The following is a 72,089-nucleotide window of genomic DNA, read 5'->3' as shown; positions in this document are numbered from 1 at the left end:
CAACTAGATATCCAATTTAAATCAAAACATCAATTGTATCCGTAAATAAATCACAAGGGATATCCAATTGTTTTATAAATAAAAACCAAGCAATCAATTATGTGAAATTATCTCAAATCATCAAATGTATCCTTGAATCACAAAAGATATCGAAAAATCATTCCACACATTGAAAAGAAGTAAAACATTGGAAAAATTAAACTAAATAAAATCGGATAATAAAGACTTACATGAAAGTGATGTTCTTCTTCATTGATGAGGCTTCATCCTCAACCTTAGTTGAGGAATCAGCTACACATGATAAAAAATAAATAAATAAATAAAATAACTAACCTAAAGAAAAACTAAACTAAAAAGAGAAAATATTGCTGGTCTCTAGCTTCTCCTCCTCTTTTTCTTGAGGCTTAGCAGTCTATTTATAGAGAGCAAACAAACCTTAGAAGCCCTAGAGATCCCATAAAAATTGTACTTCAATCTCCTAGTCAAATTAGGAAGCAATCCCAGTACAAATCAGAATATATAGGATTTGTCCAGATTTGCTTTCTTATATTGCGGGACACTTTTGACATATCAGACATCCGAAATAGCAAAATCTTATTTTACAATGATTTGTATTAATTAGAGTTAGCTTTTCAACACTACTGGTTTTACCTTAATCCGATACTTGAGCAGAAAATTATGGCCAAAATACTATGATATGTGCAGAATCTGAAATTTAATCCAATCCGATTTTGACTCCAATTAGAGAAATTTCGATTTAATCATTTTATTGATTTGGTTAAACATAACTACATTATTTAGGTCTTCTCAAAGTGTGCTTTCTTCCAAGCTTTACATTTTTCACCTTAAAGCTGTATTTTTCCTTTAGCAGCCTACAAGACATTAAAAACACAAATCTAATACAAAATATTATATTAAGATACAGCTAAAGAATTAACTAACGTAAATTTAGGAGTTTAAATATGCAGTATTTTTCTTTTCTTCTTCCACGCCCAATCTCTTCCCCCTCTCTCTTTTCTTCCCATTTTCTCTCTCTCGGCTCCACTGCTCTAGCCGACCCTCTCATTTCTCCCTCTCTTTCCCTCTTCCCGCACAACAACCCGTGAGCCCACGAGCAACCGAACGTGAACTGGGTTCGGTGGGTCTACCCATTTTCTCCGGTGGTTTTCTGCAGAAATTCGTCGGTAAGATTTCTTCTTCCTTCTTCTTGATTTCACTTCCATTCCTTTGATTTTTCTGTGGAACCGGATGGGTTCCCTTTGGGTTGGATTTAGGCCGAAATTCTAGGGCTTTTGTTTTGATTTTTGGGGTTTTGACCGGACGATGTCTTCTCCTTAAATGGGTTTTGGTCTGTGGTTTCAATCTATGATTATTGCTTTGTAATGAGTTGATTTTGAGTAGGAATCATGGTTGATAAATGAGATTAGTGATGGTTCTTTGTAGAGGCCGAATGATGTGTGCCTCTAGGGATTTTGATTCGTGAGGGATATTTATGCTTTGATGGTTTTAAAACAGATTTTGAATTTGTATTTTAGGATCATGGTTGATAGGTTTCTTAGAGTTTGATCTTGTTTATGTTTTTGGGGTTAAATTCGAAAATGCGTATGGATTGTATGGGTGTTCTTTATTAATTGTGTTGTGCCATTTCAAGATGATGTTTTGTGGATTGCTTTCTAGTTGTGATTGAGTTGGTTTTCGGTGGCTATAAGTTAATGGATGTTATGATGGTTTGGTAGTGATTGGACCAATTGGTTGAATATGGATTTTGATGTGAATGTTGTTGGAGTTATGGATTCCAAATTGTGGGCTTTATCGGAGGGGGGTGATTTTGGGAGATTATTGGTTTGAGGATATTATTGTTAATTATTGGTTTGAGAAAAGTTTTAAGTTGGATGAGGATGTTTGAATGTGATAAGTGTGTTTTGAGGCTCTAATTTGGTAAAAGACCTATTTATAGGTTCGTGTTGACTTATAAATATGACTACGAAGTTTAAAGTGTTAGTATGATCATTTGGTAATGCCCACGCGATGTGATTTATTGGAAAGGGTAATTTCGAATTGGAAGATTTAGTGTTAATGCTTGGACGGAGAGAAATGGTGGATTCATGATGAAATGAGGTTTGGTTAATCTCTTCGATATGGCTATTGGTGTGAAAGGAAGGTGCGAGATTGTTGAATGGAGGTTAGGTATTGGTGGGTTGAGAAGAGTTGGAAGTTATTGTGCTTAGACTCTTGGTGTTGACGGTAAATACGATCTAGAAATGGTTAATTGATGATTATGTTAGCCAATGATTAATGCTTTATCATAAGTTGATGTTTTATTGGAAATGAATTTTGAGGGATGTTCTTAGTAGAACCCAAACTTGGTGTAGATTTCTTATCTAGGTAATGTTGAGAGTTAGGCTTTTGGATGTAATTAACATTAGGTGTTGATTTCCTTTAGGATATAAATTGTTGATTGGCTTTAATGGTTATATGGCATAGGGTGAGCTTGTAGTGGATTTTGAGTGCATAGGTGATGGTTGGATATTGGGTCAATTGATGATGATGAATTAGTACATTGAACAAGGATAAGGTCCTATAATCTAAATTACCTAGATGAGCTATAGCTAATAAGAGTAAAGTGTTGCATAAATTAGTAATTGTGTTTAATGGATAAGAACGAAATTTGTCATAAACTTAAAGCCTGAGATTAATATCATAGTAGATAGCGATTATAATGTAGATCACTTAAATAACCCTAAGAGATAGGTGTAAGTTAGTAAGTGATAGGAATACTTGAATAAGCATCCTATACATATATGTAGGTATATGTGTATAGACCAAATACACCAAACTTGCTTAAATGATAAACTGACTATAAGACTTAATTGTTCATAATGATAATTAAGTAACTAAGTAACTAATCTGCCTATTCATGTACATGAGTTCAATATATAATGTGAACTTAGTAAATAAAAATAACAAGCCAATAATGGATTAATAATAATAATGTGTTGTAATAATAATAAAGAGGAAAATAAAATAGTAAATGTGTCTTAAAGATAATAAGCGATATAATGTTAACCTATAACCAATATTAATCTAATAATAATTTAATGTACCTAGTTAGCCTTAGAAGCGAGTAATACAACGTGTGAGCACGCGGGTAGTTTTAGGGTCATAGAATGAGTCCTATAGCATAGTCTAATGTGATAAGTGTTTGCAGGATAGTGTCCGGATTGGAGTCTTCAATGGGTTCTTCAATGTAGAGTTGGAGTCGTAAGTCCAATGCAGCCAAGTGATATTTTACTCACTGAAAAACTATTATTTTTATTTATATTAGAATCGCAAGATATATATGTTTCATAAATTCGAACCAACTGTATGTTGAATATATCTGTTTTGGTTGATTTGAGTAGTTTCAACTATATTCAAATAATATCAATGATATTATGAAATGATGTATGGATGAAATGTGTAGAATTATTTTTAAAGTATTTGAATGTGAGCTACAGTTGAGATTTAAATTATGCAAAGTAAAATGATAAAATTACATGTTAATTGGTTTATTGTATTTGAAGAAAGCATGATTTGTAAAGAATAGAAGAATAGAGTTTGAATTGTAAAGCATAAAGCATGAGCATAAAAGAAATGAAAGGACAAAGTACAAAGAATGAAAGGAATGAAAGGACAAAGCACAAGAAATGAAAGGATTGACATAAGGAATGGAAGGACAATCATGAGCATGCATGTCATCGTTAAATTGTATAATGTTTTCATGATATAGAATATTGTAGTTTTTATGCTAGATGTATTAGTATGCCTAAGAGTTTTAATGGCAAAAGAGCTTATGTATACTGTTATCGTCTAGTTGCATAATTTTAGAACATTGAGCTTGGACGAACAAGAATATTGTCATGGTTTGGTATGAGTAATACAGCGTCCTAGGAGTAAGTAGATGAATTGTCGTGGCACGTCAGTAAGAAGTGCTTGGATACCCGAGTTTTACTCTAGTAACCGCATGGCAACTACGTGCTAGACATGAATTTGTAATGCCCTAGGATTCCGTGTTAACCATGTTCGAAAAATGATAGTAAGCTTGTACTAATGAGCGAGATGGCATGTTTTAAGCTTAGTGTGCTTGGTTTTGATGCTATTGGTTGCGATATCGGTGTGGCTTGGGAGTAGGTAGATGGATTGTCGTGGCACATCAGTAAGAAGTGCTTGGATATCAGAGTCTTACTCTAATAACCGCATGGACAACTATGTGCTTTGACATGAAGTTGTAATGCCCTGAGGCACAGTGTTATCACAGTTAATAATGTTAGGCCTATGTGCATTTGAGCTACCAACATAAAATTATTATTGTAGCTGGGTTTATACGTGGTTGCTTCCAGGCCAATGGAACTTCTACGTATGGGTCCAACTACATAGTATGTTTTAAATGTTTTCTGATAGTCGGTGTTTGCTATATCAGCTATGGGGGTTTTCAAACAAAATTTTATAAATTGGTAGCTGTTATAGTGTTCGCGAGACTAAAAAGAAAAGTTGGTTCATTTGGAAAACTCAGTTAGTTTAATATCACTGAGGTCTCAGTATTATGTACTGAGGCGGTGAACTCATCATTTCACCTATATGGATGTGGCAAACCCCCACAACCGTATAGATGATGTTCCTCTGGCTGCAGGTACTCCGGTCGTAGTGATGATGTTGCACGTAGGATATTATAACCGAAGCTCGCAGCGACGGTCGTAATTGCAGGACCATGGGTGTCTTCAGTTTTATAGGTTTTGTTATGGCTTGTGACGCTTGTGTCACCTAATCTATGTCAAGCCATTTCTGTTATGTATTTGTTATATTGAGGAAAGACTTAAACAGATAGATGTTAAATGACTCTTGTTGTAATTAATTGGTGATAGATGTTTGAGATATGATTTCCGCTATTAGATTTATGTTTTCCGCTGCATAGTTAGATAGATGTCATACTCTGATTTACCAGGTACATATTATGGGATATGCATCACATGTTGGCTTTGCGACAAATCGTCGTGCCACTGTGAAGATCCATTTGTATTTTAAGAGATTAAAGTTTATGAAATGTTTTGTATAAAAAAAAAAAAAAAAAAAAAAAAAAAAAAAAAAAAAAGGGTCGTCACAATACCCATAAACATTTTAAAGCAACTATGTAGTTGACAAACAAGAACTTCAACACAAACACATGATTCATATATCATGATGAGCAAGTTTAACAAGGTGAACATCCACTCATATCATCAAGACATCAAAAATCATTCAACTCATAGCTAGATAATTGAGACAACATATGGTCAAATAAGTGCAAAGTGAGATTAACATAGACTCATGAGGTTTCAATTTTTCTCAAAGCTTGTGTACTTCAAAATTTATAGGAATTTTATTAGATGAAACAACTAAGGTTTAAATCAAAATGTGCATTTTTTTATTTTTTATTTTTATTTTTTTTTTGTGTGCAATGTCTAACTCACTTAAGTTTTCTAATTGACCTATGTAATGAGTGTTGGGCCAGTGACTCCCAAACCAGATAGTTTTAGGGCACTAGATGTAGAAACATCCATAAGGGCTTAATTACTCAAGTCAAAAATGCTACGAAACCAAACTAGCCATACAATAAGCCAAATTGAATTTATCATCTTTTTACATGAACGCTTAATGCTTAATGAGACAAGAGGCTCAGTTACTTAATGAAAACCCAAACTGACAATTTTATTATTTATTTATTTATATTTTTTTGCTTTTTTAAAAAAAAATTAAGCCAAGGTTTTATCAACAAATCATCCTACAAATCTCAAGACAGATTCCTCAATTCAAATCTCATACCTCACAGAACCAATGCTAATATACTTGTGATAATCAATTCAAACAAGTAATGTCTCTCAAATCCAGCAAACGAGTCAAAAAATTCAGATTTTTAATGACATGCAGTGTTCAATATGTTAAACAAACCAATGACATGTAAACCACATTTGCAATGTAATCATGCTCAATCAACAACATTAAACAAGTTTTTTTTTTTTTTTTTTGAAAATTTTTTTTAGAACAAAAAGACAAATTAATAAACAAACAAACAAACAGACAGAGTGTTTTTCCATACCCCCAAACTTGAATTTCACATTGCCCTCAATGTGTAGTATAAAAATATACTACCAGAAGTACATAAACATCAAGGTGTGAAAAAGGGTAGGGCGTCCCCTAAACTTAAACACCAAAACACCTATCGACAAAACTAACAACAATATTTTCTCATAGAAACAAACATCAAAAGGTTAATAGCTGTCGGAAACAAAAATAAAATGAAAAAGGAAAAAGAACTCAGAAATTAAATGCAGAAAATAAAAAAGAAAAATTACCATACTTTCCCTGATCATTTGGATGTCCAAACAATCCCTTCCACCCTTTCTTCTTTAATCTTTTGTAGCACTCTGGAAAGATGTTTTGCCATCTGAGGAGGCCAACTTGCTTGCTTCAAAAAAATTTCTTGGGACGATGATTCCTAGATTTGCGTGCTTGCATGCATAAATCCTTGAGAATTTTGGCATAAGATGACTCTTTGAGACATTGAAGAACTGAAGCTTTGGGTTCATGATGTGTCTCAAGAGGGACAATGATAAAGGAATGAGCTTCGGTACTCACTTCCTTGTCATTGGACAAACTTGTATCTGCTAGGGGCTCAACTGGCTCTGTGTTCTCAACTTGCCCTTCTTTTTCTTCCTCCTCATTATCATCCACAATTTCCTCACTCTCAAGTATGGTGGTGGCAGGGACATGTTCATGACAAGTATTGTTGGATTCATCATCATCAATCATGTAGTGCCCTCTAGCCATCAGCTAACTTTGAAACTCTTCTTCCTCTATTCTGTTGAATTCAACAACTAGATAATCGATTTGTCCTTCCATCTTGGCAAAAGCTTAATGTGTGAACTATGTAAGCTCTTGTATATTCTGGCTATTGCTCATAGTGGCGGTCTTTACCTCTTGTATATTCTGGCTAAGCTCTTGTATAGTTTGGCTGCTTTCTTGTATGAAAGCTTTGAGTGTGTCTTCCAATGATAATTCTTGTGCCAGATAATTGTAGAATGAATGATGTGAAGATTGGTGATCGAACTGCGGATATTGAGGATGGTGCAGTTCATGGTATTGGGGAGCATAATTTTCCGTGGCTTGAGCTTGTCAAGAGAAATCAGAATGGTTGCTCCAATTCGAGTTGTAAAAATTGGAATTTGAATCAAACCCCAAGTTGGAGAAATTTGTGCTGATTTGTTCACAAGATCAATTGGAAAATTGTCTAAATGCTAGGCAATCACTGACATGATGATAATGATTGAAACAATATGAACATGGTTTATGTGGGTAGAAATTGTGAGGATAATTGGTTGGAGCGGGTGTCCTACCACTAAGTGAAGCATGTTGTGTAGAAAAATTGCTATTATTATCAAAAAAAAATCCATGCTTCACTCTCACTCTTTAACATGCAAATATCCCACATAAAACATCAATCATTTTTTTTTTAAAAAAAAAAATGAAGAAGAAGAAGAACAAAAACAATTTGCAAATAAAAAATAAAAATAAAAATCCTAATTATAACTAGTAGAAAGATAAAATCAATTTAGAAATAAATTTTTTCCAAAAATCAAACAATTCATCGGCAACGGCGCCAAAAACTTATTGTGAATTTTAATTGTATTCGCAAGTGCACGAATCGTTTGCAGTTAATGGATTGCAAGTGTGAGGTTGATCCTACAGGGAATTGTGCTTTTGAAAACAAAATTTATGTCTAAACTAATTAAATCTTAACCTAGTTCCGAAAAAAGGTTTGATTTTGGTGAATAAAATAAAATAAAACAAAACAAAAGAAAATGTATTAAAGTTTTAGAATCCACACCCATCGAATCATAACAACATACTCCATGTTCATCAATATTAATCGGAAGTTCTCACAATTAAAATCTTGGGTATATTTTACTATGCTTCAAATATTTAATCAAAATCATTCCATGTATCTAGGGGTGTGCAGATTAACCGATTACCGCCTACCGAACCGCGACCAAACCGAAATTGACCGCCTACTGACTTAACCGACAAAATTCGGTTCGGTAGTCGGAATAGAATTTTTTTACCGAAACTGGTCGGTTCGGTAGGCGGTCGGTTAAGCGGTTAACCGACTTTCCGAACCGGCCCGAACCGATTTTTGACCGTTTTTGACCGACCGGTTAACCGGTCGGTTAACCGACCGCCTAATCAGAAACGACGTCGTTTTAATGATAAAAAACGATGTCGTACTTGTTTCAATTCATTTTTTTAAAAAAAATATATTCAAAACGGCGTCGTTTTGGGCTTACTATATAATCATCGCATTCTTTCTTCATCAGACGGTCAGACCTCTTCACTCTTCAGTTTCGCGAACGGTGAACCACAGCCACTGAACCTTGAGCGTTGAGGCCTTAACAGCTTGACCTAAGTCACCTAACCTAGTAACCTTCACGGTGTCGACGCCTGAGTCCTGACGAGTGACGGCTTTCAGCCTTTCGGGCTTTGCCGCTTTGGCTTGAGTCTTGAGTCTTGACCTATCCCGATTCGCCATTTCGCCGGATTCGGCAATTCCTAGTCCTGGTCCAGTGGTCCTCCTGGATCCCCTCTCCACTCTCCAGTCAGTCCAGTGTCTCCAGTGAATGAGATTGAGAATTCAGTGATTCAGGCATTTGGTCATTTGGAATCTTGGATCTGGGATTTTCTTTGCTGCCGCCTTTTGAGTGCCGGCTGCTGCGGGCCTGCGGTGCCTCCCCGAGTCCCCACGACCCCACCTGGCCACCTATGAGTCGGTGACCTGCCCTGCTGCCCAATTCCGAGTCGCCGACTGCTCAGTGCAGCAGACAGCAGTGCTCAGTGCCGTCGTGCTGAGTCTGCTGACTGCCCTCTTCGGCTCTTCTCCCCAGCGGGCCCAGCTCTCTCTCCGGTAGCTCTCTCTCTCTTCTCTTAATCTTAATGTTTTTTGATGTATCATAATCATACTATCATTTTAATATGAATCATTTTTAATTTTTTTTTTGAAACACTGAAACAGCCAGTCGGCCATTGCAGAGCAACTGAGCAAGTTAGGAACTGATTCAACTGAAGTACTGAAGTCTGAACATTGAACAAGAATAATTTTTTAGGTATATTATTTCTTAAAACTTTTAGGATCTATGTCCATCGTCCAACTCGTTTTAGGCTTTTAGCAAATTAAAATTCACAATCAATGATTCAATGTATGAATCAATGAATGTAAACTCAAAAATATTCTAACCCTGCGATATATCAAAATGTATGAATGTACTACACTTTTTATTTTAACAGTATCTGTATGTTCTATTTAGTTCAAAACTAATGAATTTTGTTTATTTTGTTATTAACTGGGTTGTTTATTTTCAATTTTTGGAACCTTTTAGTTTATATTAAATTTGACAAAAAACATTAAAACAAAAAATAAAACCAAAAGGCATCAACTGCATCACTATGAAGTATGAACACCGGACACCAATTAGGCAATTATCTAAGAAATGACATTTATTTTAGCTATAAATAGTTCCTTGTATTAATCACATTTTCAAATTCAACTATCTTCACAGTTCACATAGATAGCCTCTAAGAAATTTTAGATGTGATCCTTTCAATAAAAAATTGTATACATATGTAATTTGTTGATGTGATCCTTTGATTCCTTTCAATAAGAAATTTTGATAAGCCTCTAAGTTCTCTTAACAATATTTGGAATGTTTTTGAGATTTCATGGTAGTATGAAAAGTTTGATCATTATTATTATTATTATTATTTTATAATTTAGATGGTCAGATGGATACACCCACACCTACACCTATGGTTATTGGTACCTCTACACCTGCACCTACACCTGCATCATCAGTAGCTGCATCTTGTTATCTGTCTCCTCCTATTGATAGTTCAATAGGTATTGAAGAAAGCATTGATGTTGACAGTGATTCTGAAGAGTTAGAGGCAGATACACAAGGGATTAGATGTGCTGGTCGTGGTGGACGACCACCACTCCCTAAGAACAAAAGAAAATGAAATGTTAGGAAAACATCCATAGCGTGGCAACATTTTACTAAGGATCCAGAAAGTCCTGCAGATAAACCTGTGGCGCGTTGTAATTATTGTGGGGCTGAGTATAAATGTCACGGAAAGAGCAATGGAACCTCTAACATGTTGTACCATATCAAAGCATGCCAACAGTACAAAGCATTATTAGCTAATCAAGATGTATCTCAATCGAAGTTCACTTTTGAGTCTGTGCCAAGTGAGGGTGATGGTGATACTAGTAGTTGTAAGAACCTAATGATTGCGAAGTACTCTGAAAAAATCATTAGGGAGGCGCTTTGTGAGATGATTATTGTGGATGAAATGCCTTTTTCAACTGTGGATAAGATGGGGTTTAAGAAACTGTTCAAGGTTCTAGAGCCACGATTTAAGCTTCCTTCTCGCTATACATTGATGAGGGATTGTATCAAGTTGTATATGCGGACTAAGGAAACAATGAGGACCAAGTTTTTGAAAACTAGTCAAAGGGTTTGTTTAACCACTGACACATGGACTTCGATTCAAAATATGAATTACATGTGCATCACTGGACATTTCGTTGATCCTAGTTGGAAATATCAAAAAAGAATATTGGCATTTCGCCAAGTGTCGAATCACAAGGGGTTAACGATTGCAAAAGAATTGGAGCAATGTTTGGAGGAATGGGGGATTTCAGGGTTATTGACAATATCACTTGACAATGCAAGTGCAAATGATACTGCGATTGATTGTTTTAAAAAGCGAACTATGGCCAATAATAGAGTTATTTGTCGCCATGAGTTTATTCATGTAAGGTGTTGTGCACATATTATCAATTTAATTGTGCATGAAGGATTGAAAGATGTAGATGATTCAATCGTAAAGATCTGAAATATGGTGAAATATGTAAAGGGATCCCCTCAAAGATTGGCCATCTTCAAGTCTTGTGCGGAAAGGAAGACAGTTGGGTATCATGCTTCATTGGTTCTTGATGTTCCAACTCGATGGAACTCCACTTATATGATGTTGGATGTGGCAGAAAAGTATGAAAGTGCATTTGAACTAATGTTAGATGAAGATGTTAGTTTTGGGAACTACTTGTGTGAGGATGGTGGAGGGAGAAGGGGGTTGGGGGTTCCGATTGATGAAGATTGGAAAAATGTTAGGAACTTTGCTAAATTTTTGCAAGTGTTTTATGAGGTGACAATTGAGATATCGGGTTCCTCATACTCAACTTCTAACAATTATTTCAATGTACTCCAAAATGTTTATAATGCTTTGATTGAGTATTGTGAAAGTGATGATGATTTGTTGAGTTCTATGGCGATCAGGATGAAAATAAAATACAAGTATTGGGGAGACTTTGAGAAAATTAACCCTTTGTTGTTTGTTGCTGCTGTGCTTGATCCGCGTTACAAGATAATTATTTTAGAATTTTGGTTCAGAAGTAATGTAGGTGAAGAAAAAACAGAGAGGATTATCACCAAATTGAAGAATACATTGGAGCAGTTGTATAATCACTATGCTAAGAATGTAACGAACGTTGGAGGAAGTGGAGACAAGTCAAATGAAGAGCAGAGTTGCGGAAATTCAGCTTCAGTGGGTGGCATGGGTGCGGGTGCTTCTACTACTTCTAGAAGTAAAAAAAATGCTTTAACAGACTTCCATTCATTTCGGCATCCAAAAATTTGGCATTGTGTCGGACAGAGATAGAAAGATATTTTGCGGAAGATGTTGAGCCACCAAGTAAAAGTTTTGATGCTTTGACGTGGTGGAAGATAAATTCATCAAAGTTTCCGGTTCTAGCTGATGTTGCACGAGATGTCTTGGCAATTCCGATCACCACTGTTGCTTCCGAGTCCGCATTTAGCACTGGGGGTCGTGTCATAGATCCTTTTCGGAGTTCTTTAGCTCCGAAAACAGTGGAGGCTCTTATATGTACTCAGAGTTGGTTGAGATCTTCTTATGTCAGTGAGAATGATGAAGATAGCTATAAGCTTGACTCAGGTAATATTTGTGAATCATATTTGTTCATTGTTCCAATTATTCGATTGAATTGATTTTTATTAATTCTTTTAAAATTTTCTTGTGGTAGAAATTATGTCTGACTCCATTACATTTGACAATGAGGCTTGAAGGATGTACTTTGTCACGTTGAAAGTAAGTGGTATGTTTTTTCATCTTATTATTTTCTTCAATTTCTTGACATTTACTTGTTTGTGATCTAATGGTCTTTTACTCTTTTTTATTGATCACTATATAGTCTATATTTATAACTTATGTTTTTTGATTTGTTTGATTATTGAAGGATCAACTGATCAAGGAAGCAAATTGAAAGTCATCAGACTATAGAAGTTTTTGTTGAAGACTTAGAACTGTAATTTTTAGCTTGTTACTATTAAATTATGGTTTTGTAACTTTTGTTTGAAATTCTGGAGCATTTGGAACTGGTAATGTTTGGAATTCTGGAGTGGTTGCCTGTTGGTGGAAACTTGATAAGTGATAAGTTTATACTTATTATTGTGAGTTGGTATTGAGATAGAGATAGAGATAGAACTATAGAAGTCAGAAGATATTCTTTTTGTTTGATGTGTGCTATGATGAATCCTGAATTTGATATTCTGATAATCTGATGATTCTGATTTACCAGAATATGCAAAGGAATTCTGAGCAAATGAATGCAAACTGTCTTTCATCAGTTTCAATGTTTCATACTTTCATGCATTTTTAATTTTATTTTCTTGCATTTTTTAGGATGATACAGATAGTTTTTTGGTCTTATTTTTTCACTTTTGGTCTTATTTTTTGTGCCCAGGAGACAGCTTCACTCGTATGGCTGACTAATAACTATATCCCATTCACTCTTCAAGTCTCTGTTTTTTAAATTTCTCTCCGAAACTCTTTATCTCCCTAAATCCAGTTGTTGATTTGGTTCGTGAATTGTCAATTTATAATTGTTTTGTCAAATCTTGCTTGTGTTTAGGATTTTTTTTCAACTATTAGGTTTTATTCTACTGTTAGTCTGTTATAAGCCTGACTTGATGGAGCCTACGTCACCATGTTCTGTACACGAATAATATATGTTAACTTACTCATATTTCTGTTTGATTTTTCAGCTGTCAAAGCCTGTCATTAGAATTTTTTTGACTTGGCTATTGTTTGTTTCAAGACCATTTTTGATTTTGCTGTGTGAAAATAGGACCACTGGACCACATATCAGAATAGAAATATATATTAATTATATATATATAATTAATATATATACCAAGTACATGTAGACATGTAGTCATCATGCCCCCATGATATCATTACATTTTCCAGTCCACAACCTTGTGAGTATATTCCATTTTTGGTGTTGTAAGCAGGATTATTGAATTTATTGTAATCTGGGTTTTCCTTGAAGTACTGCAAGAGCAAAAGGAATTTAATTATCTCAAATGATTGAATAAAATAACTAGTAATCTATAGCACAACTGCACAAGTTAAGTCTTAGAGAAAAAATACCTTGTGGTGAATGATTGATTTGTCAAAGTTAAGCACATCCAAGAGGGAATGTATCCCCTGCATGCAATGAAAAAAAATAAATATAAAAATAGCCCTTTTTGATACCCATTGAGGAAGCCCTCCGAATTGAGGAAGGAGAAGCACTTTTCCAAGGTCTGACCGTCTGAATTCTGAAACAAAGCAAGATAATTTATTCAATCACTTCTATATGTTAATTTTATCCCAAAAAATTGAAGTTGCAAAAAAAGAAGAAGAGTGAATTCAAACATTTAGCATTTATTCTCACACATGGGCTTAAACTTATCCCTAATATTTAATAAGAAGACTTAAAATATGATTGAATTCAGAATCAATTTGGAAACAAATCAAGCTTCAAGCATAATTGCATAAAGATTAAAGGCTTTAAAATTATTTTGATTTTTTTTTAGTCTTTTTGAATTTTGGCCCATTAAAAAAATGAGACCCAAAAAAAAAAATGAGGCCCAAAATAAAAAATGAGGCCCAAAACCGATTAACCGACCGCCCTAACCGCCTAAACCGCCTTAACCGAAAATTTCGGAAATTTTTCTTGTCGGTTAAATGTCGGGTAATTAACCGACTTAACCGACTTGGTCGGTTAACCGAACCGACTTGACCGATTAACCGACTTCCGAACCGCTGCACAGCCCTACATGTATCCATTCTTTACACAAATTACAAAAGAAATCCAATTTAAATCAAATCATCAAATGTATCCATAAATCACAACTAGATATTCAATTTAAATCAAAACATCAATTGTATCCATAGAATAAACCACTAGGGATATCCAATTTTTTTATAAATAAAAACCAAGCAATCAATTATGTGAAATTATCTCAAATCATCAAATGTATCCTTGAATCATAAAAGATATCCAAAAATCATTCCACACATTGAAAAGAAGTAAAACATTGGAAAAATTAAACCAAATAAAATTGGATAATAAAGACTTACATGGAAGTGTTGTTGTTCTTCATTGATGAGGCTTCATCCTCAACCTTAGTTGATGAATTATCTACACATGATAAAAATAAATAAAAATAAAAAAATAAAAAAATAAAACCTAACCTAAAGAAAAACTAAACTAAAAAGAGAAAATATTTCTGATCTTTAGCTTCTCCTCATCTTTTTCTTAAGGCTTAGCAGTGTATTTATAGAGCAGACAAACCCTAGAAGCCCTAGATCCCATAAAAACTGTACTTCAATCTCCTAGTCAAATTAGGAAGCAATCCTAGTACAAATCGGAATATATAGGATTTGTTCAAATTTGTGTTCTTATATTGCAGGATAATTTTTACATAGCACACGTCCGAAATAGAAAAATCCAATTTCTCAATGATTTATAGTAGTTTGAGTTAGCATTCCAACGCCACTAGTTTCACCTTAATCCGATACTTGAACGAAAAGTTATGACTAAAATACTATGATATGTGCAGAATCTAAAATTTAATCCAATCTGATTATGACTCCAATTATAGAAATTCTGGTTTAATCATTTTATTGATTTGATTAAACATAACCACATTATCTAGGTCTTCTCAAAGTGTTCTTTCTTCCAAACTTTGCATTTTTTACCTTAAAGCTGCCGTTTTCCTTTAGCAACCTATAAAACACTAAAAACACAAATCTAATACAAAACATTAAATTAAGACACAGCTAAAGAATTAACTAATGTAAATTAAGGGGATTAAATATGCAATATTTTGCACTATCAACTGCTTTACCTCACAAGAAGCTCCAGCAATAAAGATGGAACTCTTGGAAGGATTAGCTCTCAGTCCCGACAAAGATTCAAACTCAGCAAGAGCACTAAGAATTGCTGAAACAGAATTGCAAGTGGCTGCAGAGAAGACAAGCAGATCATCAGCAAAACACAAATGATTCAACCTCACAACCTTGCATTTATGATGAAAATTGAACAGAGGTGAAGTTGCAGCCTCTTCAAGCAAAAGAGACAACCCCTCCACAGCCAACACAAAGAGATATGGGGATATAGGATCTCCTTGACGAAGCCCCTTCATCCCTGAAAAATGTCCCACCAAAGTACCATTTAACGCAATGGTAAAACTAGGAGGAATTGTGCAAGCCCGGATCCAATCAATGTAAATTGCAGATGCTCCAAAACAGTGTAGGCAGTGTAGAATATATTCTCAATCCAAGGAATCATAAGCTTTCATCAAGTCTATCTTCAGAGTACGCCGAGGAAACCCTTTGTCCTTATGATAATCACAAACCACCTCTTGAGCTAAGAGTATATTTTCAGCAATTCATCTCTTAGGGATAAAAGCCCCCTGATTAGAGCTTATCACTTCTTCAAGCCCTTGTATCATTCTATTAGCCAGAATTTTGGTAATACACTTGTAAACCAAGTTGCATCACGAAATAGGCCGATAATCCCCCATGGATGTAGCATTTTTCTTCTTAAGGATCAATGTAAGGATGGTGGAATTCACCTCTCTAAGGAGCTGATGTAACGACCCACCCCCAATGACGCAATATTGTCCACTTTTGACTCCCCCGAACCAGACTTCCCAGAAGGTCACCTATCTAGATACTACTCTTGCAGAAGCATGCTTAACTGCGAAGTTTTGATAGGTTCATATCACGGCTTTAAAACGCGTTGTGTCAAGAATGATGCATTTATACATATAAGCACATCCCCATTTCTAGGTGATGTGGGACATCACAATCACCCCCTCTTGGGACCCAGCGTCCCCGCTGGCGATCCTTATGGGATCACCCCATTTTTCTTGGCATCCCAACGAGTGCCCACTGGCGACCCTCTTGGGCTTGTGCACGCTCCACCCATCTAAGGCTGGGCAATGGCTCTGATACCATTTGTAACGATCCATCCCCAATGACGTAATATTGTCCGCTTTTCGCTCACCTGAACCAGACTTCCTAGGAGGTCACCCATCCCGGTACTACTATCACAAAAGCACGCTTAACTGCGGAGTTCTAATAGGTTCATGACCATCACAGCTTTAAAACGCGTTGTGTCAAAAATGGTGCATTTATACATATAAGCACATCCCCATTCCCAAGTGATGTGGGATGTCACAGCTGACCAGAGGAGAAGAATTCCAAAACTACCTCACATAAGTGCTCCCCCCTATCACAGGCTAAGCTTTTTGGAAGAAACCAGTAGAGAAGCCATCAGGACCCAGGGCTTTACTAGGATTCAAAGCAAAAACAACCTGTTTTATCTCTTGTCTAATGACTGGAGCACTCATTCCAGCAACCGTAACCACAGAAAATTTCTTTTTGAACAGATTAGACACCCTTGCAGCTTTCTCAGAATTAAACTCATGACTAGAATGTCCAAGCAACTGTTTATAAAAGTTGACTGCCATATTGCTAATCTTCTACATGTCATATATGATGTTTCCCTCATTATCCATTAACACTTTGATAAGGTTTGAAGAATTTCTCACCTTAACCAAGTTATGGAAAAAAGAATTGTTCCCATCCCCAAGGTTGAGCCACTGAATCCTGGATTTCTGTTTAAGAAGCTTCTCCTCTGCTGTCAGAAGAGACATCGACAAGTGCAAACACTCTTTTTCCTTCCTTCGACAGTCAGTATTACCTCGGTAAGAGACAAATTGGACTTGAGCCATGGCAAGATCCTGCCTTTCCTTTAACACCTTCTGACCCAGTCCTCCATACACTTCCTTATTCTTCTTCTTCAACACATCCTTCAATGCTTTAAGTTTTGCATAAAAACAAAACATCGAGTACCCTTCAGCATCAATTCTCCAAGCATCTCTGATCCAATCCAAAAAATCTTTGTGAGTAGTCCAGAAGTTAAAGAACTTGAAAGGCTTAGGCCCATAACTAACAAAGCTAGCAACACTTATAAGGGCTGGGGAATGATCAGAAATCCCTCTCTCTAAGAATTCAACAGAAGTGCTACCAAAAGAATGCAGCCAAGCCCCATTGGATAAAACTCTGTCCAGTTTCTTTGAAACAAAAGCTTCACCAACCTGATTATTAGTCCAGGTATGAAAGTAGCCTGAGAAACTTAGATCATCAATCTCCAGCTATTAAATGCACTCCACAAACTCCCTTTCATAGCAAGAAAATCCTTCCTTACCCCACTTCTCTTGAGGATATCGGATAACATTGAAATCCCCAATTATAAGCCAAGGGATATTATCCACTGTCTCTCTAATCAGCCTCAATTCCTGCAGCAACTTCCTTCTATCAGTCCCAAAATTTAATCCATAAACACCAGACAACATCCAGGAAACACCAAAATCCTTAGATATAAATTTGTAAGTAATAATTTACCCATGTATATCATAAAGCTCCAAAACAAATCCTCCAGGATCCTAACAAATCTAAATCTTCCCCAAATAATGCTTAGAATAGTTATTAACAACTTCCCAACCAGGCAACATACTAGCCACAATTCGAGGGAAATTTTCAATCTTCACAAGAGTCTCAACAAGGCATACAATGGACAAATTAAGCCTTCTAACCTCCTTTTGTTTTAGGGGCATGTTAAGACCCCTAACATTCCAAGAGAGGATCTTCATATCACACACGGAGGAGAAATGCGCCTATCAACAGGGCTTGCATTCAGCTTCCCCTTCCCCTTATCTCGAAAAGAAACAGCCTTCTCAAAAACCTCAAGAAAAGTGGTAGGTGTTCTCATCCTAACCTCTTTATCTTCTTCCATTTCCATCTCCAAATTGCCTATAACATCAAAGGAATTCAAAAGCCGAATCCTATCCATCTTACTATTAGGCTTTGAACCACCATCTAGTTTACTGATGATCCTATCCAAAGGTGTTTTCTTAATCACAGGACTAGTTTTCTTCGCTTGTCCATTTCTAGGACCCTCAGGCAAGCACACCTTTTTTTTTCTTTTTTGGCACATGCAAAAGCAGCATGTCCAAAGTTACCACAAGTAGAGCACTTAGGAGGTAGCCATGGATATTCAACACCCACAATAACATGTTCACCATTGCTGCTACATAAGGTTAGCTCTTTAGGACAATCCGAATGCACATCAGTCTCAATTAAGACTTGGGCAAAGACAAGCCTTTGTTGTTCCTCTGTGACCTTATCCGCAAATAAGGGCTTCCCAATGCCACTCGCAACATAATCCAAGCAAGTAAGAGTCCAAAACTCCATGGGAAGATGACAGAATTTAACCCAAACAGGAACAGAGGTAAGATTGAGTTTAAGGATTTGCATACCTAGTTGCCATTTCCTCAGAATTAGAGGCTTGTTAGAAACATGCCATACCCGAGAGTCCAAGATGTCATCACAAGAAGCCTCATCCTGCAGCTGAAATATAAACATTCCATTCTCCAAGGAAAACACTTCAACATCACCATACTGTCTCCACATAGAAATTACTGCATTTTCCACCAAAAAAATATGGCAACGACTTGTCCATGAATTGACCAACCAGACATGTCCTCCATTTGGCAATACCTTCTGCAATAGCTTCATCTGGAGGAGTAATAAAAACCTTACCCCTAATCTTTTTCGGCTTAAAGTATTGCAAATTACCCATGGATCTCGTTGTCTTAAACAGGGCACTCCATTCCTTAGAACCATTCCCAGCATCATGCTTAATATCAACAGAGCGAATCCAATTATCACCAAAGCTAGGGAGATATCTTTCCAGAATCAGGTCTCCAGAACTCGAATCACCCTTTTCAAGAACAGGATCCCCAAGTCTGGGAAATTCATCATCAGAATTTACACTTTGATAATCTTCTTCAATTAGTCGATGCTACCTAAGTTCCTCATCATCTTGCATCGATTCACTATCCTCCAAAAGAATATATTCTGCAACATTCTCTTTGCTTTTGTTGACTTTTCTAGTTTTCTCTTTTGGTATCTTTCCTCTCCTTCGTATAAATGTTTTTCTTATTCCTTATGTTAAATTTGTTTACCTTGCAATATTAAATTTTTACATATATTAATGGTTTTTTAGTGCACGAAAAGAGGTGCGTTTGGGATTGCGATTTCGTAGACAATAAGTGCGATTTTAAACCAAATCGCAGAACATAAATCGTTTGGAAATTGCGTTTTTAAAAATTGCGATTTGAAAACGCAAAAAATCTGCTTTTTCAAATCGCAGAGAAGATGGTGCTTTTTTGAAAACGTAAAATTTTAAAGGTAAATTCGCGATTTTAAAGACTAAACTGCGATTTTGCCAAACGCTTAACTGTGTTTTTAAAAATCACTTTTTTCAAATCGCACATTTTAAAATCGTTATTTTAAATCGCACTTTTTGAAATCGCATACCCAAACGGACCCGTAGTCAATAGAAAAACAAAGCAAGGTGAAAGTCTTGGTGTGTATATATAAATAGAAGCGTTATTCTATTCAATTTAAAATGGAGGATTGAAAGCTAAAGGCTAAAGAGTTCTATAATTTTTATATTGTTGATTGAACGGCGTACGTACGTAATTTATTTTGTGTTTTGACTGTAATTGTTTCCTGTAACGTTTAATGTTACAATATATATGTAAGAGCATTAATTCTTAATCGCCTCATCAAATTTCACGAGCCAAAATAGTGAAAAACCAATTTTTTTTATTTTAACCATTCACTTTTTTAAATCACTCACAACTATCATTATTCTATTTAAATAATTTTTTTCAAAATGGAGGTTGTGTATCATGCATGAGAGAGAAAAAAAAATAAAATTAAAAAATTAAAAGAAAAAATAAAAATAAAAATAGAGGAGGGGAGAAGAAAGAGAAAATTTTAATAGTTTTTTATATATTTGGTAAGTGAACAGTACTCACTATTGTTAGTAAGTAGTGTTCAATACTTATTTTTTTTCACCAAATTGGCTGACCAAAATAACCAGAAAATTATTTTGATGAGGCTATTAGAAATGCTTTTAAGCACCATATCAGGAAAACACAACTCAAATCCTTATTGCTTTGCTTTGTGTAGTTGTGGGTATCATAACTACATGGACACGTGCAACATGACTGGTTCTCCAATGTGTCTTGATCCAAACAATTGTTGTTGCTACCCAGTTGAAATTGGTAAGTTAAACCCCAATTGAGTATCAAAGTCTATCGAAGTTTTGCTCTTACTGAAGAAATAAGTTCGAAAAATATTTGTTCTATCTTTTTTATTTTCATATAAAAAAATGTGCAAATTTACCATTGAATTTATGGGACCACACACAAGTTCTATGTAGAGATGGCTAGAGAGTGTTATAGCGAATAAATAAAAATGAATAAAGCAATGCTTTGGTCGTATCTGCAACTTTTGTTTTTTATAATGTTTGATGGAAAATAAATTCAAGATTTTTATACAAATAAATGTAAATTATTTGCAATATCTAACAACACTAGAGAAACATTCCAAGCTAGCCACCAAGCTATTAAAAGGTTACAGCCAGTACGAATCAGATAGAGTCACAATAAAATTAAAGAGATTAATCATTGTCTGAAAGCATCTCAAATTCCCAATACAACTCCATAAAATAATAACGAGATCTTCCTAACAAGATCATAAATAATGCAACAATCATATGGCTGGAAATACCTTCTTTACATGCAAGTCCAAATCATTACCATGCAACAACCTGAAAATCAGAGCATAAAAAATAATAATAATAATAATAATAATAAAAAGTAAAAAGAAAAAAAAAAATGTGAAATCATTACCATTACCAAATCATTATCATTACCATGATCTATGATTTAAAGTTAATGTATCTAATAATATACACGAAGTTAATATTGACACGTCTTTTAAAATTTAAATAATGTGAAACCATATAGATCATTAGATGTATCAACTTTAAATCCTTAATTACTATAAAATAAATAGTATCTATTTCATTTGAAATGGATCCGTTGAGCTGTCTCATCTTCTTTACTAAATTTACTTCCCAAATAGATTACAGTAAAATCTCATTATTAATGCCAAATTTTTATTTGAATAATACTAAATATTTAACTGTGACTTTATTCTCATATAATTGAACTTATGCACTCCACATCAGCCGCTAGTTGTACGAAGGTGAAATAAGAATTAAGCATGTAGTATTATTACTTATTATAGAAGGAAATGAAAAGAATTAATCTTAATTTGCTTCCAAAGAAATTAAATCGCGTCCGAAAAACACAACTCTCTTATTCTTGACGCAGTAGAGGATAGGAAAATAACATGAATAAAAATAAATCTACGTTAATTTAGAATCTCACCAAAATAACGAAGGTGATAGGTTGAATCAGAGTCTCACTGGTATTAGCAGCGTCTCACCACAAAAAAAAAAAAAAAAAAAAAAAAAAAGAGAAATCGCATCTCAAGAAAACAACACATTTTTTATTCCATCATAATCTGTCCTCAACTGAATACAACAAGGGAATTAAATAGGATTAGAATAAAACCCTCATCCTACCCTAGTGGACTTACTTGCTGCCCACACATTTTACTATTAGCACCCCCCCCCCCCCCCCCCCCTTCTCTTAGTGAATTTGACATAAAAATAATAGATACTTGCCTAATAACCCAATACTTGTCAAATTGGAAAAATCCCTTATTGAACACAAAAATAAATAACGAATACTTGCCTAATAACCAGATACTTACCAAACTGAAAAAATTCCTTATTAAACACAAAATAAACTCTACAGTTGTTGATGCCGTCAATTCTTCGTATCTGTAACTTCTTTTCCCATTATGGCCTTTGCGAAGATTGTGTGAAACGTAAAATGCATTAATTTAAGAAAAAAGTTAAGAGAAGATTATTCTGAAAAAAAAAAAAAAAAAAAAAAAAAACTGTTGTTATTTTTCAAGGAAAAAACTCCATTTTTTTTTCTATAATTAATACTCTCTTAATATCTTTCTATTTTTTATATTGTATTTTATCTTTCTATATATGATTTTGCATTGTTCCTTCGACATGCAACATAAAAGATATTTTTGAGATAGACTTTCAAAAACGACATTTTTTTTCAAATAAAAAACACCATATTTTTGTATAAATATTCTCTTATTTATTTTAATTTTTTTTTTTCATTTCTGTAACTTATTTTACCTTTCTAATATGGTTTTTCATTATTCTTTAATACATTTCCGTATTTTATTCTTTAACTTTCTTCGACTCATGTCAATTAATGTTTTTCCTTAATTGTTTTCACTTAAATGACGTTTCTTGATATATCCTTTTATTAAATTTATTTCAAATTTTCTTTTATCGTCTGATATTTCACCTAATATTATATATGGGCATTTTCTTAAGACATATCAAGTTTGCTTTTGGCTATATATATGCCATAAGTTTATATGTGTTCTTCATTCATTTGACGTTAAAGTGAATTGTTTTAGTGCACTTTTTTCAACTCAATGTGAAATATTCTGCAACATTCTCTTTGCTTTTGGTGACTTTCCTAGTTTTTTCTATTGGTATCGTTTCCTCTCCTTCGCATAAATGTTTTTCTTATTCCTTATGTTAAATTTGTTTACCTTGCAATATTAATTTTTGTACATATATTAATGGTTTTTTAGTGTACGAAAAGACTTCTTGTTGTTTGTATTCAATAGAAAACAAAGCTGAGTGACAGTCTCGGTGTGTATATATAAATAGAAGCGCTATTCTATTCAATTTAAAATGGAGGGTTGAGAGCTAAAGGCTAAAGGGTTCTATAATTTTTATATAGTTGATTGAACAGCGTACGTAACTTATTTTGTGTTTTGACTGTAAATATTTCCTTTAACGATTAATGTTACAATATGGGTATTTAAAAGCATTCTTAATCACCTCATCAAATTTCATGAGCCAAAATAATGAAAAATCACTTTTATCTATTTTAGCCATTCACTTTTTTAAATCACTCCCAACTATTACTATTCCATTTAAATAATCTTTTTCAAAATGGAAATTGTGTATGATGCATGAGAGAGAAACAAAAAAAAATGAAGAAAGAAAATTTTAATAGTTTTTTATAGATTTGGTGAGTGAACTATCTCACTATTGTTGGTGAGTAGTATTCAATCGCTTTTTTTTTTCACCAAATTGGTGAGGCTACTGAATAGTCATTTTGAAAAATTTCGTCAAATTGCCTCATCAAAATAATCAAAAAATTATTTTGATGAGACTATTAAAAATGCTTTTAAGCACCATATCAGGAAAACACAACTCAAATCCTTATTTCATTGCTTTGTATGGTTGTAGGTATCATAACTGCATGGACACGTGTGGCATGACTAGTTCTCCAATGTGTCTTGATCCAGACAATTGTTGTTGCTACCCGGTTGAAGTTGGTAAGTTAAACCCCAATTGAGCATCAAAGTCTATTGAAGTTTTGCTCTTGCTGATGAAATAAGTTAGAAAAACGTTTGTTCTATCTTGTTGATTTTCATATAAAAAAAATGTGCAAATCTACTATTGAATTTGTAGGACCACACACAAGTTTTACATAGAGATGGCTAGAGAGTACTGTTGTAACGAGTAAATAAAAATGAATAAAGCGACGCTTTGGACGTATTCTGCAACTTTTTTTTTTTTTTTTTAAAGTTGGATGGAAAATACATTCAATATTTTTATACAAATAAATGTAAATTATTTGCAATATATTTAACAACACTGAAGAAACATTCCTAGCTATTGTGCGTCTGGCAAAAGAATTTTCAAAAACAAATATGATTCTGATTTTGCTTTTGCTTTTTTCAAAAATAAATAATATTTTATTCAACTTTTTAAAAAATAAATTATATTTTATTCAACTTTTTCTAAAAAGTAAAACCTCAAAATCCACGCATCAAGTAAGAATTGAATTTGGAAAAAGATTTTTGTACAACAAAATTGCATAAGCACAATACTAGACACATGAGGTGGGACCCATATGATGAGTGTTGTACATGTGTTATGCAATTTTGTTGTACATCAATCACAACTCAATGAATTTTGTCTTAAAAAATCAAACACCCAAACGAAATTAAAGAGATTAATCAATGTCGGAAAGCATCTCAAATTCCCGCCAATACAACTCCATAAAATAATAACAAGATCTTCCTAACAATATCATAAACAATGCAACAATCGTACGGCCACAAATACCTTTTTTACATGCAAGTCCAAATCATTACCATGTAACAACCTGAAAATCAGAGCATAAATAAATAAATAAAAGAGAGAGAGAGAGAGAGATTAGCTCTAAATAGAAGACAGATGCCACTATTGAATTGTTCCTGAGATTTTAAAAGGATCAAAATTAGTATTTCTTTTTTCCTTTTTTAGAAAAATAAAATTGACAAGAAAACACCAATTATTGAGTACAGATATGTAGGCCCATATAATATGTCAAAGGTCTGGAGGAACAATCACCAACCAAATGAAGTTCCATAATGGAATATTATGATTTAAAAGATGATCAACAAGATAAAGAATTGATTTAGCTTAAGGTGTTCACCATTTTCTTGATCTCAAAGCTTTGTTTAAATGATCTGATTAATGAATTAAGACTTCTCTTTTTACAAAGGAATTTGAAATCTTTCAATCATTTTGGTGGTTTAAGGAAAAAAAAATAAGATGAAAAAATTAGGATTCTTGTGGAACAATCGATTGGCCAAAGACCAATCCATCAATGAAACCCATAATGCAATAAGTTACATTTTCGAAACGGCAAACCCACTTTCAAAACACAACAACAGTAGCCTAGTTGCTTATTTTCCATGTTCCAATTACTCGCATTCATGGGCTGATGTAATTCCGGTTCACCCATACATTAAGATCACTTTTATTTATAACCTTTATCTTTAATTCATCATACTTTATATATAATAAATAAAAATATAATAAGATCGCTTTTATTTATAACTTTTATCTTTAATTCGCGAGACCGAACCCCACGCTATACCTGATGGTTACAACTTCTATACAGTTGTTATATAACTTCAATGTTTTTTTTAAAAAAATAATAATAATAATAATTAATTATTTAATATTTAGATCTACATATAAAAAATAAATAATGTTAATTTTTTATTTTTTTATTTTTTTATAAAGAAGCGATGTTATTAATACTCAAACGGAAATATTCCGATTTGCTAATACAATGCTTTTAATATAGGAGGGGCACTCATCTATCTATACTTTGTCTAGCAATTGAGAAATCGCACACTTGGCCAAAACATGAACTGCCTTATTCGCATCTCTCTGAATATACACTATTTCTTGATATCATCCACAAGCTGTCCATAGACTCTAGAACAGGAACCTTCCTCCCTTAGTGCAGAAACCACCACAGAGGAGTCACCTTCCAAAATAATTCGGCTGCTTCCCACTTCCCTGCCAAGTAGCACCGCAAACTAGGCTGCCACCACCACTACTGTTGTGGGATCTGTGATGAATGGAAAGAGTTTTGACTATGCTACCACCACACTCCCAAACTCATCCCTTATGATAACCCCAACACCCATCTACATGGCCTCCTTGTGTATTGCGGCATCCCAATTAATTTTCTACTTACCATTCGGAGGTTTCTGCCAACAGGGGGGATCCATTGCCAAAGCTCTCATTGGCCCCGATACACCAGCACTAGCCTCAGAAAACCTCTCCATCGAAATCTTGACAACACCCACAATCTGAGTTGGAGGAGTAAAGCCTCTACCAAAAACAACTGAATTCCTTCTAAGCCAAATCATCCTTGCCACCATTAAGGCTTCCAACAAGTCTGCTTGGGTCAATTTTTCCAATAGAAACATAAACAACCCCCTCCAAGCAGTACCTACATGAGTTTTTGGATGTCAACCCTCCTATGCGTGGAGTCATAAATCTGACTTTGGCCGAGTTTCTTGGATGAGTTGGGAAAAGCTAGGTCGCCCAAAACACCGAGGTGGGATGGGCTTTCGAGACTTGGGCAGTTTTCAACAAGGCGTTATTGGCTAAACAAGGTTGACGCCTTCTTACTAAGCCCCAATCTTTGGTAGCTCCTATCTTGCAACATAAATAATGTCAATTTCTTTGGTTAGCTATGAGTAACATAATGTATATTTTATTTATTAAAGAGATGAAAGTTTTACATATTAATTTGTAGAGTTATATTATATTATAGTAATATTGAGATTAATATTAAGCATACTAAATATAAGATCTTTTAAAGATTTTATCAAATCTTACTCACTTGCCCAAAAAATAAAACAAATTTCATTATCAAAATTTAAGACAATCAAGTAATTTACAAATTTAAGACAATCAAGTAATTTACATCACATGTGCGTATAAAAGTTTTCAACCAATATTAGATAATTATAAATATGAGGTTCTATTCAATACAATATGTCTTGTTATGGTGGGGATTTAATCATCTTGTTTTTTTTTTTTTCTATGTATATTTTCGTAATTATATATATATATATATATTATCTAAATACTAGATACTTAATCATGTATATAAGAGCACTTTTAATAGTTAAAATTTATAACATCTACTCAAAGACAGTTATGGAAATTGCAAACCCAGACAATTAAAGAGGTTATTTATTGAAACTGTTCTTCCACTCTTCTCTTGATTTCTAACCACCCACTTATGTATATATATATATATACTTTGAAACAAACATACAGGGAAAACAAGAACTAAGTGGTAAGACTCCTACCATCACTAAGGATGGAGGGGGGTCTTTACCACTTACAATAGGAACTGAAGAAAAAGGAAAGGGAGAACTAGAAATGCTACCAAAAAAAGATCTGGTTGCAACCCAACGTGCCACATGGTGGGCATAAAAATTTGCACTTCTAGAAATTTTGTGAGCTTTCTAAGAGGAAGAGGCTGAGATGGAGCCAACTGTGTTTCAAGATGAGAGAGGAAATCCTCCAATCTTGAGTGATAGACGGATTATGTAAAGCAGAAATTACTTGTGAATAGCCTTCCAAAATAAAAAGATCAAGATGATGTGATGAAGCCATCGAAACGGCTAACTTGGCAGCAAGGGCTTCTCCATAATTTGGTTGGCAAGGGGGGGGAGAGCAAAGAAGTCATATGAATAATTTTTCCTTGTGAATTGCGACAGACCGCAGCTTGGACTGAGAAGGGGCCTCTGATAGCAGTATCAAAATTAATTTTCACCCAGGGATATGGAAGAGGCTGCCATTTCTCCATAACAATGGGAACAGAAGGATGCCAAGCATTGAAGTGCTCCATAATAACCTTATTGATATGTTGAGAGATAGGGCGAATATCAATGTCGATTCCTTCATGATGAGATTTATTTTTGTAAAACCACAGGAGATCACAAGCCACCGCTGCAAAGATCTAAAATTTATGATGATCCATTGGAGGAATATGCAGAGAAGTCCCTAGAAAAATAATCTGTTGAACCCAATGTGCCATAGTGCTGAAGTTGAAGGATGAAAAATTTAGAGGCCAAAAGGAATTTCGCCACACAAATCGAGCAATAATAGAGTTGAAAAATAAGTGATGTTGAGAATCATCACCAATTTTACAAAGTGAACAAACTGGTAATCTATTAGGAAAAGGTAATATGGAATTAATTTTGGAGGTTGTGGGAAGGATATTCTAGGCAACTTTCCACAAGAAAAGTCTCAGCCTATCATTTAGTTTTAATTTCTAAAGATGTTTCCAAAAGGGTTGGGAAGAAATGACAATCAACTCTGGATGATTAGTAGCTAGGATAGAAAGATAAGCTAAGCTAATTGAAAATTTTCCTGAATTAGCAGGAGTCCAAATATAATTAGGTGAGGAAGAAGGAGAAGTGAATTTTGATCATTTCTTATGCCGAAAGATCGTCAAACAGGGAAAGGATTTTAGAAATATTCCACATAAATGATCCTGGAATTAAAATATCTAAAATAAACAAAGAAGGTTGCTCCCTATTACCTGGAAATTTTGAGCTAGATCTGAAATTTGGTAAGGTAGGAATTCAGGAAGTGGTCCATATAGGAAAATGAGAATTGATAGAAACCTGTACACGTGCTCCAAAGGTGATGCGTGATTTGCAATGAAGAATACCTTTCCATAACCAAAAAGCATTAGACACCACTAGCGAAGATAAGAAGGTTTCATAATAAATAAATTTCTCCTGAAACTGATTAACCCAGAGACAATCAAGATTGGATAAAAGCTTTCATCCAAGTTTTGTAACCAGAGCTAGATTGACATCATACATATTGCGAATACCCAAGCCTCCAAAATGACGAGGAATGCAAATAAAGCGCCAAGATTTGAAAGAAAGATTTCGAGATTTCCCTTTAGGAAATCCTCACAAAAAATCTTTGAAAGATTTATCCAAAGCTATACAGAAAGATTTAGGAAGAAGGAAGGTACTCATTGTATATGAGGGATGGAAGAAGCAGTAACTTTGATGAGTGCAGTCCTACCAGCTTGAGATAAAGTTTTGGCTCACCAGCCTTTAATTTTCCCGAGAACTCTTGTCAAGATATCTTGGAAAGCTTCCTTTTTTAATTTCCCAATGAACCGTGGAAGTCCCAAATATTTAGCTATTGCTGAAGAAGCTTTAAAAGGAAGAATGCTTTTGATACTGTTGATGGGCGAAGTTGTAGTATTTTAACTGAACAGTATCGAAGATTTAGCAGTATTTACATCTTGTCCAGACCATTTACAATAGGAATCAATGCAATCTTTGATAATAGATGCTTCGGACGAGTTAGCTTTGCCAAATATGAGAAGGTCATCTATAACGCTCTAGATTTTAAGATATAAAATAAATATCTTAAAATAGAATTTAAGACCTAATAATAAGGCAAAAGAATAAATATGAATATTTATGAAAATAAATATTCATTTATTAAGAAGTGTTTATAATTTAATAAAAGTTTAAACGGACCTTAAACTTTGGAACTGCAAAAACAGGGTTAAACGAACTCTATTTTGATCGATTCAAAAGCCAGAACGATCTTCTCGAAGTCCTCTATCTACCCTCCGAATTTCTTAATTTTTGGACTTCACTAAGGATATGAAAACACCCGTGAAACATACTACATTTAATTAGGACGAAAATTCACATATAGCATTATTAATTAATGGGTCTTTGATTTTTATCAAAAATTATCATTACCCATCGATGATTTTTAGTTCATTTAGGGACCCAATTTATTTGCACCTAGCTCTTAAATATTACTTAGCTAAAATTGAAATCCTAAATAGTAAGATTTATTTTAGAATGGCTATTAGGTTATTAAAATGATAACCCATGATAGCCCGGATCTAGGTGTAGCATTCCCATTTACACGTTGAAACCCAACCCAGCATTCTTGAGACAGTAGAACAAAAAAAAAAAAAATAACTAAGCAAAAACTTAGTTAGCATATTAACGTCAGTTTAGTTGGAACCCAATCTCTAGTTTGTTAAATATTGAAGATATTTTAATGCCTACGTTCATTCACCCTCCAGCGCACCAACTTGCTGAGCAAGTTTACATTTCAGCCATTAGATCATTTCTGCCCCAAGTGATCCGGACCCTTCCTGTTACTATATATTGAGTTGCAGCCCTTCGGTTTCACGCACACTATCATCTCTTCTTTCTTTGTGGTTTTTCTGCATATATCTCTCTGTTTCTCTCTTTTCCTCTATAGCTTTCTTCTTCTCTTCTTCTGAATGGTGGCAGAAACTCGGGGCAAATTCATCCCTGCAGTTTCTCCTTCCTTAAACAGAAAAGAAAAGAAAAGAGGAACAGAAAACCCAATCGAAGCTCTCTTATCTCTTTTGCTTGATATTTCTGCAACTTTCTTCAAACCTCCTCTTTCTCTTTGATAGTGCAGAAAATCAGAGAAGTGCACTCTCTTCCCTTAACTCTTCATCACACCGAACCTAAAGAGAACTCAGGAAAATCACTCTTCCCTTCCCTTTGTGTATTACGGACAGGTAGAAAAACAGAGCATAAAACTCTATTTTTTCCTCCCTATTATCTCTCGGTGGATGCCCATAAACGAGAGACCAAACTCAGAAAAATTACCCAAGCTCTCCCCTCTTCTCTCGGTCCAGCAGGGATCCTCTCCTTTTTTGTAGTAAGCCTCTCTAACTCTCTTTTCTCTACTGTGTGTGTGTGTGTGTGTGTGTCGGTGTAGAAGAAAAGAAAAGGAAGAGAGAAATCCCTTCCTATCTCTATGTCTCTCGGGTTGTAGGCTAGAAAAGAAGAGGTTCTGGACCTCTCTGTGTGGGTGCATGTGTGTTTCGTGTGCTAAATAGAAGAAAGAAACAAGAGCAAAGAAAAGGGACAGAATAGATAAAAGGAAAAGGACAAAGAAGAAACAAGGAAAAAGGAAGAGAATGGACAAAGAGACAAATGACAAACAAAAAAAGAAAGGAATAGAAGAAGTCTGTGGACTCTCTGGTTGGAACAAAAAGTAAAGAATAAATGAACAAAAAACAAAAAAAAAACAAAAGAGCATAGAAGGGCCCACTTCCCTCTCGCTTCTGTTCATCATCTTACTTTTCGTTGCCAATATTTAACTCTGATGACGTTGTAATGTCACATGCAAATCGAAATTTTCACTTACAGCATTTTTTGTAAAAAGCGGGGCGTCACATCTTCTACAAACAAAAGATGAGTAATGGGAAAACAAGACCGAGCCATTTTAATGCCTTTGAGAAGACCAAGAGAGAATTGCCTTTGAAGCAGCTTGGAGAACACTTCGGTTCCTAAAATAAATAGGAATGGAAATAAGGGATACCTTGCCAAAGACCACGAGCCAGAGTGAAAGGACCATATGGACTACCATTGATGAGAATGGAAAATGAAGGGGAAGTGATGCAGATACGGATCCAGTTAATCCATGTGGGGTGGAAACATATGGACTACCATTGTTGAGCCAAGTTTCTCTAGATTTATTCTTCCAAAGAATCTCTTCCTGGAGATAAAGATCATCCAAAGTTTTTTTGAGAGTCCATTCTTCAGTGGAGTTATTAGGATGAGTCTGGGATCTCTGAAGGACATCAAGTTGACTTAACAAAGTGTGGATCCAATGTTGAATATTCCCAAAATAAATAGAATTCCAGACCTTAAGAGCAGCTTTAGTAGACTTCAATTTCTATGCAAGAATAAAAGAAGAGGTTCCCACAACATTCGAGCTCCAGGCCGAAGCTATAACCTTAGTACAGGAAGGATCTTTAGTCCAAAATTCCTCAAACCGAAAAAGTGTATAAAGATGGGAGTTGCTAGAGGTAGTATTAAGAAGCAAAGAATTACGATCGGAAGCTTGGGCTGGAAGATACCGAACTGAGAAAGAAGGGAATAGATGAATCCATTAAGTGGAAGCAACACCACAATCCAGTCTTTCTCCAATAAGATGTGGGCCATGTCTGTGATTTGACCAAGTGAAAGGAGAACCAGAGAAACCAAGATCAACCAACCCATGTGAATTCAGAAAATCCCGAAACGGATCATTTGAAGAACAAGCATAAGGTCGACCCCCAAATTTTTCAGATTGGTCCAGAATACTATTAAAGTCTCCAATACATAACCAATGCCCATAATAATCAGAACTAATTGAAGCTAAATAATTTCATAAATCATAATTGTTCTTATTGAAAGAGGGGCCATAAACACAAGATAAAATCTAGGGATTGTTTGGGGGGTCAGAGTAACACCAAGCAGTAATGGTAAATTTATTGGTCACAAAACATTCTAATTCAACTCTACTTCGCCAGGCCAACAAAAGTCCACCCTTAGAGCCAATGGGGGGAACATGGACTAACGAATAGAAACCAAGACTATGTAAAATATTAGAAGCATCAGAAGGAGAAGTTTTAGTTTCAGAAAGGAAAATAACATCAGGAGAATGATTTCTGACCTTAGTCCTGAGGCTGCGAATTGCAGAAGGACGGGACAAACCTATACAATTCCAAGCTAGAGTTTTCATGGCTGGAAGTCAAAACAGAGCAGACCGGAGATGGAGACCAAAGGAACTGGTCGTAGGAAAAAACACCAAAGCTCTGCAGAACACACCTAGAAGCCAAGCTGAAGAGACCATAGAAGAAGACCAAAGAATAGCTCTAAGAGAAACCTAAAGGATCACGTCCGTAGATGAAACTACTCTAAAGAACTACAAAAAACACCAGAACCACGCAGTTCGGGGAATACTATAACAGCCAAGCAATTCCAAATAAATTTGGATATGGAATTTGGGTGGAAAAGAAATAGGGTTGCAAATGAGGAAATTGAAGCAGGGGGAGAATTGGGATTTAGGGTAGAGGATTTGGCAACAAGTCAAAAGAAAAAAACCAACTAGGAAGAAGGGTAGTCGCAATAGAAGGCAGAAAAACCTCACAAAGAGGCAAGCCACACGGGCCAAAAGGTTGCACAAGCAGGCAATAGATAGGTTCAAGACCTAATTTTTCCTTAACTCGGGAAGAGAGAAGGTAGAGAGGTATTGTATTATCTTTTCTTTCAATTCTCTTATGTGTTTCAGTTGACCACCAACTTTACTTTTTCAACTTTACTCTTTCTCCTAAAAGACAATTCAGTTAACTTTTCCACCTGCAAAGAAATATCATGGCTAGCTTTAGACGGTTTCCAAAATCAGATATTAAAATGATCTTTGAAAAGATGGCAGAGTTATGAAGAGACACTCTGAGCAGCAGAAGAGAGATGAGTCATTTGAAAAAAATAAAAATGTGAACACCAAAGAGGCCGTTTATTTTGTCTTGATCAATTGTTTTTTAATATTTTTTTCATATTTATATCAAATATATTACATTTTTAACGTCTGTTTCACTTTATTTTATTAAAAAAAAAAAAATTCAATAAGATCACAAAAGTGTATCACTTTTGGTAAAAATGTCATTTTGATTTTATTTTTTTTCTAGTTTACGTGACACTTAAATCATTTGTTGTGCATGGACCCAAAAAAAAAAAAAAAAAAAAATATTTGTTGTGGTAAATAGGTTTGGGCAGAGTCACGTGGGATGCATTAAATGAAACTGTACAGGAACAACGACCACCACCAAGTTGTAGCTTCCACATGAAGTAAATACTCATCAAGAAGCCCCTTGTTAGTCGACATCAAATTCAAACTGAACACAAACCAAACTGACAAAAGGAACGAATGGCTAGGATTGAAAGCAAAATATCACATAATATCTTTCAAATTTTGGAAAATAATGTAGATGCCTTTTTAACCGAAAATAATGTAGATGCCTTTTTTTATACTCGGTAAGCGCACGAGTCAACCCGTCATTCATGGCATTGAAGACTGGTGCATTCAAAACGCATAGGTAAGGAAAAATTGCAGCTTTGGAAAAGGACACCGTTCAAAACGCATAGGAATTCTCCAGAACTCCCTGGACCTATTCTACAACTTCCTCTCCTCCAAACCTCCACGGTTCCTTCCTCCTCCTCCGCCTCCGCCACCGCCCCTGCCACTTCCCCAAGATCCTCCGGCTCTCCGACCTCGTTGCTCTTGACCTCCTCCGCCGCGCCTCTCCTCTACTTCACCATCGCCTCTGTGCTCTCCTTCCTCGCCTCGTCTCGCCCTTAAAACCCTTCACTTCCTCTTCCAACGGCTCCTCCCCTAGTCCTCTTGCTAGGCCCCAATCATCCTCAGTTGCAGATTTCTCCGTCTCGGCGTTAAGGGCTCTCTCCCCTCATCCAATGTTTTTGGCTTGGCTTTTTTTTATTTATTTATTTACCCAGTCTGGATAACCGGTTTTTGGGTAACCCGGATCCCCGGTAAACCGGGGCACCCCAGTTTCTGGTTCCTGATTTTGGCAAATAACCGGGAATCAAAATAGAATTTACACCCCTAAATTCCTAATCCGCACATTGTTTTTTTTTTTTTACCGTACATTAATGTCGGTATTTACTAGCATTACACTTCCCTCTATCATGGTATCACCTACTCTGGCTACTCTCTTGGTTTTTTGCCCTTTTTAAGAAAATGAAACATGGGTGTACAGCAAGCCTTCTAAATTTCTAATCCATAGCCTGTTTTGTTTTTGTGTTTTTTTCAACTGACATACATCCGCCTGCTACCTCTGACAGGGGTAGCCTATTGGCCCTATTTTATTAAGATAAATTGACCACATGGTCCGCATATCCTGTGTTTTTGTGTTGTATGTAAAGTGTTCTTACATACAAATTATAAGATAGAGATGTAGGTTGCCGGGCCAGCTAACGGTGGTGGTAGGGCTATTGGGTGGGCGAACATGAAGGGTTTCCCCCTCCAAGTCCTCACCGGGCGGTGGTTCATGGTTTTTGCCTCATTTTTGTTCATGTCCAGCGCAGGTGCGACCTACATGTTCGTCATCTACTCCAACGACATAAAATCAGTGTTGGGGTATGACCAAACCACCCTAAATTTGCTCAGCTTCTTTAAGGACTTGGTCACTAACGTTGGCGTCATCTTCCAGCCTAATCAACGAGGTCACACCCTCATGGGTAGTCCTATCCATAGGTGCAGTCCTTAACTTTTTCAGCTACTTGATGATATGGCTTGCCGTCACCAAAAGAATGGCCACGCCCCAAGTTTGGCAGATGTGCTTATACATTTGTTGAGGTGCGAACTCGCGGTCTTTTGCCAACACTACCTCACTTGTCCCCTGTGTAAAAAACTTCCCTCAAAGTCGCAGCATTGTGTTAGGGATTCTAAAAGGATATGCGGGGCTCAGTAGCGCTATAATCGCACAACTCTCTCTTGCTATCTATGGAGATGACTCAAAGTCCCTGATTTTGTATATAGGGTGGCTTTCGACTACTATATCTTTAGCTTTTCTTCCTACTATTCGCTACACAAAGGTTATTTGGCAGTCGAACGAAGTCAAAAGTTTTCTATAATTTCTTGTATATTTCACTTGGTCTTGCAAGCTTTTTAATGATCCTGACTATAGTACAGGAAATTGTGGTGTTCACGCATAATGAGTATGGTGGGAACGCCGCGGCAGTGATTATCTTGCTCTTTCTCCCACTTACATTCATTTTTGCGGAAGAGTATAAACTCTAGAAGAACAAGAAACTTGAAATGAATGACCCAAGGGCAACTCCATCTGTTCCAACACAATCATTCAGTACAAATTCACTCACCGAAGAGCGAGCTTCTTGTTGGAAAACTGTGTTCAGTCCACCAAACAAAGGGGAGGACTACACCATACTCCAAGCACTTTTCAGCTTGGACATGTTAATTCTGATCATTGTCGCAATGTGTGGTGTTGGGAGAACTTTAACGGTCATAGACAATTTGAGACAAATTGGATCTTCTTATGGATACCCAATGCAAAGCATAAAAACTTTTCAGTCGCTTGTAAGCACTTGGAATTATCTAGGACGGGTAGCCTCAGGATTTGTCTCTGAAATTGTTCTTCAAAAGTACAAATTCCCTCACCCCGTCATGTTTACTCTGACCCTTCTATTATTATGAGTTGGTCACCTTCTCATAGCGTTTAACGTCCCGAACAAACTTTACGTAAAGCCTGTTGGACGTTAAACGCTATGAGAAGGTGACCAACTCATAATAATAGAAGGGTCAGAGTAAACATGACGGGGTGAGGGAATTTGTACTTTTGAAGAACAATTTCAGAGACAAATCCTGAGGCTACCCGTCCTAGATAATTCCAAGTGCTTACAAGCGACTGAAAAGTTTTTATGCTTTGCATTGGGTATCCATAAGAAGATCCAATTTGTCTCAAATTGTCTATGACCGTTAAAGTTCTCCCAACACCACACATTGCGACAATGAACAGAATTAACATGTCCCACCTGAAAAGTGGTTGGAGTATGGTGTAGTCCTCCCCACTGTCTGGCGGACTAAACACAGTTTTCCAACAAGAAGCTCACTCTTCGGTGAGTGAATTTGTACTGAATGATTGTGCTGGAACAGATGGAGCTGCCTCTGGGTCATTCATTTCAAGTTTCTTGTTCTCCCAAAGTTTATATTCTTCTGCAAAAACGACTGTAAATAGGAGAAAGAGCAAGATAATCATTGCCGCAGCGCTCCCACCATACTCATTATGCGTGAACACCACATTTTCCTGTACTATAGTCAGGATCATTAAAAAGCTTGCAAGACCAAGTGAAATATACAGGAAATTATAGAAAACTTCGACTTCGTTCGACTGCCAAATAACCTATGTGTAGCGAATAGTATGAAGAAAAGCTAAAGATATAGCAACTGGAAGCCACCCTATAAACAAAATCTGGGACTTTGAGTCATATCTATAGATAGCAAGATAGAGTCGTGTGATTATAGCGCCACTAGGCCCCGTATATCCCTTCAGAATCCCTAACACAATGCCGCAACTTTGAGGGAAGTTTTTTACATAGGGGACAAGTGAGGCAACGTTGGCAAAAGACTACGAGTTCGCACCTAAGCAAATGCACAAGCACATCTGCCAAACTTGGGGCATGGCCATTCTTTTGGTAACGACAATCCATATCATCAAGTAGCCAAAAAAGTTAAGGACTACACCTATGAATAGGACCACCCATGGGGGTGTGACTTGGTTGATTAGGCCGGAGAGGACGCCAAAATTAGCACCCAAGTCTTTAAAGAAGTTGAGCAAATTTAGGGTTGTTTGGTCATACCCGAGCACTGATTTTTATGTTGTTGGAGTAGAGGACGAACATGTAGGTCGCACCTGCGCCGGACATGATCAGAAATGAGGCAAAAACCATGAACCACCACCCAGTTGGAACTTGGAGGGGGAAGCCCTTCATGTTCGCCCACCCAATATCGTTAACCAGCCCGGCAACCTCCATCTCTCTCTTATAATTTGAATGTAAGAACACCTTACATACAACACAAAAACACAGGATATACGGACCATGCGGTCAATTTATCTTAATAAAAGAAGCTACAGGTGACAGAGGTAGCAAGCCTATGTATATAAGTTTAAAAAAAAAAAAAAAAAAACACAAAAACAAAATAGGCTATAGATTAGAAATTTAGAAGGCTTGTTGTACACCCATGTTTCCTTTTCTTAAAAAGGGCAAAAAAACAAGTGAGTAGCCAGAGTAGGTGATACCGTGATAGAGGGAAGAGTACTGCTAGTAAATACCGACATTAATGTATGGTTTTTTAAAAAAAAAAAAAAAAAAAAAAAAGCAATCTGCGGATTAGGAATTTAGGGTTGTAAATTCGATTCCAATTCCTGGTTATTTGCCAAAATCGGAAACCGGGACCGGGGTTACCCGGGTAAAACCGGTTATCCAGACCGAGTAACTAAAAAATGAAAAACAGCCGAAAACAGTGGATGAGGGGAGAGCCCTAAACGCCAAGACGAAGTAATCTGCAGCCGATGACGACTGGAGCCAAGCAGGAGGACGACGGGAGGAAACGTTGGGAGAGGAAGGTGAAGAGTTTTAAGGGCAAGACGAGGCGAGGAAGGAGAGCACAGAGGTGATGGTGAAGAAGATGAGGCGCAACGGAGGAGGTCGAGAGCAGCAAGGTCGGGAAGCCGAAGGATCCTGGGAAAGTGGCAGGGGCGGTGGGGGAGGAGGAAGAGGAGGAGAGCATGGAGGAGAGGAAGGAGCATGGAGGTCCGGAGAGGAAACTATAGAATAGGTCCATGGAGTTCTGGAGAATTCCTATGCGTTTTGAACGGTGTCCTTTTCCAAAGCTACAATTTTCCTTTTCCTATGCGTTTTGAACGCACCAATCTTCAATGCCATGAATGACAGCCTGACGAGCTGACTCATGTGCGCTTACCGAGCATAAAAAAATGAGCTAAAAATTTAATTTGGACAGTGTGATATTTTGCTTTCAATCCTAGCCATTCATTTCTACACAACTATGAGCATTATCTTCGGTTAAAAAGGCTTCTACATTATTTTCCAAAATTTGAAAGATAACTAGTTGGATGGCACATGCAATGCCCGTACTTGGTTCCCGTTGTCTCACTCTAGTTGTTAACATATATATATATATATATATATATAGACTTAATATCTAGATTATTGAACTAAGCATATATTGAATTTTTAAACAAATAAAGTAAAACTATAAAATTTAGAAAATCTGATATACCAAAAGAAAACAAGAGTTAATTTAAATAGCACACATATATTGTTACTTCAAATCAAAGGTATTGGAAATCACTGGCATAGGGGTGCAATGATTGATCACTGAATTGGGGTGCAAGGAGTTTCACATGGCAGCAACTCTTACCATACATTTAATAGACACTAAAGAAATAAAAAATTATTCACAGCCCTTACTTGATAGCACCTTTAATTTCATCATAAGTAGCTGCCTTCTCCAGCCTCAGAGTAAGGTCAACCATAGACATCGACAGCAGGAACACAGAAAGCCATTCCGGTCAATTTCCCATTCAGAGCGGCAACACTTTGCCAACAACCTTCACATAAAAAATTTGGAATTAGTGCTTTAGTTATCACAACCCGGATGACAAATCTTCGAAGCTGCAAAAATACAAATTGAATGTTGTTCAGCATTCAAAGGAAAAAATTTGGAATCTTCAATTAACTCACCAGGTACTCCTGTTAGATGAAAATAATTATGGAGAAACAAAGCAGTTATAGAAGCATCAATAAGATAAGATTGAAACTTTAAGTAAATAAATCACAACCATTCTTTAAGTAAATAGAAATTCTTTAGAGCTAGGAATTATTCTGTTTTGATGGAAATTCTTTAATGCTATCTTGTTAGAGAAATTCTTTAATGCCATGCTCACCCTTATTACAGAACCTGCATAGCAAAAAGCTTCATGCCAATATAAAACCCAAGAAAGAAAATATAAATTTCAACTTGAATCAACTACCCTACACTCTTATGGCTATAGCAGGAGATAAATTAAGGAGTTTTAGTGAGAAGCACCTTGGCATTTAGAAATTATTGTGAAGCTTTGTCACTGACAAAAGTGCTGGGCAGTAATAAAATAATTTCATCAGAAGATTAAGAAATTGAGAATGCAGAGTTCTTATTAACCTCCATCATCGCAGCAGAGAATTGGAGAAATCAGAGAGATTATCTCCAGCTGATTTTGTAGGATAAGGCAAAAAGCTAGCAGGAAGGACCTGCTCTACACTGCTCTCATGGCCGGGAAACAAATAAAAGGAACATAATATCAGATAATGAGAAGAATCCAAATTATATACAACTCAAATAAAGTCGTGTTCCGATTGCTATCGTGGCTAGCCTCTCTTCATATGACTATCAAGTTCCACAAATTTTCTGCCACTATGTCCAATGTCTCTAAAATATCAAAGCTGATTCTAAGGAACTAATGAAGGGTCAACACACATACGTCAAATGCCAAGCATTAGTTTCACTCCAAAACAAAAACACTACCATAAAAAAAATAAAAATAAAATAAAATAAATTTAAAAAGTACATAACCCTTGAATGTTTCACGGCAAACAGAGATCATATCTTGAATAAGATGTATATGGAGCCACATGCTTTCTGCCATGTTACAAAGAACACCACCAGGCCTTGATGCTCTAGCTGCTGTCTCAAAAAAAGGCTTCTCCACAAGCTCCTGTGCAGGACCTATATCAAAAAAAGGAACCCCATGGTGAGGTTTTGGTTAATAATATCAAACCTGATAAGCAACAGATTTTCAAAAATTAAAAAAGAACTCAGAAAACAACAGGAAATCAAAGTTTTCAGTATTTCCTAAACAATCTGACAGCATATTTCAGATTTCAGGCAAACCATGTCTTTTTTTAAAGAAATTTCATGAAACAAATAAATAAATGCTTATACATCCACCTTAGAAACTAATCTGCAGTAGCACTCCATTCTGAATGTGGAATGAATCATAACAAATAAAAAAAACTACAACATACCCTCAAGATCTGATGAATCGACAATGATAGCGTCATACTTCCCTTTGAGTGCATGTCCAAGAAAATCAGCAGCTGTCAAAAATAAAACGTATGATTAACCACAGGCACACAGCCTTACACCCAGGCCGATTCAACAGAAACCAAAAAAGGGAAAAAAAGCAATCACACTATTTTGAACATACCATCACCAATATTAAGGTGAATGCGAGGATCCTCAAAGCCAACAGCTAAGAAACCAAGAAACCATGAAAGATGTTCTTGGCGTCTATGAGCGTAAAGAACGCTTCTTGGAGAAATGGGTCGAATACGAAGGAAGGCAAAAATCCAGCTCTCTGGCTCTACATACGGTTGGATATGAAAGGCCTGAGCAAAGATTTTCATCTCCATCCCTTGCCCTTATTCGCTGGAAGTAGAAGAAAGGAGGGTGAAATGTCTACAAAACCAAGAAAATATCTGATTCGTATGAAAAAGATTAAGGGCAAAATGGTAAACACGCTCAGAGTGAAAAGACCAAAATATTCCTTAAAAACACTCAGCTCTTTGAAAACTCAAATGGTAAATCGATAATTTTAATCGAAAGACCAAAATATCCAGCCAATTTTTAACCAACCGGAGGGTAGAGGAGGGCAAAATAGTAATGTGGAAATCGAAGGAAATACGAAAAGACAAAAATATCTCTGTCTGAAATAGTAATTTTCGAAATCCAACAAAATGTTGAAAGACAAAATACCAGAAAGCTGAAGGGCAAAAGAGTAATTTCACTGGGTGTAAGAAAAATTTACTGTTCACCCGTTTAAATAAATCGGTAATGTGCGGAGGCCTTCCCCGCTTATTATATATATCTCTAAAGTAAAGATGTGTGATATTTTGCTTTCAATCCTAGCCATTCGTTCCTTTTGTCAGTTTGGTTTGTGTTCAGTTTGTCTCTCACTTTGAATTTGATGTCGACAACAGGGGGCTTCTTGATGAGTATTTACGTGAAAGCAACCAGTTGGTGGTGGTTGTTGTGTTTGTAAAGTTCATTTAATGTATCCCACGTGACTCTGCCCAAACCTATTCACAACACAACAATTTTTTTTTTTTTTTTTTTCATGCACAACAAATGATTTAAGTGTCACATAAACCAGAAAAAAAAAAAAAAAAATGACATATTTACAAAAAGTGATACACTTCTGATCTTATTGTAAAGTTTTTTTTTAAAAAAAAAAAAGTGAGAAAGACGTTAAAAATGTAATATATTTGATATAGATATGAAAAAAATAATTAAAAAATAATTGATCACAACAAAATAAACCTCTTTTTTTTTTTTTTTTTTTTGGCGTTCACATTTTTTTCATAATGACTCATCTCTCTTCTGCTGCTCAGAAAGTCTCTTTTGTAATTCTGCCAGACTGCCATCTTTTCAAAAGATCATTTCAATAAAAACCCTCTAAAGCTAGTAATGGTGGTGTTGATTTGACAAAGATCGTATCAAAACATAGTAGTGTTTTTTATTATTCATGGACTTTTATTTTTATTTTTTCATACTTTTTAATAATAATCAACATTAAAATATTTTTATTTTTTTTATTTTTTATATCACATCAATAATTTTTTATTACTATTCAAATAAAATAATTTATTACAATACAAATTTTTTTTCACTTTTGTATATAAATTCTTTTTAATTTATCTCATATTATCGCTTTTTATTAATTTTAAAATTAATAACTCACTATTCTGTTCTGCACAAATATTTACCAAACATATTAAAAAAAAAATTTGCAGGTGAAAAAGTTGACTAAATTATCTTTTAGGAGAAGAGTAAAGTTGAAAAAGTAAAGCGGGTGGTCAGAAATTGTGAGAAAATCGTGTTGTATCAGACATTGCCCAACGGCTAAACAGTTTCCCTCTCCTCCTCTTCTTCTTCATTCTTTTAATTGTTTTTTTTTTAACTTCTCAAAAGTAAGTCAATTTCTATTTTTTTCACATTTTAGATCTAATTAATAATTTTTTATTATTATTTAAATAAAAAAATTACAAAAATAATAATGTGATTTTACTTTTCTATATAAAAAATTACAAACATTTTTCTACTTTAAATCACAATCACATTTTATTAATATTAAAAAAAAAATTAAAGAAACAACTCAATAGTTTGGCAATTAATAGTACAATATTCTTAACCCGGCTGTTTTACTCAGAACTAGGTACAAATTTTTAGAGTCCTCAATGAGTTGTCCCTTGTGAGACAGCATTTATGTTCTACATCGAGTGAAAAAAAAGAAGAAGAAAATAGAGATCGGAGGCGGTTGGAAAATACCTTCACTAACGGACAAAATGACTTGAAAATGTTAAAGGAGAAAAAAGACTGGAAATCTCTGCACAATTTTAATGTAGAAAAGGACATCTATCAAAAAAATAAAAAAAATAAAAAATATAGAAAAGGACAAACAATGAAACAACTCCCACTTACACCCACAACTTTACTTATTAGTTGTTTGGGTAAGAATATTTCGGGTTTTTTCTAAAACCTGTTCACCCGCCAAAAAACTCAAATTTTGACCCGAATTCTATTTTAATTCAAAGTTGATAATCTGATTAATGACTGGAACCCACACGCAGGACAAATTGTTTAAAAAAATGCGTGAGTCCCACATTTAAATAATAAAATAATACAAATTTCAATCAACAAAAAAAATTTTAAAAAAAAAAAAAAAAAAAAAAAAAGCAATTGCCCACGGCAGCCACCCTTTCATCCATTTTTTTTTAATTTTTTTTTTTTAAAAAAATTATTTATTTTTTTAATTAAACAACAAATATATAATAAATTATTATTTCACACAACTTTTCACAATACCAATTATTATACACAACTTTTTAAACTTCCAATCATTTCTTACCATTAAAAAATAATATTTTTTAATCTCAAAATTCAACACCCAAACACATTTTTTTACCTCGAAATCTGTAAATAGAATTATAATTCAATTCTAATTCCAAAAATTCAATACCCAAACGCATAATGCACATGGTACATCGGAAATATAGGGCTTGTTTGATAAGATACGTAACATTACAGAATAGTGGTTGACACTATTCACAATTTTTTATTTTATTTTTACATTTTTCAATAACAATCAACATCAAAACATTCTCATTTTTTTCATTTTTTATATCACATCAATAATTTTTTATTACTATTCAAATAAAAAAATTCACTACAATACAAATTTTTTTTCACTTTTTTTATACAAATTCTTTTTATTTTATATCACATCGCCACTTTTTACTAATTCCAAAACTAACAACTCATTACTATGTTCTGCTCTGTTTTTTGCCAAACAAGCCCATAATTTCAAGATCGTCGGCCAATAAATCTTTTGAGATCACTATTATAAATAAGATTAGTGTGGCTTATGTGGGTTTAATAGTTAAGTTTGAATTTTAATTAATTTAGATTAAAGTAATTTTATCATTATTTTAACATTTGAAATGTTATCAATTAGGTGTTATCTGTGTTAGTCTATTTAAAGACATTTGGTTGTCAATTAAATGAGCAAACAAAGCGTTTGACAATTTATAGTATTCTCCTGTCTTTAGCGAAATTTTGTGACATTTTCCCATTCGGAATGGAAGAACAGTTTCAGTAAATAACCTCTTTAATTGTCTGGGTTTTCAATTTCCGTCACTGTCTTTGAGTTGATGTTATAAATTTTAACTACTAAAAGTGCTCTTATATACATGATTAAGTATCTAGTATTTAGATTATGAATTATTATTATTATTATTATTATTATTATTATTATTATTATATATAATTACGAAAATATACATAGAAAAAAAATGATTAAATCCCCACCATAACAAGACATTGTATTGAATAGAACCTCATATTTATAATTATCTAATATTGGTTGAAAACTTTTATACGTACATGTGATGTAAATTACCTGATTGTCTTAAATTTTGATAATGAAATTTGTTTTATTTTTTGGGCAAGTGAGTAAGATTTGATAAAATCTTTAAAAGATCTTATATTTAGTATGCTTAATATTAATCTCAATATTACTGTAATATAATATAATTCTACAAGTTAATATGTAAAACTTTCATCTCTTTAATAAAAAAAGTATACATTATGTTACTCATAGCTAACTAAAGAAATTAACATTATTTATTTTTTATATGTAGATCTAAATATTAAATAATTAACTTTTAAAAAAAAATTATTGAAGTTATATAACAACTGTACAAAAGTTGTAACCGTCAGGTATAGCGTGGGGTTCGGTCTCGTGAAAGACAGCAAGCTAGTCTTGTGACTCTTTGTTCAGTAGCGTGGGTTTCAGTCTTGTGAAAGACAGCAAGCCAGTCTTATTCATTGTGTTTGATTCATCAATGAATAATTTACTGGGGTTTATTTTGTCTTTCGTGTCTACCATTTTATTTTTTAAACAAAATATTTTTGAGGAAAACAAGACTCTCAAGCTTGTGACTGGATCCTTTTCTTGGTCTTTGTTTTGAGCCTATAAATTGAAGCGTTAAACATTTTTTTTTTGTCCCTGAATTTTGACAACTTAATTTTTTAGTTCCCGAGTTTCAATTCGCATCACAGATAATACCTTAATTTTGAAAAAAATACCAAATTAGCACCTCAGTTAAGTTTTCCATTCAAAAACTAACGACTCGCCACGTGAGGTTACATGTGGCACTATATAAAAAAATTAAAAATTAAAAATCTTTAAAAAATAATTAAAAAATGAAAAAACAAAAAAACAAAGGGGTGGCTCTTGACCGGTCTGGGGTGGCCGAACCACCGCATGGGGGGTGGTTCGGCCACCCCTTAACAAAAAAAAAAAAAAGGCTACCCCCAAGGGCCAAACCGTTCTTTATTTTTATTTTTTTTTTTTTGTCAAGGGGTGGCTGAACCACCCCCTTGGACAAAATGGGGGTGGCCGTCCACCCCCATGGTGGCCAAGGGGGGTGGCTCTTTTTTTTATTTATTTTTTAAAAAAAAAAATTTAAAATTTTATTGTTTTTTAATTAATTTTTTAATTTTTTTATATAGTGCCACGTGTCAACCTCAAATGTTAACACGTGGCGAGCCGTTAGTTTTTGGACGGAAAACTTTACTAAGGTACCAATTCAATCTTTTTCCAAAATTGAGGTACCATCTGTAATGCGAATTAAAATTTAGGGACTAAAAAATAAAGTTGTCAAAACTCAGAGACCAAAGGTGTATTTAACCCTAAATTGAAAGGTGTCTAAGCTTTAACTTCCATAATTTCTTCCATATTCCGTAGACAAAGAAATAATCTCTCTCTCACTAACTCTCTCTTACCGGCAGAGTGGGTCTTCACCGGCGCGTTTTGGGCCACCTTTACCCAAAGCCTCTCTCATTATATCCCAGTTGTCCTTCTTCCGGAGTGTTCTGTCTCTGGTGGTCTCTCCCTGGCAGTTTCTGTCTCTCTCCGATGTTCTCTATTCGTATTCTCTCTTTTTCTCTCTCTCTCTCTCTCTCTCTCTCTCTCTCTCTCTCTCTCTCTCTCTCTCTTGTTATGGGCCTAATATTAGTATTGTAATTAATTAATATGTGTTTAGTATGTGTCTTTAAATTAGTTAGAAAGTATTCAATCTTCCTTTATTCCATAACATTTAGCTATGTTTAAATTGATGTGAGACCAGGCCCTAGAGAGATAAAGAAGAAAGAAGAGAGGTGTTTGAGGAGGAAGGAGGCTCTACGCCTCCCTTCCCCGGTGGTCTTTTCCTCCTAGTCATTCTAGGACTATGAAGGTTTTTTATTTTTCCTCCTAGCTTTGCTTAGATCCAGTGGAGCTTTTGTTCTCTTAATCCTTCTAGGGCTATAGAGCTTTTGTTCTTCTAGTCCTTTTAGGGTTATGGAGCTTTGAATCTCCTGGTCATTCTAGGGTTATGGAGCTTTGTGTTTTTTCTTGTTTTTGGTTTTTTCAGGCAAGAAGACTAACACAAGTCGTCTCGTAAGGAAGCGGCCTCTCCGTCTGTGTCACCGGCGAAAGTTTTGTTGAGCTTTCTTCTTCTACATCTACTTTTGAGGCTAGATCTATGTTTTTCCGCTGGTTCTTACAAGATACGCGCAATTTCTCTTTTGACATCGACTTGTATTGGGTGTTTTCTGTAGTTGTTTTTTTCTCTGTTTTTTTAGAGTAGTTTTTGAAAGTTTGTCTATTAAATTTGTAGATTTTACTGGACTTTTTATAGCTTGTTAACTATATCAATTATCATTTATTTGTTAGGGGTACTTTATTGTTAAAGAATGGCTCAAACATCTGTCCTTGTAATATTTGTTTATTTGTAGGCAGCACCTAAGTCAGATTTTTCTAGCTTAGTGTGTAGGGTATCGCTGTGCCTCTATTCACTGTATTTGCCTTCGGGCCTCTTCAGAGTAATGCATGGTAGCTCCAGTTATTTTGTTCAAAAAAAAAAAGAAAAAGCAATGTTTAAGTTAGTAGGTCAACTATGTAATGGGGTTAAGTTAGTGGGTTAGTTATGTAATGGGATTAGTGGGTAGTTATCCTTTGCCAATTATCATGTAATGGGCTAGTGGATAGTTAGTTCATGTCATGGGTTATGTAATGGGTTAGTGGGTAGTTAGTTAATTTAGATTATCTCGTGTATTTAATTCAGCTTTGTTGTCAATGAAAGGTAACCAGAAAATTATCTAAAGGTTCATCTCTTACCGTGTGTAATGTGTTTGAGTAAAAAGGAGGGATTGGCTCCTCAAATTGCCAAATTATTATCTTTTATTGTCTTTTATCATTATGTCAATTAAAATTCCATTCTCAGAATTGCATGCCTGTTACTCAAATTATCAGGCTCATAACATCTCTCTCCATCTTGTGCATTTTTATGGGATTTGTTATGAGATAGGATTGGAGGTAATATGGTTTAAAAGTTCCCATGGTAGTGATTCCACTTGTTCTTGGGTTACTTTGGTTTCCCTTTTCTGAGAAATTTTGTTTTGGCTCTGTAAAATTTGGTTTTGGTGTATATTTTTGTAGATCTACTCTATTTGTTGTTGTTCTCAGTAGTCTTTGTTTGTTGCATGTGCTAGTGTGGTTCTTTAATCTGAAATTTAGTTTTATTACATTTTGAAACCCTAATCTATGAACAATACAACACCAGTATGTGAAATAGGATAATGGAGTAAAATTGTTTGATTTTGTGCCTAAATTGTTTGATTCTCGTTTTCTGTTGGACACAATAATAGGATAATGAATGTTTTAAAATTGTTGGTTGTAGATTTCTACGGTGTTGGGTTCTGATTTTTCCTCACCACTTTGATTTTGCTTGTCTTTCTTTGGGTAAAAATTGTCTTAATGCGACATTTAGAGAAATGTGGAGTTTCTGATGTTTCGGTGTTTGGTTTTCTTAAGGAGTAATCACTGTTTGGTTACCTTCACATGAAATTCGAAAAAATGCTTTAATTTTCATCTCAAGAATGGGAGACTTTGGTAAAAAGAATATAGAGGGCCACTGGGCCAGAACTTCACTTGGTCATAATTGATGCAGCCATTCACAGCAGCTCTTTGCAAATATCTGACGATGCCATCCATAGATATAAAACATAGTATTTCACTATCCTATCAAAGTGCTTTTTACGTGCTTTTTACTTTAAGTTTCTTACTTTCTCTTGATATTTCTTTTTATTATTATTATTACATTTGAACATATTTTTTGTGCCATAACATTTTGGCTAGTACACATTAGTTCTAATATTCATATTCTACTGCTTAGGGTTTGTGAAACACGTCTTAACTAAAACATGGACACTAGGACATATTAGGAGGAAAACTACCGGGACCAATCTTAATATTTCATCTTGATAGACTTTTCAACAACGGTTTGAGTTTCACATATTAGGAAGTTTAATCGATTTCTTTTAATTTTTAGGGAAAACCACTAAATTGGTTCGTATAAGGTCTTGCAAGAATTCAATTTGGTTCTCTGTTGATCTGAAGTGCAATTAGAAGTTTAGAGCGCGGTGCTTAGATGCAAGGAACCCAATTTTTTTTTTTAGATCGTATGATATTTGTTTCATTTGATTTTTCCTTGCTAATTCTTTTTCATCTGTTTGTTTATCAGTCAGTTTTATCAATTGTTTCTATGTTGCTCAGTATGGTCAATTGCAATTGAGGTAGTTCAAACGAAGACATCATAAATTTCAAGAAATATCATAGTGCACCATCTTTCTCACATCGCTTTTCATTCTTGGTTACTTTCATGATTCAGCCTTGATCAATTACATTTTTGGGGAACATTTTTATAAGTTGTTAATGTAGTTATTGAATTTCACTTTATATACAAGTTATGGGTGAGGAAGATATTTTTGCCATGACATAAATTCATAAAATGTATCCAAGAAAATGTTAGTATAAGTAATTGCAATTGACATTCATTATCCCTCGCGAGTGAGTTGTTGACTTTGGATAATACTCCGATTGTGTCACTGTTTTCTTCTCACTGAAAATACCATGCTATGCTTATGATTCCATGAAATTCTAACCCTCGCATGCTTTCTATCACTTAATAGTGACACATCAATGGCATCAAGTAATCCTATATCAGTGGTCGACATTACAAACAACTCTACACGAATGGTACCTAAAAAAGTACATTATTTCACTCACCTTAAAGATGCTACTAACAAAGATATGGTATGGCAGAACGTCAGATTTAACTCGCGATGAACTTCATGTAAAGATAAAGAGTTTGTTGTCTAAAGAATATTCTCTCAACTTTCTTTAGTGTAATGGTTTTAAATTTAGAAGAGATAGCAGAACTCGAGATGGTACTGGCTTTTGGTACTTGCCTTAATTTCTCTCAAGTTTGTGGAAGCAAAAATCTTTTCATTTTGAGACGATTTTATTCCAGAAGCCTTTACCTTGACAGTTTTAAGATCCAATCTATATTATGTAGGTGGCCTATTACTTTTTGATTATTATTGCTTTTTACCTTCAGTTCCTGATGTTCTTAAATTGGACCTTACTTCTCGCACTCATAATTTGGTACCTGCAGATAATTCTATAATTTTTCGAGAATAGACCCTCTAACTTTGGTGCTGGATCAAAAATTTGAAGCTCAGACATAGGTATTTACTTGTTAATTTTGGAGTCATACATCTCACAATCCCGAGCGCCAGCGGTAAGAAGACAAAGACAACAAGGAGAATGGTGATACTCAGATATAAAAGAGTTTTTAATCCAGCACTAAAGTTAGTGGGCTTATTCACGAAAAAATCGTAAAATTATCTGTCAGTACTAAATTAGGAGTGCGAAAGGTAAAGTCTAATTTGAGAACATTGAGAACCGAAGGTGAAAAACAATAATAAAGGTATAGAATGCAATTTCATTTTACTCTAAACTATGTTATTATCCTGATAGAATTAATTAACAGGAGGCAATTTATTATTTCCTCTCTTTCTTTTTAGTCTGAGCCTTTTTTTCTAGTTTTATTCATTTTTGTTACCATTCATCAAACAATTTTTTTTTTTTTTTTTTCTTTCTTTCTTTCTTTTCTTTCTTTCTGGTAATGATCGTTGGAGCCTGGAGGTAGGGCTGACAAAACGGGTTTATAGGTCAATCCATTTACGGCCTGTAGAGACTTGCGGCCCGTTTAAGTTAGATCTAAACATGACCTATTTATGTTAACGGGTCGGAGCTTCAGACAAGATATGATACAGCTCTTTCATAGGTCACCCAACACAACATGTGAAACCCGTTAAGGATAATGATTATGAGGATAATGATTCGTATCGGATCAGACGGACAAACGCTCAAGGAGAAGGGATCCAAGCCCAGAACCAGTGCCTCCACCAACAGCATTGAATACAAGGAATCCTTGGAGCTAGGCCAGTGCAGTTGTCAGCAAGCTTTCTGATACGATCCAAACACAGATCAACAATCTCCTTGCTAATTGACCAAGGAAAAAGAAACCAGATTACGTAATGAAAATAGCACATCAAATAGCACAAAATAAGGAAAAACTGAGAAGTGTGAAATCCTTACTGGTATAATGACCATGGGCAAAGTTGATGGTAGCATCTCCCTTGCCACTTATGAGCTGTTCAGGGTGGAAGAGCTGGCGGTCACCCAAGGGTTGGAGATTGTTAAGTGTAAAACCATGATCACCATTGTTAGAATATACGAGAAGTTGGCAAAGTTATGCAGTAATTTTTCTTCCCCATTGTTAGATGAAGAGTTAGAAATATGATGGAGAATACTAAACAAAAAAAGCGGAATAGAAGAAGTTGGAAGGTGAACGAGTGGAAAGCATTAAGAGATATTAACGGCTCAGATTAAAGTGAGCTATTTGGAGCACACGTGCAAGACATCTGGTGCGTTCAAAACGCATAGGAAAGTGTACGAGTTCTGCTTTGAAGCTTTGGAAAATTGAAAGAAACACTGAGGACCTGGGGTTGTGTGTGGCCGCGTGAGTGACATTTCAGTCAAACACATTCAATGCTCTGTTTGGAAACCGTTCTATATTCCTTCTTATTCTTTTACAACTTTCTCCATTTTCTTCCTTCATACCCTTTGAATGATAGTCTAGAAAGACTAGCTGACAGCCTGCTTTTTAGTCATGAATACTCATGATGTGGTTTATTACCTAGAAAATTCGACATATTTATTAAAATAAAAATAAATACACTTGTGCTTGGGTATTTCATTTTAAATAAATAAATTATTTTTTATTACATCTGAGAATTGACATGCTACTCACTGAAATTTCCAACCAAGATATCAGCTTGCTGGCTTGCTGCAGAACCCATGATGTGACCACTCAATGCAAATGCAAAAGCAAAACTAAACATATTTCCAAACGGTTACAAATGCAATTGATGATTAAATATTACTGGTATAATGCCAGTGAATCACTGATGAGCTGTTCCGGGCCTCACTTCATCAATGACAGTGGGCTCAAGGTTAACAAAGACAGGCACTGACGAAGAAGGAAATTGGCGGGCCAAAGGAAAAAGAAGTTAGAATTTTTTTTTTTTTTTTAAAAAAAAGAAAAAAGAAAAAAGAAAAACTAATCATGTTTGGGGGTCGCCTGTGGCACGACCCGTCCGACCGAACTAAACGGGTCAACCGATTTATGACCCAAACCTGTTTAAGGTAAATTCAAACTCGCTAATTTTATGTTGTGTTCGTGTCTAGTTGTCGGGTCGTGTCAAAATTGTTAATCCTACCTGGAGGGTCGCTTTAATGCCTTTGGTGATGGATTGGTTGATGACATGTGACACAAAAAAGCAAATGTATCTTAGCAATTTTGCATAGTCATAGTAGTTAGTTGTTTTACCAATCATGTAATATTATAAAGATCTTGAGCGTCCATGCATGGATCTCTGGGTGTGATGTGAATTTCACAGTTCAGAGAACATCCCAGATGGCTTTGGTCTTACAGGACAAGTGAATCTCTTTTATATTTTTGTCTGTGCAAACTTTGATCAGGGGCATACATTCAATTGTACTACATTTGGTTATCCTTGCCTGCCCCCATGGGCTAGCAAATTTGTGCGAGTAATCTTCCTAACAAAATGTCTCAGTACCTTGCCGCTCCTAATGGGGTGGTTGCTAATAATTTGAGGTTGCTGCTAATATTAGCCCAATAGTAATAACAAATGTCACTGCTAAAAAATGTCGTTGCTAAAAGAATTTTTTATGGACACTTAAATACTTAACTGTAAATCTTAGTATTTTTTTCCGATGGAAATCAAATATGGTTGAGAAATTTATGAACTCTATTAAGAAAAATTAATATAATAGGTGTTGTAATTGATAATCTTAAAATGTACAATTTGCCACTTAAGATTGAAGCAGCATAGTGACTTTAATTTTATGAACAATATTACGCTTTTCCAATGTGATATTTTATTGGTATACATTTTTTTTTACAAATTTTATAAACAAATTTAAATTTGGTATGGGATTAAGCATATAAAATAGATCTCATATGCATAAATCTGACACAAAATATAATTGTATATAAAAAACAAAAACAAAAAAATGTGTGAATCGTCATATGCATTACCTTAGTTTGCCCCTCCCCATTCCCCTCTCCCCACCCCCCCCCCCCCCACCCCTTTCACCTGACAAAATATCCTTGCCCGTGTCTGAATGCCAGCCTTTTGACAGAAGACTTTTGTTCGTTTTGAAGCGTAAAGCTTCTTTAAGAAGATTCACCCATCCCCTGAAATTCTAATTTTACCCCACATGGCATGAAAAAAATCCTTCCATTAAAAAAGCACTTCTAAAATTCATGTAGGGTAAAATTGAAATTTCAAGGAAGGGGTGAAGCTTCTTGATCACGCTTCAAACCAATAAAAATCTTCTGCCAAAAGTTTAGCATTCAAACACAAGCAAGCAAAGCTTGTTGTGAGGGAAAGGGGGAGGGGCGAACTAAACAGGGCCATTGTGCCTTAAATTTACATGAGCCCACTCTCGATCATAAATATTATCAAATGCATTATATTTAATCATGAATCAGTGATTACAATTGGCGGTCAAGATTACAATGCAGTACTGATTTTAGCTACACACCCCCATAGATTATATAAAAATTTCAAAAAGTTTTATGAATTTTGAGAGGAAGATTGAATGAAGCGTGGAACGTTATCACGTTGAAAGAAGAGTCTGGAAGCCTATTTTGTATTTGTATTTGTTTTTTATGGAAATAAAGGTTTCCTGTTCCACCCGAAGTGCATGTCTTTGAAGCTCAACCATCTATGTTTTGCAACCTTCTCATTTTTTCTTCTGGTAAATTGAGCTCAATTCAGATTATCCAGAAGGTCCTAGAGGATTTTGAGAGGCTCTCGAGGCTCAAAGCCGATCCAGATAAAAGCTCTGTTTTTTGTGCTGGATTACACCCTAATCAGAAGAGGGAAATCTTGGATTCTTTGAAGATGCATGAGGGCAGGGGCGTAGCTAGGTGTAGGCTTGGAGTCCATGGCCCCACCCAAGCTTCCCCCCCACCCCTCAAAATAAATAAAAAAGACCCCTTAGTTTTGACCCTGCATGAGGGTCAAAACATCTAATTGCCTAAAAGCTAGCTCAGCCCTTGCATGAGGGTACTCTGCCGGTTAGATATTTAAGTGTTCCTTTGATTACTAAAAGACTATCTGTTGTGGATTGTGAATGTCTTATAAGCTAGGTTACATCTAAGATGGATTCTTGGCTGGTAAAACATCTCTCCTTTGCTGGAAGCACTACAAAAAACAGGCGTTTTGAGCCCCCCCCTTTTTTAGCCGTTTTAATCAGGAAGCAAAAAACATGAACTGATAAAATAGTTTAATTATTAATTTTTTAGAAAATTAGATGTTTTTGAGGAAAACTTTCATAATAGTTTCCCAAGCAAACATGTTTTGCAGATTTCTTATTTGCTCCCGAGAACTGAAATTGTTTTCAAACAGAAAACCAGACATCATTAGTAAGAAGAAACAAAATTACCATTCAGAGAAGAATGAAAAAGGGTCTCAAAGAACGAAACCCAGTGGGTAACATGCATGGGAAGCGAAAGGGATTTAAGGAAAAGTGAGAAAGTGTTTTCGATAATTAATGAGGAATCCGTTAGACTTGACAGGAATTTCCTTCTTACTGGATTGAAGTAAAACCCAGTTTTTATATGGGGCAAAGCCAATGCTTGTACAATCATAAGGACGACAGAACAATAAGATAGCATCATGGGTTTTGATCACCTCTTTGGCAGTTGGCACACTCAGCAAATGGAGCCGCAACAGAACCGAAATTGAACCAAGTGAAACACCAAAACAGGGAAAAACAGAGTAAAAGAATTCATCCAAAAAAAAAAACAGAATAATAGAAAACTAGAGACATACGGTGGCCCACTTATCCATTTTCTCATCATCAATGAAATGTGTTTTGAGATGGAAATGAGAAGAGAAATTTATCCAAGTCTTGATTGTGAATAATCCATTTTCTCATCTTCATCACATTTTGTGAATTCACTGTGAACAATCCAGCTACAGCCTACACAAGGTGTTTTGAGAAAGTAGAAAACACAAAAAACAAGCAGCTAGAAACATAAAAAACTCATGCGCGAAGCACGAGTATAAGGATAGATGGCAATTATTGAGGCCGGGTTGGTTTGGAGGATATTTTGTCGAATTCCTATCATTACTTTTTATAAAAGAGGAAGTATTTTATTTTTTGTTTTTTTTAATGATTTTATAGCGTTTCCATTTCACCTATATAATAGATAGTATTTTGGGCTACTCCACATAAAGTGGTAGGCACCAACAAAATTCACCAGGCTAATTTTCGGCCTAATACCCCCGCATCACTAGAGATATTGAGTCTTGAGACGGAGACTTTACCTGAGTAGGGGACCAAAAAGAAAAGAACACTTACTAAGTTTCGGACTCTTGACCTATGAAAATAATATCCTAACCACTGAGCCAGACTTTTATGAAGGAGGAAGAAGTCCCGTTAGAGATAATTGAAAATAATTGTTAAACTTTTTTCATCCACTAATGCTCCATCAAGTGTAGGCAACAACACTGTCAACACGGATGACACTAGAGCCTGTAGCTGTCACCCATATACCGATAATTAGTGTTTGCTACATCTGCATCATTCATCTCTGGGGATACCGAAGCTAAACATGGATCAGCAACCTCATGTTATGATCTTGCCGTTCCCTGCACAAGGCCACATCAAACCCATGGTGGCGCTCCTATGCCACACTGGCCTCCACGTCACCTTCCTCAACACCGACCACAACCACAGCCGCCTCACCCACCTACAAGCGCTCTCTACTCTTTTCCCTACCCTCCACTTCAAATCCATCTCCGATGGCCTGCCCACCGGTCATCCTCGCACTCTCCAGACTCCAGTTCTTTCCAGAGTTAATCTCCTCCATCAAGTCCGTCATGAAGCCACTCTTCCACGAGCTGCTGGCTGACTCCAGCAGAAAGTCAGAGGGTCCGGTCACGTGTGTAATAGCCGATGGAATTGTGTCTTTCACTATTGATGTTGCAAAGGAATTGGGAGTTCGCGTAATCGCGTTCCGGACCTTCAGTGCTTGCTGCTTGTGGTCTTATTTTTGTCTTCCGAACCTAATTCAGGAAGGGAAATGCTTGGGTATACCCTGTGATACCACTGCAATCCCACTAATGCTTACGTGGACAAAAAAATATAAAAATGATCCCTACACTAATTTCTTACAACAGCCTCACAACAAGCTGACATGGCTGATAATATTTTATTATTTTTTTGTTTTGTTTTTATTTCTTTTTGTAAAAAAATAATAAAATATTACCAGCCACGTCAGTTTGTTGTGGAGCTGTTGTGAGAAATGAGTGTATGAATCATTTCTAAAAAAATAATGATAAAAAAATCCAAATTGTTTCTACTCTCTCTCTATGCTATCTTTCAAATTAAAACAAAGAATTAGATTCATTTGAGAATCTTTGGAAAAACCAGTCCCCCCTCTCTCTCTTGCTGGAAAAAGTCTCCATTTTTCAGCTGGACTCCCTCTTGCCGGACTCCCTCACACTTTTCGCCGGAAAAGGTCTCCATTTTCGCCGGACTCTCTCTCTCTCTCTCACTTTCCACTGGAAAAGGTCTCCATTTTCGCCGGGAAATCTATCCCTCGTCGGAACAGCTCATCTCTCACCGGAAAAGCTCTCCCTTTTCGCCGGAAGCCCTCCATTTTCCAGCAGGACTCCCTCTCACTTTTTGCCGGAAAAGGTCTCCATTTTCGCAGGGAAATCTATCCCTCGCCGGAACAGATCTTCTCTCGCCGGAAAAGCCCTCCCTCTCTCTCTCTCTCTCTCTCTCTCTCTCTCTCTCTCTCTCTCTCTCTCTCTCTCTCTCTCTCTCTCTCTCTCTCTCTCTCGCCGGATCTATCTCGCCTCGCCGGAAAAGCTCATCTCTCGCCGGTCAAGTGTTTGTGCAATAGATGATAATCCTCAACCTCTGCTCCCAAATGATCCAATGTGAAATCCTTCATTGACCTGTTATCCCACCCATTGGAAGAATACCTAAGGTATGAGCTTGGCTCCAGTTTTTTTTTATTTTTTTATTTTTTTTTTAAAGAAAAGCTTGGCTCCTGTTTTATCAAAGGAAACCTTGCCAACAAGCAAGGGCCGAGCGCACTAGTGTGAGGCAGCCCTTTGATTGCTGCAGTAGTTTTCTTGCTGCATCCGTTTTCTTGCTCTGTAAAAATTTCTAAAAAGATGCTGGCAGCTGCTATGTTCCTTCGAAAAGTGCAGCTGGTGGCACTTTCAGTTTGATATATAGTATGATATATAGTACTTTCAGTTTGATATATAGTACTTTCAGTTTGAAGTAACTCTTTATGTTTTTGTTAATTAAGTTTTACACCATTGATTTTGTTGTAGATAGAAAATATAGTGGATGAAGTACGAGGTCTTTGTTGGTGTGCATGATTTTGGTTAGTGTTGGTTCCGATTTTAAATACTAAAAAAATTATTTGCAACCGAAATGTGACATTAAGTTTGTTGAGTTCTTGCATTGGAATGTGACTGTACTTGAGGTTGGTATGTTTTTGTTTGAGGTTAGTGTAGCCTTCTTTTTTTCAAATGAGTTAATGAGCAATTATATTTGCTGGAGGTAGGATTGCGTTTTGGAGATGTTATCTGTGTTTTACTGCACATATACTGTGTGAACTATGTCGGGAATTGATAATAAAACAGCATTTCGAGATAAGGTTAAACTTATCATTTACAGTGGCCATGATCGGTCCGCTTGGTTTTTGTTCCCTACTCAGCCGTGTGTATTAATGTTTCCATCATTATTTCCTCTTTCTATATGTTAAACCATGTCTTACAGTAGCCAACTCACCCCTGCATGTCCATGAAGCAGCAGCCACGACACTTGAAGAGAGCAAGTCAGCAAGCAGCCACAATCTGGAAGATACTGCAGAAACTGATCTCGGCATAATTTCCAATGAAGATGGAATCACACAAGGAAGGTATCATCATATACAAGGAAAGAATCAGCCAGCTGTAGCCGCATGCCCTGCTGTGATGTGTGCTGCTCAAGGAAAACAGAATGCTCAACATGGAAACAATCAAGTCAGTTCAATGCCAAGACAAATCATCAAACATGGAAATAAACAAATACCTGCAATTCAGCATATGCCGTATTCCCCAATGCATGATACAGGCTAAACATAATAGGAAAGACGTGGAGGAGACTTATTGTATTTAGATATCCATGGTATAATTCTGATTGATTATGTTCAATCAATCAGAATTATATTTTATACCTTTTCCTTTTCTATTCTCATGTAAACCAGTATAAATGGTGTACTAGTCTTATGAATAAATTCAAGCAACAATTTATACCCTTTCTTACACTCTTTTATGGTATCAGAGCCTTTAAGGCACACGCCCTCAGATTTCTCTTTTCTTCTTCTGTTGCAATGGCATCATCATCATCTCTACCTACTGTTATGACCAACCTTTCTCCTCCTAATCTCACCTTTCATGAAAAGCTGGAAGGGCCAAACTACCTAAGTTGGCTTACCCAATTCTCTCCTATCCTTCGCAGCACTGATTCCATGGCTATTGTGGATGGAACAGAACCATGCCCTCCCAAATTCCTTCTTGATGAAAACAACAAACAGGTCCCTAACCCAGCATTTGTTCTTTGGCAAAGAAAGGATCAAACTATCCTTAGCTGGATCAATATCACCCTCTCCAAGAAGGTCCTATCCACCATCTATGGATTAGAGACCTCTCGACAAGTCTGGACATCATTAGCAAGTCAGTTTGCTAATCAATCAAAGACCCGAGTAGCCAATCTCAAGAAGCAGCTCCAAAGCCTTCACCAAGGTCCCAAGAGCTGTGCTGAATATCTCCAATCTGCTAAGGAATATGCTGATCAACTAGCAGCCGTTGGCCAACCTATTCCTGATGAGGAGTTGGTCACCTATATCTCCAATGGATTGAATTCTTCCTACAACAGCTTCATCACCACAATCTCCATCCTATTCCGAGATAAAATACTTTCCTTTGAAGATTTCCAAGAGGAGCTTCTTAATCATGAAATGCTCATCAACCATCAACAGACCAAGATGGCAGACACCTCTACCTTTGCCTTGTTCAACCAGAAACAAGGCCACAGATCCTTCTCTCCAAGGCCTCGTGGAGGTTCCTTTCAGAAGTTCCATCCCAGGCACTATGGTTCCAGGCCTGATGCAGCAGCCCCCACTCCTAGATACAATGCTGTTCCTCCACCTGCTAGTTATGCCCCTGCCACCAGGTCCTTTGTCCCACGGCCAGCAACTGCTTTTAGGCCCATTTTTACTAATGCCCCTCGGATTCCCTGCCAAATCTGTGGCAAACTTAATCATATTGCACTGGATTGTTTTCATCGAATGAACTACTCCTTTCAAGGTAGACAGCCTCCATCTCAATTGCAGGCAATGGTGGCCAACAACAATGCTGTTCTTGAAGATCATGAGTGGTATGCTGATAGTGCTGCCAATGCACATATCACCCATGAGCTTCAAAATCTCCAAATCCAGCAACCATTTCAGCACAATGAAGCAGTTGGGGTCGGCAATGGCACTGCACTTGCTATAGCAAACACTGGTTCTGCAATTCTTTCCTCTCCTAACTCTCAATTTCATCTCAAAAATGTGTTACACTGTCCCAAAGCCGCAGCCAATCTCATCTCAATTCAAAGATTTTGCCTTGACAATGACTGTATGTTTATTCTAACTGGAACTCATTACTTTATCCTTGATTTGCAGACACAAACCCTTCTGCTGGAAGGGGAGAGTGAAAACGGCATGTATCCACTCAGGTTTGGGAAGGAGAAGACTCACAAGAGCAATAAGGCCTTCACAGCCATGTTAGGAATAAGGACCTCATCATTGGTGTGGCACCATAGACTAGGACATCCATCCTCTGAAATTGTAAACCGAGTGATCAATAATAATAAATTACCTATTTCTTCTTCTGATCTTAATACTACTCTATGTTCTTCTTGTCAAATGGGGAAAGGGAAGAAACAACCCTTTTGTGCTTCCAACAGAATCACAACTTCACCTCTTCACCTCATCCACACTGATATTTGGACATCTCCCATTACCTCCATTACAGGTTTTAAATACTACATAGCCTTCATTGATGACTTCTCGAGGTACACTTGGATATACCCCTTACATCAAAAATCTGAAACTTTTGCTACCTTTGTCAAATTCAAGGACCTTGTGGAAAACCAATTCAGCACTAAAATCAAACAACTACAGTCAGATGGAGGGGGAGAATATACCTCTGTTCAATTCCAAACATTTCTCACCCAACATGGTATCAATTTCCGCAAAACCTGTCCCTATACATCACCACAGAATGGCCTTGCTGAGAGAAAACTAAGGCACATTCTTGAAACTGGCCTCACCCTCCTTATTCACTCTCATCTTTCCAACAAATACTGGGTTGACTCCTTTCTCACTGCAGTGTATACCATAAACCGGCTGCCTACCTCCATTCTCAATCACTTGTCTCCCTATGAAAAATTGTTTCAACATCTTCCTGACTACCAAAAATTCCGTGTGTTTGGTTGCTTGTGCTACCCCCTCCTTAGACCTTTTGGCCTTCACAAATTAGAATCTCGGTCCAAGCCATGCATCTTCTTGGGCTATCAGTATGCAGGGTACAAGTGCTTGGATCCAGTGACAAATAGAGCATATCTCTCCCGGCATGTTGTTTTTGATTAGTCTTCCTTCCCTGCCAAGGATCAGGCCGCTACACTGCTCCCTTCACAGCTTTCATCTTCAGGTGAGTCACCTTCTACATTTCTCTCTCTTCCATTACTTAATATTTCTTCCACTGCTCCAGCCACAACCTCACCTCCTCACACTATCCTGCAGCCCCCTTCTACTGTTGCTCTTCCTCCTACTCTACCTCAACCACATACTGAACCTCCTTCCTCTGATATACCACAACCACAGAATTCCTCTACACCACAATCTGTCCAACACCTACCTCCTTTCCCTACCTTCTCTCCTCCTGCCCCTCTGTCCATCACTGAACCAACGCCTGCATCACATTGTCCTGACCTTCCCTCCTCTGCTCCTACTTTTCCCACTCATTCCGCACCTGATTCTTCACTGCCTTCTTCCTCTCTTCCTGCTAACCAAATTGTCCAGCATCAACTCTCCCATCCTATGACTACAAGGTCTCAATCCGGTACTCTCAAGCCTACCCAATTCCCTGGTTTTAAACTCTATCACAGCAGATATCCTTTCCTTGGCTACCTCTCCTCTTTTCCCGAATCTGAACCTTCCTGCTTTAGCAAGGCTGCATCTGATTCTAGATGGCAAGATGCCATGTCAGCTGAATTTACTGCTCTCATTGTAAATGGTACCTGGTCTCTCTGCCCCCGGCCCAAAAATCAGCATGTCATACATAATAAATGGGTTTATAAGATTAAAAGGAAGGCTGATGGTTCTGTTGAGCGTTTCAAGGCTAGACTGGTAGCTAAAGGCTTTGAACAAAAGGCTGGAATTGACTACAAAGATACATTTAGCCCAGTTATTAAACCTGCCACAATTCGGCTCCTCTTATCCTTGGCAGTACACTTTGATTGGTCTTTAAGGCAACTGGACATTTCAAATGGCTTTCTACATGGCACATTAACTGAGGAGGTGTATATGGAACAGCCACGGGGCTTTGTTGACAAAACTCATGCTGATTTTGTATGCAAACTTCATAAGGCTATCTATGGTCTTAAACAAGCTCCTAGAGCTTGGTATACTCGATTGTCTCAATTTCTTCTTGATATTGGCTTTACAGCCTCCCTTGTGGACACCTCACTCTTTCTTCACACCTCGGGCAATATCAAAATTTTTCTCCTTATATATGTTGACGACATCATTGTTACAGGTACACATCCGCATGTCATCACTGCTCTTATCACCCGGATGCAACAGGAGTTTCCTGTTAAAGATTTGGGACCTCTCAACTACTTCCTTGGCATCCAGGTTACTCGTACCACCGATGGGCTTCATCTCTGTCAAGCTAAATATGTAGCTGACATCCTCACCCGCACTCACATGGCTGATGCCAAACCTGCCAGAACTCCATGTTCTTCTGGCTCTAAGCTCTCTCGGTTTGATGGTGAAGTTTTACATGACTATTCAGCTTATAGAAGTTTGGTTGGGGCTCTCCAGTATTGCACCCTTACTCGGCTTGACATAGCTTACTCGGTGAATCAACTCTGTCAACATCTCCATCATCCAACATCCACTCATTGGACTGCTGCCAAAAGGGTGCTACGGTTTCTCAAGGATACTAGTCATCATGGCATTACATACTCCAAGTCTACACTGCAGCTCAATGCATTTTGTGACTCGGATTGGGCAGGGAGTCCGGATGATAGGAGATCCACATCTGGCTTTGCTGTTTTTCTTGGGGACAATCTCCTGTCATGGAGTGCTAAGAAACAAAATGTGGTGTCCCGTTCCAGCACTGAAGCGGAATACCGTTCCCTTGCCATTGTTACGGCTGAATTATTCTGGCTCAGGATGCTTTTCTGTGAGCTGCATATTCCCCTTCTCACTGCCCCGGTTGTTTGGTGTGATAACATTAGTGCTCTTGCCCTTGCCACCAATCCGGTGTATCATGCCCGTACCAAACACATTGAAGTAGACTATCACTTTGTCCGTGAGAAGGTTCTCAATCAGGATATCTCTCTTGCTTTTATCTCTACTGATGATCAAATTGCTGATGTTTTTACAAAGGGACTGTCAACTGCTCGGTTCCTCTTTCTCAAATCCAAGCTGAAGGTGATTCCATCCCCTGTCAGCTTGCGGGGGGATGTTAAACCATGTCTTACAGTAGCCAACTCACCCCTGCATGTCCATGAAGCAGCAGCCACGACACTTGAAGAGAGCAAGTCAGCAAGCAGCCACAATCTGGAAGATACTGCAGAAACTGATCTCGGCATAATTTCCAATGAAGATGGAATCACACAAGGAAGGTATCATCATATACAAGGAAAGAATCAGCCAGCTGTAGCCGCATGCCCTGCTGTGATGTGTGCTGCTCAAGGAAAACAGAATGCTCAACATGGAAACAATCAAGTCAGTTCAATGCCAAGACAAATCATCAAACATGGAAATAAACAAATACCTGCAATTCAGCATATGCCGTATTCCCCAATGCATGATACAGGCTAAACATAATAGGAAAGACGTGGATGAGACTTATTGTATTTAGATATCCATGGTATAATTCTGATTGATTATGTTCAATCAATCAGAATTATATTTTATACCTTTTCCTTTTCTATTCTCATGTAAACCAGTATAAATGGTGTACTAGTCTTATGAATAAATTCAAGCAACAATTTATACCCTTTCTTACACTCTTTTACTATATATTAACTAAAAATGTTATTTAGGCGAGGATGGCTGTAATTTCATCACTGTGGAGCACTGTGGTGATGATTTTCTTGTGGCCTTAGCTGAATCAATGCAAGATACTGAGGAATGGGATGATTTGCAAGCAATTGAGTCAGAAGCTTGTGGAACTTTGAGTAGCATTTTTGACAAAGATGTTCTCAACAGTAGTGGAGCAGATAATGATGACAATGCAAGAAGCTACATCAATGTTTTTTTTTTATTTATAAAGACGTTTGTTTTCTTTTGCAAGCATATACACGTTTGTTATTACTGAATCTAACAATTCAAACCAGACATAAGTTTCTAAAATTTTCATAATAAGCAAACAAGGCCACAAATAGACAAAAACAACAAAGGGAAAAATGGCATCAACGTTTTATTTACTGAAAAAATTACTAATTCTGATTCATCAAAACAATGATGAGACACACGGATATCGTTGATGAGATACACGGATATCGTTGAAAGGGCAACATTGCCTTCAGGACTCATTACAGAATGCTTGATTCGAATCCATAACCTCCTTTTATGCTTTTGACAACTTTAATAGTGGGATGCAGCCAACCAGTGTTGATTGCTTTTATGGATGCTACGGCCTCCAATCCACCAGCAGCCCCAAGGCCATGTACAATCATTGACTGAAAAAAGAAAAGCAATAATTAATTAGCTAGGTTGCAATTAGATGAGCAGTCGGAATGCAAATTTGGGTGAAAAATCACTTGCATCCGGCTATCTATTTTAACAAAAAATTTGGTGGGTTGCTACATGTATAAAGGTCCAGGAGAGTTTAAAGGAGCAATACCTAGATGCAATACCTTGAAGGAGCAATACCCAGAGTGCTGGCTGCTAACACATAGATGGCCTGTCAGGAGGAAGAAATACGGTTTAGTGACGAGGGAGAGCTTTTCCGGCGAAAAGGAAGAGGGAGTCCAGCTGGAAAATGGATACTTTTTCTTGCGGGAATGGAGACGTTTCCCGGCGAAAATGAAGACTTTTTCCGGCAAGAGAGGGAGAGGGGGACCGGTTTTTCCGAAGATTCTCGAATGAATCTGGTTTTTTGTTTTAATTTGAGAGATAGCAAAGAGAGAGAGAGAGTGTGTAGACACGATTTGGACTTTTTTATCATTATTTTTTTGTCCACGTAAGCATGGGTGGGATTGCAGTGAGATCACAGGGTATACCCAAGCATTTCCCATTCAAGAAGGCTAGCTTCCAGTTGGCGGTGAGTACTTTTTTTTATTCTATATTCTTCGAGTAGAGTTTGCAATTATTCACGTAATCAATACATGCCAATGCGTTTATAATAAAATAATAGAAGAAACTCACTCTCAATCTCAACCTTCAAACTTTATTTTATTTTTTATTGTTTTAAAAAACCTTCAAACTGGGCTGGCAAAACGAGTCACTCGACACGACCCGTTAAGACCCGTGACCCGTTTAGCCTAGACACGAATATGACCCGTTTACATTAATGGGTTGGGGCTCCAAACACGACACGACACGGCAATTTCATGGGTCACCCGACACGACTCGTGAAACTCGTTTAGCCTAATGGGTCATATCGGGTCAACACGACCCAACACAACCCGTTTATCCTAAAAGTGTTTTTTTTTTTTTTTAAAAAAATAATAATAGTTTTAGGCTTTAGCAATTCATCTCTAGACTCCTAGTAGGCAAGCACCGAAAATTGTATGAAAAAGGATGCAAGCAGCACCAAATAAGGCTTTGCAGATTTAACAAAATTCGCCTAGTACAGCTCATAGTTAACGAGTCTATTCATTAGCAGATCAAGAACAAGTATGAACAACCATACTAAGGCACTGTGAGCTTATTCAGTAGATAATGTATGGGAAGAGATATGGTTCATTAGAAACACCTTGCACTTTGAGCAACCCATCCAACGAGAAGTGTTGGCCATGCTAAGCCTCGAATCTACAATCACAAAAAATTCAATTAAATACATCAAGTGGAGAAGAATATTAAATGATACAGACATGCAAGCAGAATCTATGAGATATTTGTTCTCATGTACAAATGTTCACAGGCAAAACTCTGTGTCAGATTATATTAGCTGTCAAAGGCAATCAACAAAGACAAAAGATACTGCAAGCCAGTGCATAGATGTTGATCATTCGTATGATAAATGAGTATTATGTGTGACAGCAAAAAAAAAAAAAAAATTAAATTAAATTATCAACAAGTATCTCTGAATTCCAATGCGAATGGGTTTTTTCTTTTTCTTTTTTGTTTTCTCCGCAGAAAAGCAAAGGGAACTTTTTATGTTATTTTATTTTATTTTACTTTTTTGAACTTCTAGTCTTCTTTTGTCCCTTCTATAACTTGGTTTTATGATTTAATAACCGGAAATAATTCTGCACAAAAGGAATAACTGGAAAAATTTCAAGTATATATCAAAACATACCATTAATTTTAAGGGAAATTTACCTGAACATATGTGTTTGCTGCAGGTACAACATGTGCGTTCTTTGGTCCAGTAAAAGCTAAAAAAACGGAAGTAGTATAGTCATCAGTCGTTGGATTGTGTCTGGAATTCATTTAGTAAAAACCACTTGATGTTATCCATTAAGTGGTGAAAAAAATAAAACTACTGACTACCAAAAACAATCAAACACTCATTTATCAATCGTAATTTGAGAAATAGCCCAATGCAGCTCCAAGCCTTATTACCAGTCAGTATCCATGAACCAAAGAACTTCGTAAACAAAAGCATCAAGCAGCCACAAGTGAACCCAATAAAGAGTAAGTTAGATATGTGATGCTGGACTTCATTTTTATCCTGTATCAATGCCATACCGTCAAAACAAAAATGAAAAAAAAGAAGAAAAAAAGTCAGCATAAAACATCGAGGAGCAAACATACATTAATTAAAACAAATTATCAAAAGTGAAGTAACATGCCCTAAATGCAACAAAGGCCTTCAATTGTTTAAGAAACGAACCTTTCTGGCAAGGGAAGTAGCAAGCATGTTCGTAGTAGCAATCGAAAGGAACATGAACGTATAACTCAAATAATCACATATAACTGTTGCCGGGCCTGTCAGCCCAAGTTCACAATCAAATTAAACCATAACTTAACTCAACAATTAAAGCAAGCAAGTTTGAGCAGAAGTTCCTCTTTTTTTGCTCAGCCAGAATTGTAAAATTAGAAACTTTTCTTGCCTTTTCTCAACAACCAAGCTGAGAACTAACTCTAATCAACACCAAATTCACCGGAAAACACAGTACCTAAAGTAGCGAGCTCAATGGAGCTACCCTGACCGATCGCCGCGGTGTCAATCAGACTCATCAAGGGCCCGCAAATCCAATCACTCCTCATTGTTCACTCTTCCTCGTCTCATCTTTGTCCTCCTCGTTTCTTTTTTCTTTTCTTTCATATTTTGGCAGCAAGCACCGAGACTAGAACGACTGAGAGAGAGAGCGTCGAGTGGAAGAAAGAAGAAGGGGCGGCGGCGTAGAGCTGAAGAAGAAGAAAATGGAAGAAGAAGAAGAGAAGGGCGGCACAGAGCAGGAGCTGATTCAATTGAAGGAAAAACTGAAAAAGAAAAGTTAGGGTTTTGTGTTTTCCCCTTTCTTTTTCATTTTTTTTTAAATGTTAATCGTGTCTAGCAGGTCACCCACGGGCGACCCGCCACCCGACCCGCCAAGAAGAGTTAAACGAGCCGACCCGTTTATGACCCAAACCCGTTTAAGGTAGACCCAAACCTGCTGATTTCGTGTCGTGTTCGTGTCGGGTTGTCGGGTCGTGTCAAAATTGCCAGCCCTACTTCAAACTCTGAATTTGTTACAAAGTTGATAACGAAAATATCTTTATTTTTTGTTTTTTGTTTTTTCATTTAATAATTTTATTTTTGAAACCCGTGAGTCACCAGACCCACAGGTGACCCATGGCTGCATACTCTTCTAACCCATGCCGTGGATTAGCCATGGGTCTATTTTTTTTTGAATAAAAAAATAAAAATAAAATTAAGTGTAAATTTAAAATTTTATGAAAATTTTAGGGGCATAAAGGTTATTTTATCCCTTTTGCCGTCTGATTATAATGGAGTGAGGACGTTACAACAAATTCAAAATTTAAGAGTTAAAATTGAAAATTCTTTAGAGGTTAGTTTCAGAACAGGGGAAGTTCAGGGAAATTTTTGTGACATTTCTAAAAAATAATACTTTTATTTGATGAAATTGCAGCCGATGAAGATATGGATATGATGGTGGCAGGCGTGCCAAGTATGGAGGGCCTTTTGCGATGCCAAGATCTACCGGGCATTTGTAGAATACAACTCAAAGATCCTCTCTTTCAATTCTTCCTCGTGGAGACTCAGGACATGACTCGAGCTTCAGCACTCATACTAAACACTTTTGACGATCTTGAAGCTTGGATTGTCTCCCACCTCGCCCCTCTCTTTTCCAAAATTTACACAATCGAACCTCTCAATGCTCTTATAAGATCCCGTATTGGAGACGGAGTCCCGCGGTTATTATCGACCTTGAGTAATTTATGGGAGGCGTATAACAATTGCATGACGTGGCTGGATTCGCAGCCGTTAGGGTCCGTTGTTTATGTCAGCTTTGGGAGCTTAGCGATCATGAGATGTGGTTTTTTTATGGAGCTTTGGCACGGCCTAGTCAATAGTGGCAAGCACTTTCTATGGGCTATACGGCATGATACGATTTTAGATGCAAAAGGTGAGTCGGCGATTCCTGTGGAGCTCCAAGAGGGCACAAAAGAAAGGGGCCTTTTGGTGGACTGGGCTCCATAAGAAGAAGTCCTGGCCCACCCGTCTACGGGTGGGTTTTTGACCCACAGTGACTGGAACTCTACCCTAGAGAGCATTGTGGCCGGGGTCCCCATGATTTGTTGGCCCCAATTGGCTGACCAGCAGATTAATAGTAGGTGGGTTAGTGAGGTGTGGAGGATTGGCCTTGATATGAAGGACACTTGTGATAGACCGACGGTTGAGACGATGATAAGAACATTGATGAAAGATGAAAGAAAGGAAATCATGATGTCAATGAATCGGATTGCAAAATTGGCTCGCGATTGTGTTGACCAAGGTGGATCTTCGTATCACAACTTGGATATGCTTATTGAAGACATAAGAAAAATATGATTCATGAGTTAGATGGGTGCAAGTTGCTTAATTTTGAGAAATATGCTTATGCTTAATTCATTGGTGTTAAGTTGTTAACCATAAGATTATTTCAGATCATGTGGCAAAAAGGATTCTTCTTCTAATTAAGCCTCGATCAGTCAACAACAGTGACCGTTTCAACAGTAGCCAGACACTCTTTATTTAATATTAAAAAAACATTATAATTAATAATTATGGCAGAAAGGCTACCTGAAGAAAAAGAAAAAACAGTCGTTGTCTTTTAGCTAGTATTTTAGTTAGGTTTAGTTGGCATATCTTTAGAATTTCAGTTTCATTTGAATCAGTCTTCAGAGTTTCAGAGATATATTATTAGGAAGTGATTCCTTAATTTGTGGACCTTATTTTTGAAACTCGAACTCGTATTTAAGTTGTTCCTTTATGGAATAAAACAGGGGTGGAACAATTAAAAAAAAAAAATTGTTAAAGATTGTATTCTCTGAAAGGGCTTTTCGATTCTCTTTAAAAATGAAGTTTTTTTGCTTGTTCCAATTCCTCTCTCTATTTTCTTGTTCTTTTAGTCTGTGTTCATTTGATTGGGTGAGAAAGATATTCTGAAATAATTCATCCGGCGAGCAAACAACATATAGGAATCAAATTAGTAGGTTCTATACAGCAACCTCTTGTACTGATCTTACCGTTCCCTAGCTGCACAAGGCCACATCAAAACCTTGCTGAGTTTAGCAGCGCTCCTATGCCATGCAGGCCTCCACGTCACCTTTCTCGACACCGAACACGACCACCGCCGCCTCATCCACGTACAGCTACAAGTGCTCTCTACTCACTTTGATCTCAACCTTCCACATGGGCGCTACAGATTCAATAGTGATTTTCAAAAATAGAGAGAACGTGAGAATTAAGGACAAGGGGGAGGAAATGAATCATTTCTCTTATTATTTTCATTCTCTCCGTTCTTCTCAAGAATAGAATGTTTGAAGTAGGATAATGGATTTTACTTAAGAATGTATTTAATATTATTTGTTTATCTTATTTAATGCTATTAATTTTTTAAAAGCCTTATTTCAATAATGGAATGTTGTAGAGTTAAGTTTTTTTTTTTTGAAGAATTAAATGATATTAATACTTTTTTAATTACTTATTTACCATAATTAGGGGCCTTAATTAGAGAGTATTGACTATAATTCTGTGAGTAATTTTAAATGTCATATAAGTATCCATCAAGTGTTTATAAAAAAAATGATGTGGCTTTTAAAATTACTATTTGATCAATCGCACGCCTATTTTAAAAGCTACCTCATTTTTTTATGGACACTTATATGACATTTAGAATTACTCTAATTACGCCTTTAATCTTTTTTTTTTTTTTTTATGATTTATTTTTTATTTTTTATGAATTAAAAGCTTTATAACCAATTACTTCAAACTACACTCCAGTAAAAACTGGAATTAATGTTTCAACAAACCCACATGGTTGCTAGAAAAGTAGCAAACCAGCAAACTCAAGTTCAAAACAGAGCAACACCAACAAACAAACAAAAAACACAACTAGACCTACACAAACCAGAGAAAAAAAAAAAAAACAGATCAGCGGCAGTGAACCATTCGACCTGAAAATTTGGCCACCACTCTAGCTCTAACCTCCCACCGAATTCTGGAGATGATTTGCTCTTCAGTTCTAGGGGTTTTACCATGAAGAATAGCATTCCTTTGAAGCCATAAATGATAAACAACAGCCCCCAAGCATAGTTTCCGAACACTACTCACCATATTATTGCCCTTCAAAGCTACAACACTCCAAACAACAATCTCATCCCAATAAGATGCATAGTTACTCACCAAACACTCACTCATAAGAGACCTCCAAATCCTTTTACTGAAACTACATTCAAAGAAAAGATGGCTTTGACTTTCCATGGAAGCTCTGCAAAAAAGACATAAGCTATCACCAACAAGACCCCAACCACACATCTTCTCTCAGGTAGTAATAGCTTTATGGAAAGCTAACCAAAGAAAGAAAGCATGCCTGGGAATAGCAGAAGCAAACCAAACAATGTTATACCAATCAACCACAGGATATCTAATCCTCAGTTTTTCCCAATTAAGTCTTTGCACTAGAAAACTGACTAAACTTAGAATCCCAAATGGCTTGATCAAGACCTCCCAATTCCACCTCAGGCAAGCGACTTTGGATAGCAACAATAGCATCAGACCTAGCACTAGGCCAATACCAAGATCCATTTTTAATAATTGAATCCAATTTCGGTCCAATACCACGACCATTATCATAAACAGTTCTCTGCCCATAGACATTAATCAAACACCCAGCCGGATGCCAATTGTCATACCAAAGAAAAATCTTTCTGCCATCACCCACCTTATACCTAATAAATCCTCTAGCAATATCCCTAAGTTTGAGGATTTTTCTCCAGCACCAAGAAATGTTTTGAGGGATGGAGACCTGCCAAAAACTCCTCCCTTTAAGCCAATTTTCATGCACCCAAGCCACCCATAATGAACCAGATCTGGAAAAGAGAGACCAGATGTGTTTTAACATGGACTCCTTATTCCATAAAGCTAAGCTCTTAATCCCTAAACCACCTTCAGATTTTGGAGTACAAACATGATTCCAAGCAACTTTAGCATTGGCCTTTAAATCTTTCCCACTCCATAGGAATCTATTAAACTTCTGCTCTATAAGATGAATAATCTTCATAGGAAGAATAAACACTCTAGACCAAAAAATTTGGATGCAAAAGAGAATGGAAGTTAAGAGCTGTAATAAACATTCTTATTAATATTTATTAATTAAGAGCCTTATTAAATTAGGGGCATTAGGTGGCTGAATTCTCTCTCTCTCTCTCTCTCTCTCTCTCTCTCTCTCTCTCTCTCTCTCTCTCTCTCTCTCTCTCTCTCTCTCTCTCTCTCTCTCTCTCTCTCTCTCTCTCCTTGGAAATTAGAACTTTCTAACACCTGGTAGGGATTTTTTCCACCTAACCCTTACATGACCAAGTTCCTCTTCCATAGTGGCATTGGCCTCTTTAAAAGCAACCAAAGTGGATTGCACTATTTCTAGCACTTGCGAAGGAGACATTAAGAAATTTTCAAAAACAAAGTGATTTCTTCTCAGCCAAATCTACCTCGACGCAGTATGAGTTTGAACTAATTCATCCCCATCCAGCCTTGAACAAGACCCAACCCATCAGTGGTGGCAATTGTCATCTTCTGAAGTCTTCTAGAATAGTCCCACCGAATTGCCATAGCAGAAGGGCACTGCCACAGGATGTGGAATATGCTTTCATCTTCCCTTAGGCAACAAAGACAGAGAGGGCCTAGGACTATTTTCTTGGAGTAAAGATTAACTTTAGTTGGAAGCAGATTATGACGTAGCGTAAGCGGATAGGTGTGAATGAGAAGCTGTGTTCTCAAAGCACAAACAATCGACTAACACGTTGATAGGGATAAACGGAATACTTTCTTTCAATAATAATCAACTTAAACTATCTTTCACATTACAAACGTCTCCTATTTATAATAAAGCCCTAATGGCTACAAAAGAAATAAAATCCTAAATCTTCTAAGATTGGAAATAAAAAAAAAAACAAATAAGCATATTATGGAAATACTTGACGCCAAGGAATATTTCCAAAATAATTAGAATATTCTTAGAGTCAAAGAATTACCATGCTAGGGAAATACAATACTAATTATAATATTACTTGGCGACAAAGTAAATATAATTAAATACGGGATTCTTTAAAAAGAGGAATCAGGAGATTTGTCAATGATCTCTTCTTTCCTTCTTGGTCTTTCCTCTTGATGGTAGTTAACATCTCAAAAGATTTTTCGCAACGTCAATATATAAAATCTTTATTATTCGGCAATCTTCTTAATTAAGATATTCGGGATATTCTACTCATCTCGCCCTCGACACATTATTTCCATCTCGAAATATTCTAATCGTCTTGGCTTCGAAAACTTTTGGTCGTCTCAGCCTCGGAATCTTTGAGTCGACTCGAGAAATTCCATGCTTCAGTCTCGACAACTTTAAGTCGACTCGGGATATTCCATATCTGGGTCTTGACAACTCTAAGTCGACTCGGCCTTAGAATGATCTTTCGGTCTCAGCCTCGAGGTATCTCAGCCTTGGCATCTTTTTCCTTTTGTACTTCCAATGTCGGCAAATAGCTTTCCTCATGTCCACTTGGTGCGAATGACACATTTGTCTGTGAATAAGCCCGTT

General features: G+C 36.3%; 1 long non-coding RNA gene and 3 pseudogenes across 1 annotated transcript; 3 read left to right on the top strand and 1 right to left on the bottom strand.

Annotated features, from left to right (window-relative positions):
• The first annotated feature begins 983 nt into the window (after positions 1-983).
• LOC133873711 (uncharacterized) lies at positions 984-4,934 on the top strand. The gene is made up of 2 exons (XR_009901147.1): positions 984-1,184; positions 4,649-4,934. It is a non-coding gene; the product is annotated as an uncharacterized LOC133873711 (long non-coding RNA).
• Positions 4,935-34,778: 29,844 nt separating this feature from the next.
• Positions 34,779-35,506, top strand: LOC133873710 (uncharacterized; annotated as a pseudogene).
• Positions 35,507-36,009: 503 nt separating this feature from the next.
• On the bottom strand, positions 36,010-37,149 carry LOC133873709 (protein NUCLEAR FUSION DEFECTIVE 4-like; annotated as a pseudogene).
• Positions 37,150-54,945: 17,796 nt separating this feature from the next.
• LOC133873383 (7-deoxyloganetic acid glucosyltransferase-like) lies at positions 54,946-67,860 on the top strand (annotated as a pseudogene).
• Positions 67,861-72,089: the final 4,229 nt, after the last annotated feature.

This window comes from Alnus glutinosa, chromosome 7, assembly GCF_958979055.1.
Source record: "Alnus glutinosa chromosome 7, dhAlnGlut1.1, whole genome shotgun sequence".
Lineage (NCBI taxonomy): Eukaryota > Viridiplantae > Streptophyta > Magnoliopsida > Fagales > Betulaceae > Alnus > Alnus glutinosa.
This window is presented reverse-complemented; position numbering and strand designations above follow the sequence as displayed.